The following is a 72,089-nucleotide window of genomic DNA, read 5'->3' on the forward strand; positions in this document are numbered from 1 at the left end:
TTAATGATGTCTGAGTGTGGAATAGCGTAAAAAGCATTGGCTAGGTCTAGGTAGGCTGTATGCACAGGTTTCCCCTCGTCCAGGACCTTGGTGATGGTCTCAAAGAAGTTTACCAGGTTTAACAGGTATGATCTCCCTTTGACAAATCCAAACAGAGTAGCCTAGAAATGAAACTTCCTGATAATGTTTATTCTGGTAGCCATCTCACATCACTGAACCAAAAATAGGCACAACCCCCAAATACTGTACTCAGAAGGTTGCTACTATAAGTAGTATTACATTAACAAGCACTTGCTGAAGGATATGAAGACTGAACTCTAATGTCATCCTTTTTTTTTTTATTTTTTTTGGAGCACAACGAAAAGAGGCAAAAACTGGGCACTATGCAACACTAGACAGCCAGTAGGTCCACTGCAACTTAATCCCAGCCAGAAGCAAGTACAGGGGCATCAACCACCTTAGGATACTCCACAACCAAAATAACAAGACTGGCCATTCCACTAACCCACACTATCATTGACCATCACAAACACTCAGAGGTAAATGGGCAATGAGCAAAAGGAACACTCAGTTGCACTTCTGACCAATACACTCTACACAAGTCACTTACCGATTTATTTTTCTATTTTTTTTTAAATTACTAGCTTTCAATCGTTTTCTGTATTCTTTCCTTCCTTCCACTAAAATCATGCCGCTGAGTCAAACCTCTTGATGCCTCAGCACAAGAAAACAGTATTAGGGGCAGATTTGAAATACCACTCTCTCATACTCAGAGTCAAGGAACAAAATCTAAATCTGAATGTAGTCATTCATTATCCATAATTCTCCAGAAAATGATAAAATGAAAAATAAAAGCAAGACTCAAACCTTGTACACTGTATTTGTGAGGCAAACAATTTCACCATCAAGCCAATCCTGTGATTGCTCCTGGGATGGATCCCGTTCTGACCTACCTATGTGGTCATTGACAGACAGCTTCAGCTTCCAATGAAAACCAAACTGTTCCTGGGTGCTGCTGTCTAGAAATTGGAAAAAAAAAAAAAAAAAACAGTGCTTGACTATAGGGGATCCATTCACTTCACCCCCTTGTAGCTCACTGGCAAGTGGGCTTACGGGTAAGCCTTTCTTGTATATTCAGTACGTTGTGTGTTTTAAGCTGCCCATGTCTGTGGTTTTTCACCTTGTTGTGTTGTGTGTTACTAGAAGCTCTTTTGGTATTAGTTTGGCAGTTGACAGACTAGACATGCTTTATGAACAAAAACCTGGAGAGCAGACGAAGCAGTGAGAGAAAAACTCTGGTGTGACAGTCACTAAGGAGTAATGCACAGCACTGTGTTATGATGGATGGCTAAGAAGACAGAGGGATGTTCATACTGATCACTGATACAGTAGCCTTAGCTATATGCACTATACCCTGACAAGGATAACAGCCAGCCAGCTTCAAAAGCTTCAGGGTACCATCCACACTCCAAAACTGTCAGGCAGCTCAAACCCAGCTGACTAAAATACAATATTCGGTGTGAAGCTCTTCTGAGGTTTACTGCCAAACAGTACGTTCCTGTGAGGAATTTTAGAATTGACAGTCGGCTTCTGCTTTCTTTTGCTGAGTAGATAAATGTATTTATTTAACATTTGTTGACTGGGAACGTTTGACTAGGACAGAGCCTATTTTCAGCAGAGGCTTGGGGAGAAATGCTCCAGATGCATGTCTTTTGGGGGAAACCTTCCATTTTCTTAAATTTATTATAGTTTTATTATTTTTGTCTTCAGGAAAAGTTATTTTAAAGCTAGGGTATAGTGTTTTAACTGACTGTCTCAAAACTACAATGTTCTTTTAAATGGAAAACTAATTTTTTCTGTCATTTAAAAGCAGTGTAAACTAACTGAAAACACATTTTCTGTCAGACATTTTTCAGTTCTGGAGTTACCATAGTGTTTTAATGTGCTTTTTACTGTGTTTTATTCTGTCAAAAAGTAATGTTTGTAGACTGGTAGTTTTACTGGCATTTGCTGCTTGTCTTCTGGAGGAAAGAGGCACAATTTTTGGCTTGACCATGTAACAGATTGCCTGTCCGATGGTCAGTCCTTCTTCCAGCCCCAAAATGGTCAGTCCTTCTTCCAGCCCCAAAAAGAAAAAGTTACACAAATAGCCTTTGGGACCACATCAGGCTAGCTTTTTGCCTCAGCCACAGGTGGATGACTCTGCTGTGGCCATTTGTTGTACCTCAGACCACTCATCTTTTCCCGCAGATCTCTTCTGGTGTAGCACCTACAGTCACTATGGTCTGGGGTTTAGGCATATCTTTTGTGGTTGTTGCAGTCCCCTCAGAGGGCAAGGGAGAGTGACTCTTGCCATTCCTGGGAAAGGGAACAGGGAAGATTTCCCTGCTGTCTCAGAATTCTGTGACCATCCCTGTTGATGTAGTGGCTGCCATAAGTAGCATGGTTATCCCCATTTTTCCTGTCAAAAATAAACTGAAAAAGTAGTTTACTAGGATTGGCTCACAGTTTACTTCAGGCCTGAAGGATCCTTCTTGTAAAGTAGTTTCTAGTGAAAGAAAGAGGAATTTTTTTTTTCCTGAAGAGATTCAGGATTCTGTATCTGAAGAAAAAGATGTAGAGATGGATTCAAGATTTTGTCCTCAGATTTTGGATTTAGACTCAAATGAGAGCTCGGTTTCTGATTCTCCCTGAGAGGGTTTCTCAGACTATTTCTAGAATGTCCCAGTGTTTCAATTAGAGTACATAGAGATTTCTCAGTCCCTCAGAAAATACTATGAGTTACACAAAGATTTCCCTGAACATACCTTTACCCATTCCTGCTGTTCTGTCTGATTTAGAGGATATGTGTGTCTTCCTGCTTGCACTTTTCCTGATAGCCAGCTGTTCCTAAAAAGGCAGGATGTATACAGTTCCTCAGTCTTTTAATTTTTATAAACTATTTCCATACATGACCCAGAAGTTTTAACCTTAGTCAATTCTATTGCTGATAAGCACTTAATTCCAATTTTACACTTTTTAATAAGGATGGGAAAATTATTGGTAGGCATGTAAAAAAATGTATAATTCTGCTACTTTGATTTTTAGAAATTTGAATTGTCAGGCTCATATGTTATTGTTTATTCTGACAAATTTTGAAAGTATGAGGAATGTTTTATTTGCAGTTTCTTCTTGTGAGCAACAATCTGTTTTAAATAAGTTAAGTTCCTTCTATAGCACAGGTCACTACTCATTGTATAGTGTATGTATGACTGTTTATACTTCTTCCATTCTATGGATAATATTACTGTTTTAAGGAGGTTTGCATGGCTGCATTCCCAGAACCAACCAGATGATGTAAAAAGTGAGGTTTTAAATTCTCCCTTGAAATGATATTTAGTGTTTGGCCCCTCTGCGGCAGAGGTGATCAAACATATGATGAGAAAGGCAAGCTGATCCATGGAATCTCAACAATTTTTCACTCAAATTGTCCAACAGACTTTCTTTTTCATAATCTAATTTTAGCAAAAAAACAAAATAAACATTTTCATTCATGTAAACAGACATTTAGAAAATGTGGTTCTAAACAGAAGTCTCACACCTCCCAAAACCAAGGATGGTCCAAATGAGTCTGAATGACTATGCAATATACCTTGTGAATCCCTCCCACCCTGGCAACTTTTCTTTTCCAGAAAGTCTGAATTTCCATTTTTTCTGTTTAGAAACAGATTGTTTCAGTCAAATGGGTTCTAAAAATCATTCAACAGTGTTATAGATGGCATTGTGTGGAAATTCCTCCTTTACTGAGTGTCATTCCTCACCCCGCAGATCAGACTAATTTGTTTCCACTTGTTCCTCATCATCACCTGCCCAAGGAGTGATAGAATCAGTTCTTCTTTGCCAGACGGGGAAGGGGTTTTATTCAAGGATGTCCATTGTGCCAAAGAAAGAAATTCCTTGGGAACACTTCTAGATCTTTCTTTCCTAAACCTGTTTGTGATGGTGCTTAAATTCTAAATTATGTCACTTCACAATCTGTTACCTCTTTTTCCTCTTTCAAGTTTAGTGGTAACACTGGACATAAAGGTGCTTATCATCACATCCTTATTCATCCAGACTTCAAATCTTTCTGAAGGTTGTGTGTGGCTGGATCACATTATCATTTCTCTGCATTATTCTTTGGACTATCCACTGTAATGAGTCTTGTAACGAGAGTGTTCTCAATGTGTCTAACTCCAATTATAGCTCATTGCAGGCTCTACGGTATCTACATTGTTCTTATTTAGACAACAAGCTTATCTTTGTAGAGTATTTTTCAAAATGTCAGGAATGTTTCTCTTGGGTGAGATGTCTTGCACAATCTGGAACTCCAAGAGAACATTAAAAAGTCTTTCTTAACTATCTTGCACAGGATTGTGATCCTGGAATGTCAACTAGACAGCTCAGTTCAAAGAGCTTTTCTTCCATAAGAAAATATATATCTTAATTTAAATCTTTTGCTAAGGTTTTCCGCTCAGACATTGATCACTGTGTGGAAAGACTTCAGGATTTTGGGTCTCATGGAGTCTATGATTCTCATGACAGCCCTGGCAAGACTCCACATGAGAAAGATACAGTGGTATCTGAAATCTCTTTGGTCCCATCATCAACACCATTTATCTTTTCAGATCCCAGTATTCACATTTATCAGAAGAGAAATCTTGTTAGTGGAGACAACAGATATCCTTAAGTCCAGGTCTCCATTTGTCCCTTATCGCTCCAAAGATGTTCATCAGTCAGTCACCATAGATGTTTTGGATTTTACTTGGGGAGCACTTTTGGGAGGGTTAAAGGTGCAGGGGGTATGGGACACCAAGGTGAGATGCAAGCACACAGATATCAAGAAGCTGCTTGCCTTGATTAAGACACTCAACTCTCTGAACTATCTAGTCCCTGGGACCTCTTCAAATGGTTACTTTCAATACCACAGTCATGTGGTACATCAACAACAAGGGGGCTCTAGGTCATACCCAGTTTGCAGACTAGCCATGTTAGCTTGCAATACATCTTCACAGCACAGTTTCCCACTACTGGCATCCTACATTCTGTCAGAGCAAAATTGTGTGACAGACAAGCTGAGTAGGACCAGAGCAGACCCTCATGAATGGTAATTAAATCAGGGGGTCTTCCAAGATTTGATTCATCTGTGGGGAGTTCCTCAAGTAGACCTCTTTGCCTCCTCTCTGAAGAATCAAATGACAAAATTTGGTTCCAGGATTCCAAGCATGAAAACAGATTTTTTTTTCCTTTTCCTTGGATAGAAATGTTCCTGCATGGCTTTCCACTGATATTCTGGGTAGTTCTGAAAATTCAGACGGAATACCCCAAGATCATTTTGGTGACTCTCCCCTTGCCCATACAACTGTGGTTCTCCCTTCCTTTTGAAATGGCCAGGGGCAGTTACCACAAGCTTCTCACAGAATGGATCCACTCACACAAGAACAGGGTTGTTTGACATACCTCAACATAAGTCATATTCAATTGACTGCATAGATGATAGGGTCTTAATTCCTTTTATACACCTGTTTTCCGAGGATGTACAACAGGTACTAATGGAGGCAGGAAAGTCTGCTTCTAGAAAATCATACATTAACAAATGGGAAAGGTTTTATAGTTAGTGCCAACAATGCAGCTGGCACCCACGCAGGGTTAGTTGTTCTCTGTTTTTACAATATTTGTGTGAGTTACTATCCTATGGCCTTTCTTATTCCTCTATCAAGGCTCATGTATAGGCCATTTCAGCATGTCTGCCCATGGATCCTCCTCTTTTAAGTCAGTCTCATTTCAAAAGGTTTGGGAAAGGGGTTTTGCATAATAGGCCGCCAAGTAAACCTGTGAGCCCTCTTTGGGATCTTAACTTTCTGTTAGAAGAAATACCACTTGCTCCATTTGAACCAGATAATCTGACTGACTTGAGGTTCTTAACATGTAAAACAGTTTTACTGGTTTCTCTGACCTCTGCAAGAAGGGTGTCTGAGTTGCAAGATGTTATGGTGGGTCAACCCTAACTAATTTTTCACAGGGACAGGGTTTCTTTGAGAACTAATCCTTCTTTTATGTCTACAATGATATCTGAGTTTAAGTTAAGCCAAACTGTCCATCTCCCATTTTTTTCATGAACCTAAAAAGGAAGAAGAAAAGATGCTCCATACCCTGGATGTCCACAGACAACCCATGTGCTATCTTGGCAGAGCCAAATCTTTTAGATCTTCATCTGAATTGTTCATTTCTTGTGAAGCTAAGAAGGGACAACCTGTGTCAAAGCAGACTATTTCCAAATGGATGTCTAAGGCTATTACATTTTGTTATACTCCCAATGACAAATCATTTCCAGCAGGGTCAAGGCCCAGTCTACCTAGGCCTTGGGTTCATCTATGGCTTTTTACAAAGGGTTGGGTACTAAAAGCATGCTAAAAGCTGATGCTTGGTCCTCTGTATATACGTAGCAAAGCACTATAAGCATGATTCCTTCTGTAGGATCAGATCAAGCTTGGCTAGGATCATTCTCCAGAAACTTCTGGTCCTTCTCCTTCCAGCTCCCAAGTGCAGTTAGCTATGGTGACCTACCCATATAGCTAAGGCTACTGGCAGCAGTGATCAATATAAACAACATAATACAACTGTGTAAATTGAAATTAAGCATCTATATTACTTCGACCATTTAGGTTAGCAAATACCTAAACATCGAACTGGTAATATTGAAAAATTAAAACAGTGAATGGCCGATTTAACATAGGGAATGAATTCCCTCGGCCGCAAAAAAAATAAATAAATATTTAAACCAAAATGAAGTGGGGGGGGGCAAATATACCAACTCTGAGATCACTCTACAGTGGGGAATGGGGCAAAATCTGCATAACGGCCAAGGCAATACTTTCCCTGTGTTAAATCGGCTGTTTGCGTTTTTTCCTTTCGCTATTACCAGATTGATGTTTAGGTATTTGCTAAACTACACATTTGATCAGTTAATAGGAACCCAAAATGAACGTACCAGTAGATGCTTGAATGATCACTGACATAGTAGCTGATCGCTCTTTCCATACCCCCGGATGCTGGAAAGCATTTTGCATTCTATTTTTATACCAATCCTTCCAGGCTTTATCCCTTTTTATCATGATTTTTTTTTTGTTTCATTTGTTAACCATGGTGTGGGGTTGGACTGTATTTTCTTTTATTAAGTACTGGTGCGAGATTATTTAAGGTATATAAAAACACATTATTAAAGTGTTCTACGGTAGTATCTACTGGCATTGTTCTTAGTACACTCCAGTTGTATTGTTATAGTATTTAATTGAAAATATCTTTGCCATACCTCTCAACCTCTTAGAGCAAAGCCAAAAATAATGGGGGCGGGGACCAAAACAAGGGACAATTTTAAAGTATTGCAAACTTAGAATGTTGATAGAATAACAGGTTTTGCATTGACATGAATTTTCTGAAGAGTATGAAAGTCTGAAACTCAAATGTCTGTCATTAATTTCTGACTTTGATGTTTAATGAATTGCTAATGAGTTATTAGAAAACCACACCTTTATTACAAATAGACCAAAAATATGAGACAAAAATCTGAACATTCTGTAAAAATCTGTACAGTTGAGAGGAATGATTTATTCTTTGCTGAAACTGGTTGTATTTGATTATGCATAATGTGTTTATCTAGGTTATTGTGGGTTCTACCGGCATATAATGGTATATGGTCATTTATGCTATTTGAGAGGTAGCCTACTTTTGTCAGTTTGTCTGGTTTGTTTGTAAGAATCTGGCCTAATAATGAATGTCTCCCTGACATTTGATTGATTCTAGTGGGTGTGGTTATTAATTGTTTGAAGTTGTGCAAGTTAATGGATTCAGTGGGGGTAGTACAATTTATGAGCTGACAGTCTATATTTAAGTCTCCAAGTACTACAGTTTTGGTTAATTTGTTTGGATATCCAATGCAGGATGTTTTCAATAATAGCAATGTTATTCCCTGGTGGTATATAATTTCTTATTATTAAAAATATAGTTTTCCTATTGTTGACTTTTAGGATTATTGGTAGAAGTTCAGCATTGTTAAATTTGGGTATTTCCTGTGGGAGGAAGGTGATGGTTAGATAATTTTAGAGATGACTGGTACACCACCTGCACGCTTGTTTTTTTCTGTCATGCCTATGTATATTGCATCCTGGAGGGGGTGATCTCATTATCCTTCATTATCTAACCAGGTCTTGGTAGGTATGACTACATCAGGAGTGTATGTGACAAGGTAGGCATGTATGTCATGGACATTATTGCACATACGTCTTAGGTCCATATTTAGTAAAGTGACTTTGGGTTCTGTTTTTTTCTTTTTTTTTTTTGTATGTATTCGGTGACTGGTTTAATTTGGAGTTGGAAGTGATGGCTTTATGAACACTGGGACCTTGGTTGGGGGTGAATATCTCCGATATTTTTTTCTGAACTGATATTTTACAGAGACAAAAGTGTGGCCAGTTATATTTTGGTCTTGGTTTGGTATCTGATTGCAAATTTAGATAATTAGCTTTGAGATAGTTATAGATAAATAAATCAGCTGTGGTTTGTTTGTAGAGATGGGGTGTTATGGATAAAGACAGGCGAGCTAGATGATGATATTCTTTGTGAGGAGTGGTTGAAATCCTAAGTATTTGAAGGAGGTAGATTTGCTAATTGGTGATAAAAGCTAGTAGAGTGAGGAAGAACAGTAAAATAATCTGAATTAGGGACATCTTATTTAACTTGGGTTTTATCTTTGCTATAAATTAGGATTAGAAAATGTTAGAAGGGTACTGGGTTGGTTGTAGAGATGTAACGTGCGTTTTAACTTTGCTATAAATTAGGATTAGAAAATGTTAGGAGGGTACTGGTTTGGTTGTAGAGATGTAACATCATAGTTATGGGGACAAGGAATATGACAGTTTGAGAGAGTCATGGGTGGTAAACTAGAGTGGGTGTTACTACTGGGAAGAATTCTATTGATTGTTTTGCTTATTGAGGGAATTGATGGTATTGGTTTGAGGAATATGTGGGTGGTGCTATGGAAGTATAAGTGTACAGCAAGACAGGGTGGGTGGGAATCGGGGGTAAGGTAGGGGTGTGGGGCGATCCCTAGCATTAGCGAGGATGAATTAAGTAATTTGAAAACTTGGCAAAGAGACAAAAAATAACCAGTGACTGAACTTAAACAGCCACAGATCTTCAGAGAGAGATAAGTAAAAGGAACACTGCAGATTAAAATAGCCTCTGTGCCAGTAGATGAATGTCTTGAGTTTGCTACTCTAGCACACAGTTTTAGTAGGAGAGTTAGTCCAGTATCGCCATGACTTAGATTCCTAGGCTAATGATGACAAGGGTCTTTTTAAGCCTAGCCATGCATCCCAAATCTTTGACAAGTTCTGACACCCTTGATAAGTGTAAACAGGGGCCTGGGAGATGAACCATTTACAGGTTACCAGTTTGCATTAGACACATAGTTGTCACTTGACCAAATTTCATATATAACATTAAAAAACTGAATGACTGTGTAATGGTAAGGAGGTTTCTATGGACTTTGAAATGCAAAGTCCAAAGGCTACCCCCACCCCCACATATCAGCAAAATAATGAGGAAAAAGTAAGCCAGAATGCAGCACTGTGGCTCTGAAAACTTTTGGCTTAGAACTTAAAGTGGTTACACAAGCTTCTGGGGCAAAGGAGAAAAAAATAATACGTAATGAAGGGAGACAGTGTACTGCTAAAAGCAATCAATAGTGTACAGTTAAAGGAGAAAGTACCAATGTGGCTGAAGTGGTCTAAGAAACTGGAACTATTATAGTAGGCAAAGTTCTTTGTTTTAGGCTTTCATAATATTCATAATTTACATAAACATATAGCCCATACACTTGTGTTCAGACTGCAGATTTCACTGTTACAGCACATCTATTTGCTTGCAGGTACACTTCCATAAAACACACACACACACACACACACACACACACACACACACACACACACACACACACACGCATACACTAAAGAGACAGTTGAGTGCATTGAGTCAAATGGAGAGTGCACACAAATACTAGCTCAGAGTTGAAAGTGGTTTAATATCTGTCTCAGGCAAGAATAAATAAGAAAAGAAGGGGGGAGACCAGGGGTGACTTCCTTGAAGGTATGCAGTTCCCCTGAAGAAAGACAGGAGGATATAAATAACGGGAGTTACAAGTTTAGAAGAACTGAAAAAAAATATAAAAGAAAGAAATAGTTTGAGTGAGAGCAGAATGAGTAAATGTCAGTGTATGTTAGGAAGTAAAGAGTAAAAGTTGACCAGCAGGATGACTGTGGAGTAGTGTTTACAGACAATCAAAACATGTAACTCCGTATGAATTACAGGAGGAGTTAGTTCTGGACATATTGCAGCAGCTGTGAAAAGCAAATTTTGGCTAACATCAAAGATTAGAACAATATACATTTCACAAACTTTAATCACACTTGTACCTAGGAATGGGTTCCATTCCAGTCATTGTATTAGAAACCCAAAAGGCTTGGAGAAATTAATCTGTGAAAAACGGAGAACTGAAAAACAATTAATAAAACATGAAAATTTTTTTTTCCCAGGGGAGCTGGCATTCCTGTACCTCCCAATGTGGGAAGCAAGCCCCCCACATCCCCCAAATTTATATATACCAACTTCATAATCATAATACAGTGAATGTGTCTATTGCGAAGGTACCAGTAAAAAAAACTGAAAGACGTTATTGTTACTGAACTCACACTTGAGTGTAATACAGAAAAAAATGAAACAGATACAAATATAGGTCAAACAGAATTAATTCTGGGGTGTGGCCAAGATGCTAGCTGGTAGCAGCAAATGGTGAAAGCTTTACAACTGAAAGATTTTCTCTGACAGCAAATATAATAAAAAAATTAAATTTGGAGATACTTGTTAGCTAATTTTAGTCAATAATAGTCAGAGAAAAGATGTATACATTCAAGTTCTTCAAAAGCAGTATTTTTCTGTCAGAATTTTAACTCTTTTGTTAAGAGAGAACAGACTTTAACATAAGCCACTCAAGAAATGGTACTCAGGATTTTTGTGTTAAAAAAGACATATAGTCGCTAATATCTAGTATGTGGGATATACTTCTTAAAATACAGAAACTGGATACCAAACTAAAACGTTTCACAGAAGAGACCAGAAATATGACTGAATGTTTAGAAATGCTTATGAAACAGCAAAGTGCACAAATCAGCAGTATGGAAGTAACTATAAATGATCCTGAAGGAAGAATAACTGAAGGTGAGTCTCTGAATTTCTTTAAAAAAATAGCTGTCTCTCAGAAAAAAAAAACTCACTGATTTAGAAAATTGACTAAGATGAAATAACATTAGAATTTATGGCATACCTGAAAAGTATGAGGGAAACAAAAAAAAACTTCTTAACTACCTGACCAAATAAAACATTCTACCTGAAACTTTATATGTTGGAATTGCAATGGCATATAGATCCCTGACAGTACATTCAAAGGAAGAAAGTCATCAATACATTCACTTATAGTTAAGTTCATGTCTAGCTTATAAAAAAGATCAAATATTAAAAACAGCATGGTCCAGCCCACATATTAAAATAGGTGAACATGTAGTCAGATTTAACAATGAGTAAAAAAGTGAAACTGCACTCGAAACCAACCAAACACTGGAAAAAGTGCAGCAGGCAGACGAGGGAATACTCCAAACTGTAAAATCACTCTGTTTAATAAAACATCCACGAAACAGCTCCACCAGCAAAACACAGCACAAGCATTAACGCAGAATTAACAATGATTATTCCAGTAAAGAAATGGGTAACAGAAAATCCTGTTTACCATTGATCAAGGAACTTAAAAAGAATATCAAAGCCCTTTTTCCTGTAAAGATCAAATTATTTTTTTCTGAAGAAACCAAAATAATTAACACAATAGAGGAGACATCCATTTTTGTTAACAGCAATAAAATACTGAAGAAATTGAGTGGAACAGTATATCCCCAGTGAGAGAGAAAGAAAGATGAATTCCTGGAAAAATGTTTCTAAAATTAAAAAGCCTAAAAACAAGTGACTTTCATTCTCTGATTGCATGACTTTTGTTTCCTGAGGCAATATATTTCTTCTTTAATAAAAGGCCTGTGCTGAAATTTAAGCTTCAAAATATATGTAAGCATGTATTTTTATTTTCAAGATGAGGAATATAAATGGTTAGTTTTACTATATTTACAGTGAAATACTTAATATACTTCATTCAACTAAACTTGCAAGTGTATTTCTAAATGTTAAACAAATACTTCCTGTAAGAAAATGTCATTAAATTATAAGCAATAGAACTGCCAACGTTAACATGACATAAGTTAATAATTTTATTTTATTTGTTCAATTTTGCTTAGTATGTGCATTGCTGGAATAACTGGATTTCAGATCTAAATAATATGGTAACTGGAAGTGTTAAAGTCCTGGTGATTTTGCTTTCTTTTCTTTTTTTAATTTGTTTTATAAGAAAGATCTTTATTAAATTATCATTTGTGATACAGGCACTATTACCTTTAAATAAATGAAAATAAATCACAGTGGCACAATCTCAGTTGTAAACATTATACCTTAGAAATTGTGCCACCACAACTGCAGCTGCAAACATTACGCATCACTGTTAATATATCCAGTCATTGTCAGTCAGTTACTGCACAGCTCATTCAGATCCTGCCCTCTTTTAAACAGCGTTCCTCCACTGCATGTAGTGGTCCCACATTTCCCATTTTTCCAGTGTAATTAATTCCTACCCTTTTCTAAAGATCCCAGTTTTAGTTGCTTTATTTTTGTTACTATCTTTGTTACTACTTGTAAAGTTGGTTTAGACTTTAATTTCCACATTCTAGTTATTTCTTTTTTGGTAGCCATCATAATTAAACTCAGCAAGGCCTTACTATGTCTAGACAATTCCAACTCTGTATCATAGCTCAAAAAATAATTTCCCTAGTCACTCCAATTTGCTCAACCAGCATCTCCAACACAGCAGTCTGCAGGGAATTTTAAAGTCAGCCAACTCATTACACTCTCAGAAAATATGTTCCCAGTTACCTCTTTCTTACCCATTATATCTCCAACATTTGCTGTCTACATGAGGAAAGATTCTTTGTAGCCTGCTTGGGGTATAGAAATATCTGTGTAAACACTTCCAGGCAAATATTCTAAATCTTCTAGATTTGGTGATTTTGTTTTCCTTGTTCCTGTGTAACACATTCCTTTCATAGGTCATTTATGAAACAACTGACAGAGAGAAAGTGTGAGAACAAAAGAATGTTTAATTTCTATCAGAATGCTGGATTCTTCCTGCCTTGACCTGCCCTGGAAAAAATCTAGGTCAAAGTTCATCACTGATGTCTGGAGAAAAGAAATTAACTTTCTTTTTATTTCCTTTTTTCAAGTATTTGTGAGAAATCTACTCAAAATAACACTTTTTTATTTTCCTTTTCTTAGAAGTGAAGAATTGGTAAGATAAGAGCTATAGTAATGCTTTATACTGAGATGATAATTTGCTTACATTTTGCATGTTAATATTAGAACAGCTTAAAAGAACTAAGACAACTGAGAAACTTACAGAGGAAATTAGCCGCTGCTGTGTACTATGAGCTGTTATTTTCACATGCTGTAGCCAGATTCTGATGCAGCATGTAAAGCTTAGACCAGAACAGCAGTTCACAATGGCCAAAAATGCACATTCAAATTAAACAAGCAAGAATCCCTTTATATATAGTCAAAATTGCTTGTAAAACTAGAATTAATAAGAGTCAACATCTTATGAATAATATGCAAATGCACAAGGAACAAAATATTTAATATGTAAGATCAATAACAGAGCAGTATCAGTAAGTTAAGAAATATGTACGCATTCTATAATCCTTAATTCTACCTGCATATGGCAGAGATGTAACTGTGCAATTTACATATAAAATCATATTAAAACATTTGAAAATAATCTGAAAGCTGAATTTTGAAGCTTGAACATGTTAACCTTGAAGCTTTTTACATGATGTATGTTATTGGATTCACTAAGACTACTTAAGTTGACCCATTTCATGTGTCATAGCTGAAATGTGAGTGTCGTATTGCTGAATCAGTACATCCATTTTGATATAAAGTAAAGTAGATTTTTCAATGTGTTTGAATCCCAGAAGGGAGAATGGGAATTAAATTGAACACATTGTGGCTTTTGAATTTTATACATATATATATATATATATATATATATATATATATATATATATATATATATATATATATGGTTCCCCTTGAAAACATTGAAATTCCAAAACATCGAAATTCATATGGTCGAGACCATATCTATATATGGTTCCCCTTGAAAACATTGAAATTCCAAAATATCGAAATTCATATGGTCGAGACCATATCATCAAGTGTTTAGAACATCGATGTTGTCAAGGGGAAGAAAAAGGTAAGTAAAACAGGGAAAAAGCTAGTGTTTTTGCAAGGCAGCAAGGTGCCACTTGTTTTAAAAGTTTTTTTTTTTTTTTTTGGTTTCACTTGAAAGCTTCGATGTTCCAAAATATCGATGATATGGTCTCAACCACATGGCATTCGATGTTTTGGAATTTCAATGTTTTCAAGTGGAACCATATATATATATATATATATATATATATATATATATATATATATATATCACACACACACACACACGTATGTATTTATTTGTTGACTCTATAGAAATAGCAAGGCTTTTTCTTCGACCTCATTAACGTACATATTTTAATGAAGTAGTTTAATAAGCTAAAGGATTTTTAAATATTTTAATATGTCATATTAAGAGTGTACTTGTACTTTAAAAATTAATTCAGAGCTTTTGTTAGATCTATGAAATATACTTGTGTCTTTTAGCATGATAAATATATATATATATATATATATATATATATATGTGTGTACATCAATTTCCCTTTTATATTATACTTTCGTATGATAAGATTACCTCTTACCTGTGAATTTACAGATATATTAAAAGGTAAGTGCTTTCATGCTCAGAAACAAGCACTTCATCAGACAAAATACACTCAGAAAGGCAGCAAATAAATAGTACAATCAAGACCCAAATGATTAAGCATCAGTGTGGCAATGTACAATCTTTCAATAAAGGTTTTAGATACATTACCATTCAGGCCAGGAGAACTATGCGCCTGTAAAACAGTAATCCATTTGGTCTCTGTCTTCTCAACCTTATCATCATATAGCTTTAGTTTTCCAGTTTTGCAATGTATGAATAATATCGGGGGGATTTATGTAATAAGGTTGATACAATACAATTTTGTCAGTTTTGATGGTTATGAGACATTACTATGTTAGTAAAGTGTATGATGTACCAGATTCTTTTTCAAATGTTTTTAAGATGTACAGAATTATCATAATTTTATGACATAGTCCCCTTTTAAGCATTAGATGGGACTTTAGTACATTGTTTGAATATGATGATGTTGAAGTCAACTATATTTAGTACATCTTTTAGATATAATTCTCTGCAGCCATACCATTTCCAAAATGATGTACTAGAGCCAATGATATTTATTCAGAAAATGTATAAATTCATCATAATTGTATGATAAATATTTGATGAAATTAAGTACAGGTCGGTTTCTCCTCGGACCTCTGCTGAAAATTGGCTTTGTTCCAAGTCGGACTTTCCCAGTAAACAAATGTTAAATAAATAAATATTTCTAAACCTGCATGAAATTACATAAGTTACACCACTAATTAAGTTCAGTATAAGTTGCTATGGCATCTGATAATTTAATTGTTTTACATTGTTTTTGTAATTGCATAACTATATAAGAGAACTCATTATTTTATTTTTATATGATCTGAAGAAGTGCATTTAGCATGAGCGTGCTTGTCATTTGTTATTTTAGTAAAGAGAACTAAGTTTTTTAGTCTTGGTAGTTGAGATTCATCTACTTTTGACTGTTTCCTTTCATGTCAATTGACCTTTATTCACTACACATTTATATTTTAAAAATCAATAATAACCAAAATCCTCATACTAATATGTTTCTTCAGACATAGCGGAACAGCTTAATATTTTTAAAACATTCCATAAGGATCTTAACATAAAAATAATGCTCATGATGATTACACAATTGACAATTATTTAAAGAAAAGCATTCCTAATAAACAATGACCAACAAGTGTCTCTGTTGAACAAGCCTATTACGCTGATTGAAATTAAAGAGGCTTAAAAAGGGGGAAAATGGTAAAGCTCCATGGTTAGATGGTTAAAGTAAGGATTTATATAGTCTGGTTCAGTTAAATATTTTACAATAAATAAGTGACATTCTCAGGATAATTCAGAGTGACACAATAATTCCTCCCTCATGGAAATTTTCTGTATTCTCACCTATAGTTAAACAAGGAAAGGATAATAAGTTAGCTTTCTCATACAGACCTATTTCATTTTTAATTGTAGACTATCAAATATTTACTTCCATTTTTGCTACACGATTAAAAGATACAGTAGCTAAATTAATAAAGATCAAACAGGATTTATAGTCAGTAGATTAATGTACGACAATGTAAAAAGGATAGTAACTACCTTAGATTTAGCAAAAGGAATGAACAAGAAATTTTCCCTAATTATTTTAGATGTAGCGTGGTCTCCTCACAGTAAGACGTTGTCCTGTTCAGTCACCAGTTAGAGCGTCTTCTGTGTGGAGACATGTGTGAATGGGTGTGTCTTTGTTGAAGGTTCTGCGTCAGGACTGGCAACTCGGCACATACAAATCCACTGCCAATCATTAGCGGACCGGAGTTCCGCTGTGGCGACCCCTAACCGGGAAAAGCCGAAAGACACAACATTGAGAGAGATTTTAGTTCTGCAGATTGGAACTGCTTGTTTAAAACTTTAGAAACATTTGCATTTCCAGAACAGGAATATAAAAAAAACTGTATAGAGACTCCAAAGTATATCTTAAAATTGGATCTTACATTTCTCAAGGTTTCACTTTATACTGAGGCACAAAGCAGGTGTGCCTGTCGTGCCCTCTATGATTTACACTAGTTATCAAACCTTAGCTAATAGTATAAGAAGCAATGAAAAAAATGATGGATTCTCAATTAACAGAGACTGTCAATCTAAGACTACAACTTTTTTACAGATGCTATTTTACTAACTGTAGGAGATTTAAATTATTCATTTGAAGAAATAAATGAGGACAGTATTGCTGCTAAAAACTTTGGAGTAAATTCAGTTACTAGATAGTAAGTTTAAAGGTAACTATAAATATAATTGGGAAGGAAAAGAACTAAAATATTTAAGAATAAAAATCTATCAAGACGTGAGTAAGATTGTTAATAATGCTTTAGAAAAAATAATTGAAGTAGTGCTTCTTATTAAAAAAGATGCAATGATTTCTTTAATTTTGAGGATAGGTTAGAACTTATTAAAATTATTACATTACCCAAGATTTTATATGTATTTATATATACCATTAATTGCTTATAGACATCATATAAGATTATGGTTGTATTAGCTTCCAAGACGTAGAATATTTTTCTATTGCTACAAGTTTTAACTCATACTCTATAAATTGGACATATGCAATATGTCTAATTATCTGGTTAACAAAAGCTACCTTAGAAGGCAATTCATTTCAATCATTAGAATCTGCATATATAAAATCAGTTCATAAAACAGTTAAGAAACACTTCTTAAAACGCCATTAATATCAAAATGGAAATGTTTGTCCTTTCCCACTGCCCATACCTCTAGATTTAAGGAAACTCAGAACAATGTCAAAATGAATTTACTAAAAATGAATGGATTACTGTTATGCTCTGCTTTGAAAAACAAGGAAAAGCTAACCCCCAGAATATTTAATGAAAGAATACAAGTTGAATGAATCTGCTAACCAGTTAATATTATCCCATCAGTAATAAATTAAATGAATTTGCGGATAACATGAGTGAAGAGGAACAGAACACTATTCCCCCATTATATGAATATTTGAATGCTACTATCAAAGGTAGATTGAACTACAAATGAAGCACATCCAAGTTATAAAAGTTAATTATAAATAATAATTTTGATGCAAAATTCTGGAACTTTTTAGATACCAGTGGATTGACTCAATCAATAACTGGTAAGAATAAAACTGTGTGACTTAAATCAGTTAGTCAAACATCTTCAAGTTTATACTGAAAAGTGTGTTTGTAGAAATATACACACAGAACGTTTGTTGCTCCCTACAAAACTCTAAGTTTAGTAAAATGACTTCTTCAGTTTGTTGGAGATGTAGTAAAGATGTAAAAGCTGATTGGATACACATGTTTATGGATTGAGGAAACTTAAATGTGTATTGGGAAGAGATAAGTATGTTTTTAAGGGGTTATGGTCTGATAATTGAATGTTTCACTTGCTGTATCTGTAAATGCCAAAGAGCAGAAAATATTTTGGGCTCTCTTGGCATTTGCTAGAAAAGTTATTACAAAAATTTCTAACTCAGTTCCTACTTTCAAAGATTTTTAAATTTAACAGTACTACTATATAAAACTGAAAAAATAAGTGATCAGAATAAGATCTATAAATCATACTAAGACTTTCAGTTGTTGGGATAACCTTAAAATGTTATTGAAGTATCAAGACTCAATGTGTTATTTGTATAAGATTACATTGATGATTCAATGTATTTCTATCATTGTATGACAATATATAATGTTGCATTTCTTCCTTTCTGTATATATATTACAAATATTTTAAATTAATAAAAAATTTCTTAAAAAAACTAAATTAATTGCAATGGTTGAAAAGTGAACCTTGATCAGCTGGAATTCTATTTGTACTACCAGTTGTACTTCTAAAGAGGCTGAACCATCTTTAGCTTAATATTAAAAATTAATAAGGTAAGCGTGTATTTTGTACAGGTCACAGGTGGTGATAAACATGCTGCATCATATTGCACATCACCCCATCATCTTTGAAATATCAAGCACTGAGGAAATGTTTTTAAAACTCCAAAAAATAATACAGTTAAAGTTCACAATGATCATGACAGTAGGTCATTATCTCAACACGTCATGACCCTCTATTAGGATATACATGCTCTTTATCTACTGATCTATTCAAGGTACCCATCTGGTTTTAAATGAGTCCTGTTACTATATTTGTATTACGTTACAGTTTTTGATAATGTCATTATTTGCTCTTGTCCATTTGTTTTAAGGGAAAAGCATGGTATGATTGTGTATGTTTAAGATGATGTGTTTTTCTTATGTGAGTTATGATAACATATAGGAGGGAATATGAATGTGTAATTTGGTCTAAATGGTTGCTTTCTTTACATTCCATTGACAGTTTTAATTGCGTCCATGTCACTTAGCATGCATTTGTACTTGTATATTTCTGTTTTTTTCTATCAACTTTGAAATCTATATTTTAGGCATGTTTGGTAAAGTAGTGTTTATTTCATGTTTTCTATGTTTTTTCAACTTTATAGAAATTATGCTTTTTTATTCACCTAACCAAACATGAAGAATTATAAAGAAGAAAGATATCCAAGCAATGAGGTATTGCATCTATGACCAACATAGGATAGACCTCCTTTCTTCACAGATAATATGTTTATTTGTTATGCTTTTTATACATCTGTAATTTTTTATAACATTTATTGGTTTTAATGATGAATACTAGGATGCCTCGTATATTAAATGAGCTGTTATTTTAAAATTTTTATTCTTAATTGAGTTTGATGTATGATTGGCTGCTGCCTATTTTAAAAGCAACACAGTTTTACATCAAGTTTGTCTGATGAAGCAGCTTTGGCTGCGAAAGCGCTCACCTGTTACTGAAAATAAAGAACTTTGGATTTTAGAAGCTGTGCTCTGTTACCTCCATTATTTTTACCCCATACAGTGATATCGAAATGAAGTGCAGAGAACTCTTCACTACCAGTTATGGAGTTCTAGGCTGTTTTTATTTGTGACATGATGCTGAGGGCTAGGTTAACTTTAATCCTTTTGGTTTGCCAAAAAATGTATTCCTTTAACAAAGTGAATGCTATGTCAGTTTCCCAGAGGTGAAATGCAGCCATGTGGAGGCAGGGTGTGGTTCCATTGCTTTGTCACTAATAAGAGCAGCAGAAAGCAACGATGATTACCTGTTAAGGTACACATTTTAATAAGAGCGCCAATAAACTTTTTTTTTTTTATCAGAATGTAAACTTTATTAAAAATTCTTAATATTACATCATTAAACATTGTCACACAAAGTCCAGTAATGCAGATTAACAGTGTTAAAGAACTCCCTAATGAAGTGTCAGCACTCAAAATGCCAAGTGCCAAAAATCTGGAAAAAAAAAAAAAGACTGAAAACACAGGAGAAGAGAGAATTTCAAACATTGCTCTTCTCTAAAAACATATTTTATAGGTTCATAGGTTCATACTAGGCTATCTGCCCTAGGGCATTTATAAGCCTAGCCAGAGAGTGTGTTTGGCTTTCACCACCCATTTTAAATTAATTTTGCTATGCCCTTTTTTGACATTAGTATACTGTGCCTCTGTCTAACAGTGACACAGAAGTGATACCCGGGGTAAACCTACGATCTCCCATCCACTCATCAAGATTCCTCTTGAAGAGAGTCAATGAGGGACTCTGCCTAACCTGGACTGGGATTTTATTCCAGAGTGAAGGGAGCCTCTGGGTAGTAGCAGGGCATGCCCTCTCCCACTGTGGGGGACAAGTGCACCACACAACCCAGACTTATATCTACCAACTCCAAGATCACCATACCTCAGAGAAAAAGGAATATTCAGAGAAATGGCATCTCAGACGTAGTATATGCAAGTCTGTTCTTTTGGCCATTCAGTCTCCTCGTTTTGGGACTCACACTAGTGGGTCCCAAGATTTCAAAAGGTTACCATGTTAAAGCAATATGAAAGCAGAGCATAAAATGTCCTTTAATCTTCTGTTGTCGATATTGTGACCAAGAATATGCTTATGAAATCAATTTTAAAAGTAGTTAGCCGGATTTATAGATCCTAAAATCTGTAGGTAATAAATGAAAATAATCAATAGAACTGAAAACTCCACTTACCTCTACTCTTGTTTCAGATACCCATGCCTCAAATGTAAGATATAGAGGATTGTGATTCTACAACCTAAAAGGCTTATGTCTTCAAGACACAGACATCAAGCCATTTTATCTGAGTGAAGCTCAGGAGGTTAGTCTTGGCATCCAAGTCGTGAATGTTATTAATGGCTACAAATCAGTGACCTGATAATACATTTTTCTAGTGAATAGAGCTTTATCTGCTCCATGTCAGGCACATACACCCACACTCTGAATGCAGATAGTCAATTTTAGTGAATTCTGCATTACATCAAACTTATTTGATTAATATATGTGCAAAAAAAAAAAAACTGACCATCTGCATTTCTTCTTAGTGTGTGTGTGTGTGTGTGTGTGTGTGTGTGTGTGTGTGTGTGTGTGTGTGTGTGTGTAAGTACTACACATAGGTTAATTTTGCCAGTCTTTGCAGGTGTCACTGCAGGATCACTCTTCGTCACTTCCTGAGGTTTAAAGGTAAGACAGCTAACAGTGTGGTAAGCAGCTCTTCCTTTTTCATCAATGTTGCACTATTACAGAGTTGGTATATTTAATTAGCAGGGCTGCAGGCGGCTCTTGCTCCACTGAAAAAAACACTGTTTTATTTAAATGTATTTAATTAGATTTTTTTTTCGATGTTTTTGAAGTTTTGATGTTTTGTTTAAGCTATGTTGAATTATTGATTTCTGACTTTTCAGTATAGATCTGATTCCAGCTATTGCTCACAGACCTTACTCATCCTTACCTCCACCTGACTGAAGATAATAGGCCTCAACCAAATTTACTTAGGCCTGTAATTATGGGTAACATGAGTGAGGCCTCAACCAAATTTACTTATGCCTGTAATCATGGGTGACATGAGTGAGGCCTCAACCAAATTTACTTATGCCTGTAATCATGGGTAACATGAGTGAAGCCTCAACCAAATTTACTTATGCCTGTAGACATGGGTGACATGAGTGAGGCCTCAACTAAATTTACTTATGCCTGTAATCATGGGTGACATGAGTGAGGCCTCAACCAAATTTAATTATGGCTGTAGTCATGGGTGACGTGAATGAGGCCTCAAGCAAATTTACTTATGCCTGTAGTCATGGGTGACACGAGTAAGGCCTCAACCAAATTTACATATGCCTATGGTTAAGTGAATGAGTTTGTACCTGCCTATAGTCATGGGTTAAGTGAATGAGTTTGTACCTGCAGTATGATCAATTTACCGGGCCTTGTGAGAAAGCAATTTGATTAGCTAAATTACCTTATGAAATAGTTCTTGTCTCATTCCTTTACTCTCTTGATTCTAATGGATAACTGTTCCCCGCACGTGGTATTCCAACCTCCATCTCTGGGTCTATGTGCCACTCACTCAACTATCGGGGAGGGGAGACCAGGACAGTGTACTCTGTTGCGGAGATAATGATAACGTAGAGCAACATGGAGGCTGAATAAATGCAGTGACAAAAATGCACAGGTTAATGTGGAAGGTTAAAGGTCAGGGTCTGTTGAACTAATTGAATTTCACCTAAAGTAGTCTTGATATCAGTTATCAACTCAAGTAAATCCAGGTGTGGCAACATTACTCTACAGAAAATGGTGACGTAAAATAAATAGCTTTACCATTTTCTGAAACAAGAACAAAGTTCAATCCTTTGACTAGTAGTAATGTTGCAGCTGTTTGACACTCAGGACATACAGTGTACCATCACTCTGTTGACTTTAGTGCTCTACATGATGTTGCCCTTACTGTTACTCAAAACCAATTGTTGTCTCACTGCTGGAGACCAGTCTTCATAAGGGGCAATGAAGGAAACTTCCCCACTTCTCTTCCTGAAGTGTAGATGCAGACAGCTTCTTACAATCATATCTTAATCTAAATGACGTATCTATATTTCCAATCTATAACACTGTGAGAGGATATTCCTGTATTTATATGGAAATTGTAGTAACCAGAAATATTTCATCAGTTGTATTTTCTACCTACAATATCTTTCTTCTTCACATTTTATAACCTAAATATGCTAGACTGACATTCTGAATCAAGTGCTGAATTATCTGTTCACCAAATTTTGAGAGCTACCAAAGTCAAGACTGCCTTATGAGTTTCATCAGTGCACTGGAAATAATAGAATAAAGAAGTCCAGACAATGCAAGGTAATCAGCAGCGCTTGATTATGATCAATTCAGTCAGCTGAAATAAAGAAAGAACATTTTACTAGAAGCTAATATATGAGCTAGATGTTAAAAAAGCATGGAAAACACTACACCATATATTAACACTGCAGTCCTGAGCTCTGCATGTTTTCCTGTGTTAATGTATTGTTACATTGCAGACATGCAAAGAAAGAGCTAAAGGCTGCATGTAAAGCTAGTTGTGTCTGTGGATTCATGAAGTACATTAGTATGCTCTAAAATTTCAAATCAGAATTAATTGCTGTGATAAAGGACTTGCATTTTTCTGACAGTAATCTGAAGTTGTTGCTGCTGTGACAATGAATAGAACTACTGCTTCTGCTTAATCAGCTTTAACTTTCTTTGGATACCTTTTCTTGGTCAAAGAACATATGCTAAGTGTGATCTGAATAAAAAGGAAAGTTTGTTTTTTTCTTCCAGATGAAACTTATGTGTTTGACTGTGAATAAAATAGAAGGAAGATGAGATCATGCTTAGTAACAAGCAGGAGAAAAATCACATAAATTAAGCCATTTATCTATTATTGTCAACAGTCAGAGTATAAAAATAAAATACTTAAATTAGAGAGTACCTATACTTCATCAAAAATTTTAAAAAAGTAGTGTAACAATTGGTTTTCTAATCTGGTTCTCCATATGGGATGCTTTCTGTTACAAGTTTGCATTTCCTACCTGCATCTATGTGGAATTTTGCTCGCATCTCCAGTTCGCTTAAACATCCAAAAATGTGTAATTATTTGAACTGGTGATCTTCTAAATTGCCAGAAAGTGTCGTCGTGTATACATTTTTCTGTGTGATGGAGCAGCAGAGTGGTATCCCATTCAACATTTATAATTTAGCATCTGCCTATTGCCATCTGCAAAAGGCTCCAGATTCCTAAGAATGAAAAAAAATAATAATAATCTTGGTCTAAGCAATATGGTGACTTGTCATTTAATCAAGAACTTACCTTTCTTACTGGATAAATAACTGAGAAAACTGATAGATGTACTGTTGAAGCCACACTACAGTTCCACAACCTGTTTGAGCCTTGTGTCAGTTTGGGTTTTGAACATGGCACTGTACTGTAACAGCCCTCATTAGAAGGATTAATGACCTCTTAATGACAGTGAATCACAGCTGCTCCTGTATATTGGTCTTCCTCGGTCACTCTTTGACAATGATACTGTTCACCAAGAGTTTTGACTGACCTTTTATATGTAAACTGTAGTTTAGCCACCAATAGTCAAAGTGGCTAATCTCTTCCCATTTCAGGTGTGGTTAACACGTGATTCTGGCTGCAAAGTCTTCTTAGATTTAACCACTGCTATATTGGGTTCCTCAAGTCTTGATTCTGGGAATTTTTTCATTCACAAGTACATTTGCTTCAATTGGTAAGATGACTTTAATGTTCATAGGTGTGTACTAGGCTAATGGCTCTAGAGCCTTTACAAGCCTAGCCCATAGAAGTGCCCAGGCATTGCGCTGCCCGACGTTAGTTCTCAGTGCCTCTATCTAGTAGAGCCACTGGAGTGATCCCCGGGGTGAACTTTCTATTTCCCATCCACTCATCAAGATTTCACTTGAAGTGTGATAGTGAGGTGCTCTGCTTGACATGTATGGGGAAGTCTATTACAGAGCATGGGCAGTCTCTGGCTTATGAAACTGTCCCTCCAGCATGTTCTGTTGATTGTGGAAATGAGGTTGAGGTCTCTGGAGTGTGTGTTGCAGAGAGACTGGGATTTCTTTAGATGGAGCATTTCTAACAGAGCTGGGTCAGACATGGCTTTGTAGGTCAAGCAGAGATGGCTTCTTAGTAGACAATATGAGGCAAAGAATAGCTGGAGGTTTTTGAGCCTGTCCATGAAGGACATGAGTTTAAGGCCTTGGATCCTCTTTGTGAGGTACTTTTGTGGTCTCTCTAGCTGTTGGAGTCATCTAGTGAGGTACATGCCAAATGGGGCGTTATACTCTATGATTGGTCTACTGAGAGAAGAGTAGAGAGAAATGATGACCTCTTTCTTCTTGGATGCAAAACCCTTAGTAATGAGATGTGCCACATAGGACTTTCTGACCACAGTGGCAATGTGGTGGTCAAAGGAGAGGTTGCTGTCAACCTGTGTCCCCAGATCTCTTATAATGCCTTCAATGTTCAGTGGGCTCCCATCGATGTGGTAATTAGTGGGAACTGAGTTTTTCCCACAGGGGATGATGATGCATTTTTTGGATTAAGCTTAAGGCCATGGTTTTGACAGCAGTCATTGGTCTCTGTGAGGCCTTTCTGTAGGATGTCTGCATCACTTGCAGAGTTAATAATGGCTCCAAGCTTGCAGTCGTCTTTGAACTTGGTCAGCCAGAGTTCCTCCATGTTGGCCTGGACTTCTGAGAAGAAGATGCCAAACAGGAGAGGACCCAGGACCAATCCCTGTGTGACTCCACTCGTGACTGGTTGATAGTCTGACATGGAGTCCGCTACTTTCACAATGTGGGTTCTCTCTGTGAGCCAATTTGCAACCCACCCAACGATATAGGGGTTGATGCCTAGTTTGGTGAGTTTATCAATAATTCCTGAGTGAGGAATGGTATCAAAGGCCTTTGCCAGATCGAAGTAGGTTATATGAACTGTCTTACCTTCAGCCACAGACTGACGCAAAAAAGTCAATCAGGTTGAGCAGGCATGATCTACCTTTCACAAAACCAAATTGTGTGGGATCTAGAGAGTTTGGAGATTCCCTATATCCTTGTTAATTAGGTCCATGATGATGCCTCCATAGCCTTACATAATGGACTTGTCACGCTAATGGGGCAATAATTTCCAGGGTCTGTAGTTGGCTCCTCCTTTATGGAGAGGGATCACTATAGCAGTGTGCCATTCGGTAGGGACAAAGCCTGGGGTGAGGCCATGAGTGAACAGGGCACACAGATGTGGTGCCAGTTTACTATGTAATTCATGTAGAACACAGTCAGGGATATTGCTGTGTCCAATTGAAGCTGTATTCTTGGCCTTGGACAATGCAGCTTTAACCTGTGCTGCAGAATTGCTGGGTGCCTGGAATTCTTCTGGTACTGTGATTGGTCCTTTGGGAGGAGAGAGGGATAAAGTTGACACTGAATTTGTCAGCCAGTGTGTTGGCAACATCTGTTGACTCAGTATAGGAGGTATCATTGTGCAGTACCTCAGAAAAAATCTAGGTATTGCCATGGAGATTCTTGATATAAATATAGAAGGCTTTAGTGTCTGCCACAATTCTGCCTTCATAGCTGGCTTTGGAGGTTTTGATAAGGGATCTAAACTTTTTGTTGAAGCTAATAAGGGAATGTTTCCAGTCTGGGGACATTATCTTTTCCTGCAACAGTTTCTTCCTTCTGTTGTATAGTTTATTAATGGCAGGGGACCACCAGACTGGCTTCCTTTTTTTGGAGGAGAATTTCTTGATTCTGTTGGGTATGGCTAGTTCCATGCATTTATGTACGTGTTTGTACAGTGCATTTGTGTATGAGTCGGCAGTCATGCATCTATTTTCCATTAGCATAGGTGCCGTGAAATTAGCCACCTCTGTTTTTAGGAGTCTAAAGTCAGCTTTGGAGAAGTTTTTCATTGTGGATATCTTTGCAGGGAGTGTGGGTGAGATGTGGATTTCCATAGTGATCAGTTTGTGGTTGGATCTAACCAGGGAGGAATTAACTATTGGTGTAGAGCAATGTTTGCCCAATATTAAAAATAACCAGGTCAAGGATGTTGTTTCCTCTAGTGGGAGTAAGAATGAGATGGGACCAGGGCATTGGAATCTATGAATTCCAAGAAGCATTGGGCTAATGCATTGGTGCACAAGTAGTTTTCCCAGTTGATGGAGAGGTAGTTGAAGTCACCTAGTATGTGGGTGTTGAGTTTGATCTTAATAGTTTCTAGGGTTCTCAGGAATGTGCAGTGAGAGTCTTGGGACATATAGCAGGCTATGATCTGAATCGCCATCTTACCCAAATTTAGTTGTACCTGGAGTATCTCAGATGTGTTATGCTGGGCTACTTGTCTGGAGGTGTGCATATCCTTTATGAATATGGAGACACCACCGCCTTTGGGGCTTCGGTCCATGTTCTGGGACTTAAAGGTGTGGAATGAGTTATAGCCTGGTAGTGCAGGGGTGATTTCTGCTGATTTAAACCAGGTCTCAGTTACAGCACAAATATTGATGTTCTCCATTTTCAGGAGTGCTTCAAGTGACTGCATCTTGAGATTTAGACTTCTAGCATTGAGCAGCATGACCCTCAGATTGCATTTATTTATAGCTGTCACAGTGGTAATTTGGTCTTTGGAACACTGCCTAAAAAAGGCACTATAGGGTTGGTAAGAGCCTTAGCCAGTACCCAGAAACCCAGGGGTGACAGATGCAGGCCATCTCTGGCAAAGCATCGAGGTCTGTCAATCATGTCATCCCAAGCAGAAAGATACTGGATCCCCTTAGAATGACACCAGAAACTTAGACTGGGCCATATAATCTGAGAGCTCCACCATGTCTCTTTTCATGTAGTCCAGGGAGGTGCATCTCAGATCATTCACACCCACAGACAATAACAGAATCATACTTGTACTTGTTGTGGAGTGACCCAAGTGCATGTGTTATGTGTTGGATTCCGGCACCTGATAGACAGCTGACTGCTACCTTCTCCTTATTCAACCTAGTGAGTGAAGCATCAGTGTGTCTCACTATTGAGTCAACTATGATTATTGTATTAGGCAAGCTCTTTTGCCTTAGGGACTTAGGTTTCAGGGGCACACTGTGTAGGTGCACTGTGTCTCTTGTGGTTTTTTCTGTGTTGTAGTGGTCAAGTGAGTTTCTGCCTTGGAGGTCTCTGCTGTTCTGGTAGATTTCTATTGAGAGCCTCCATGAAGGTGGGAGTGTGGTTTGTATTTTTATGTGAGGGCTGTGTGTTCCATGTGGTGTGGCACAGGTGCTGACCTTCTCCTCTTGACCAGCTATTCCAGTCTTGTCTGTAGAGTGCATAGTTTTCAATTTGGAGATATAAATGCATCTCTCACAAGTCTGAGTGTTGGGAGGTAAGAGGAGAGAGTTGTCTGTGTACATGAGGCAGCTGCTACATTGCCTCACAATGCCCAAATTCACCAGGTTAATAGGAGAAAGCACAGGAAATTGACCTTTAGACATGCCAGGAAAGATGGTCATCATTACTAAGTACTGGAGCTATTTCCTTATAGGACATCTAGTGCTGATAGCACTTATGTGTGCTACAATAATTGCTACAAAAACCTGATGAAGGCTAGGTAAATAAGTGAATTAAAGTACAAGAGAGAAGAGATCTAGCAAGATCTAAGGGAAAAAATTGAAGAACAGACTTTCTAGCACCGGTAATATACTTTAAATACAGTGCAAGCTAGCAAACTTGACTGTGTAGCAGCATTAAAGCAAATACAGTTAAAATAAATGCAGTTAAATGACAAATTAAGTGCAGAAAGCAGTATAATCAGAAAAAATCAAAATGGAGGCACTTAAAGTCTCTTTCTCCTTTCTGTTGCTCTTGTAGTCCCACAGGACACCAAAACAGGATCTGGGGAGCTTAAATAAGTGCAAACCCATGCAAACATGGGCTTTTAAACCAGAAAGTTGAAATGGATAGAAAAACTGCCCAAACAGCCAATAAACAACAATTTCAGAGCCAGAAACCACTCTTCTTGTGGTAGATAGGCTACCTAGTGCTTACCACTCCCACTGATAAGCTGGAAGGCTTCCTTCTAACACAGAAAGGTCCGGGAAACTCAGAAATGTACAAAACAGTCCTGGATACAGCAAATCTGTATCTGGACTACTCTAGTAACCGGAAAGGTAGAAAACAAGCTTAGAACTTTTTTTATTATTTTTCTGCAGAAAAAAAAACAGTTAACTTGTAGCTGGAATACCTCAAAAAGGGTTTAAAACTATGCAGCTAAAGCTCTCGATGCTGCAGACCTGTATTTAGACTATGCTACTCAATTTTAAGGTTAAGAACTCAGTAAGAAAAAACTCACAATGAAGCACAGATTAATCACTTATAGTCAAAAGAATAGCACTTGCAGTATGAAAAAATACAGTTAAACAGCAATGAAATGCAGTAAAATGCAGTTAACCAGTAAAGAATTGCAGTAGATAGCAATGAAATATAGTTAATCAGTAGATTGCTTTGAAACAGTAACTTACAAATCACAACCGTAACAGACAACACTAATAAAGCAGCGATTCAGCAGAATATGGTCATCAATTTAGTGAGGCTACCAACAAGCAGTAATAAATATGGCAAACAGCAAAATTAAGTAGAAAGGGGTACATTTTTTTTTTGTAGAAAGTAAAGAGAAAGAAAATAATGCAATAATTCAAGGTTCAGAACCTAAAAGGGTGATCCTTTACTAAGTTTTCACTATAAATAGAAGAATGAGCTGATGTAATGTGACTGGGGGGAGTGGCCAGTATCAACTTTTTCCCAGAGGTGGGCAACTCAAAGCCACCAAGATTTAAAACCACCACCACAACTGTGTGGGTGGGTGGGGTGGGAAAAAACAGTTGTACAGATTACAGATATATGTAGTAAAACAGAAGTGCAGAAGACATTTGAAAATAAACACTTATCTTTTTCCAGTATCACAGCAGGGCAAAAGGCAGAAGGCTAGTCTCTCTGCAGCTTTGAACAGCTTGAGCAAACAAGTATTTCTGGTTTAAAACACTGGCTATTAAAGGCATCTATTTGTTCTTCTTTTCTCAGATGCACTTCTTGGATCTAAAATCAATATCAGATGGACTAGCTGACATCTTTCTTTGAGTGACAATTAACTCTACCTCAAACAAGCTAAGACAGAGGAGTTGAGCATTCTTACTACACTGATGTGACCAAACATTCCCAACTGGTATAAACAGATGAATTATCATGAAATACACTGAAATGTATTTCTTACAGTAAAAGTCTTTGTGTATGTATATCTTGGTTTCATGATCTCACTCAATGACAATGTTACAACTCAAGAGAGGTCATCTTATTTTGATTTCATAAATATTTCTAGAATGAAACACCTTGTTGTGGCAGAGGAACCTGCCATAACTCACCATGCATTTATGTCTTCCAGGACAGAATATAATGCCCTCTATTTTGAGCTGAGGAGTGCAGATCTTGCTTTTTATGAGTGGGTACAGAGTTCCACAGCAGGGTGAAGTCAGATGAGTCCTGTGCAGACATGTATATGATGCACTGGCTGATGATTACCAAGAAAACGGGGTAAAATTTTGCTACTCGTGGTCTGCACCCTGTAGGATTCAGGTCCTCATTATATTCGAGAGTGTCTACAGTATGTCTAGCAGATACCAGAATTTACCTGCAGACTTCTGTGAAATATTATTATACATATTATAATACACTCCTGTGAAACCCACTTTCAGTCTGGTAAAGACTTATGATGAGAAGCCTTGGTTTACAATGCCCCTAATTACCTACTTATACCACCGGGAGTCCGATACGGTAATTTTGTGATTTCAGACTTTATCATGTCAGATCATATGGCAATGTGTTTGGTTTTAATATTTTCATTGCTTAGTTTCCAATGCAATAAGTCTTAAAAATTAATGATTACAAAAATAAACAATTAAACTTAGCATCTTACTTTATAAGTTTGAATGTCATATTTCCACCTGTAATGGCATATCTTAATACAAATCATTACATGGAATTGGCTAATATATTATGTTTAGTTGGAATTATTAGTTCATACTCAAATTAGTATAATGTATTTATTACTTTTTAATGTTGCTGTTTAAGTTCTTTAACGTTGATTGGGGAAAAAAGAACATCAAAATGGATCTTACTGATGTATATAATAATAGACACTTTAACTGGTTGTTATTTGTTGAATTATTCCAGTGTGCTTATTTCTGTATATACATTTTCATTAAAAGTATTTAAAAAAGAACATTAAAATGAGAAACACCAAAATATCTAAACTATGAAATATTTTATGCAATTGCAGCTATCAAAGTAAGACATCACAGCTGCTTTCAAAGCGGACTCCACATGCAGTTAGCATTCATTAATCAGGCACCTTTTTATTTCTGTGAGCCATTTGCTTTTCAGTGCAATAAAACTGTATTTCACATTAAGGCTTCCATTAAAGCAGATGTCTGATACTGCAGCAGTCCTTAGGATGTTGAACTCTAGTATGATTTAATTACTTATGGGACAGCTAAACTTTAGCTCCTGTGGAAAGAACAGCATGAACTTTATGAATGCATCCCTTTATGAGATGATTTTTACTTGATTTACAAATGCTCTGGGTAGTCACATTGCTCTGCAATCTCTTCTATCTCCTGAAAGTTGTTGTCCCTTTTTATTGTATAGTTCTTTTCTGCTTTAATGTTAATGAGTGAAGAAAAAAGTCAGTAAACTCAGAACATCAGACTTCACTAATAAGTCTCATTTTATTATGGTCAGTCCCAAAAGCTCCTTACTTCGGTTCTCTCCTGCTCTAATAAAGTTGTCCACACTCTTGGCATTTATCTTTTAAGATATTAATTTATCATTCCATCTCTATGCAGAAACTCAGCCATTTACCTATTGCTCTATCCAAGCTCAAAAGCCACTTTTTGTCATGTAACAGCCATTTCTCTAATATCAATAAGAGCTTGTTTGAGCTATACGTTTATTTCAGATTGATCCAGCACTTCATTGTTGCTATAATATACCGCTCATTGACGTTTCCATATATGCTCTACTTGGATGACCTTACCACTTGTCACAATAAGCGGTCTTATTTCTGTTATATCTGTTTAGATTTCAGTCCAGCTGTAGGAAAGTGACTGCTTCCCATTCAGTGTTTTGATGCAGGTCTTGGGAGGGGCTCTGTTTGACAACATGTGCCTCACACATGTTGATGTAGATGCTGTGGTGTCCTTTAAAGGAGGGTTTCATCTGCCAATAGGTTAGTAGGCAATGGAAGTCCCAGAAGTACAACATGTTTGTGTTTTGAGAATACTGATGCAATAGCTGTAATTGTGGTGCAGTGGGTTGGAGTTGGGGGCAACCTACAAGGTTCATGCAGGTGCACTCTGTGGACCTTGTATTCCACATCAATCCATTAAGTGACTATTTAAAGTGCATACACCCCCTCCTAAGTACTACAGTTGTGGGGAAGAGTTGTCTGTGCAGTAGCAGTTGGAGGATGTGAGAAGCCTACAGTAACACTGAGTAAAGTTTGCTTCTATTTTATTGCTATACCTGAATTGGCAATACATATACAGCTGTCTTGTCTTCTTCAGTGAGAACCGTTTGCGAAGTGTACTCTTTGGCCTTTATATCACTTTTTGCCATCCTCTACCTCTATGTGTACAATGGCGTTTTATGCTGCATTGTGCCTTTCTTTTGTCTTCTGGGATGGTGGAAGGCCTCAACATGTACAAATTTAGGAGGAACATATAAGGATAGTAGTAAGGGATTGTTTTCATGTCCTGTTGAAGGCCCACTTTGACATGTGAGCTGCATACACACACCTTCTGGGGTGCTATTCTGTCCGAGTGTGCTGTTGGGCTGGACACACTAACTGATAAGCATAGTGTATGGCATTGGAAGGTAAATTGTTGAATACAATGGCAGTCAAATCCTGTGTTGAATCATTAGCTGTGCCACAGTTATGAGTACAAAGATGCATGCCAGCAAAATAGTAAACTTATACAGTTTACCTTGAGGCAGTATTTTTGCCTCTGTGGCCTATGGGTATACAGATGACAGGAGCTGTGCAAGGTACAGTTTTATGTTGACATAGTTGCCTGCACAGAATAATGTGTACACCTAGCACCATGTTAATGCAGCACCAAGAAACACACAATGCATGCCACCATTGTAAGAATGGCAACACCCAAAAATACACAGTGCATGCCACCATCGTACAAACAGCAACACCCAGAAACACAATGCATGCCACCATCATGTGAATGGCAACTATACCCATGGCTTCTCTTCAATCATTTTTGCAACACAACAGGGGTCTTGCCAACAATGTGGTGTTTTGTTTGTTGATGATTAAGTTGGTGTCAGGTCATATATACTATACCACTAAACACACATTTCTTGAATTTCCAGATTGTCATGCCTGAAGGTGACTGTCACAGAAAAATAAATTCTGCCAGGCACAGAGTGACATCCTGTTATAGGCCCTCTCAGGAACAGGATGCTCAGGCTTGAGAAATCTGAACAGGCTATTTCTGTGTGCATGTAAGGTGGGAACAGAGAGGAACACTAGCCCTCACAATGTGGAACAAATGGGCAAATGTGGAAACACATACTAATGGCTTACTAACAACACATTAAGGAAATTTGAGGAACATGAACTTTTAAGACCCCAATGAGGTCGTTCCTCTCATAAAGGAGGTACAGAGGTGGGACGTTATGGAAGACATCAGTGTTGGTGGACCTATAACCAGGTGTCTGTAAGTGCCACCTATTTGAATGCACAGACAAACTGAGCTAAGAGTTTCTATGGCTGCTACTCAGTGTTTATGCAGGCTTATTATACAGGGACAAGCACAGACCAATACGGTCATAACTGAGCTTGTCAGTATAGTATCTGGTCAGCTGGATGACCAGCAGAAGTAAATAGACCAGATATACAAAATTATGGACAGGTATTGTAAGTAGTCTGCACTAAGCTGGTGTCACTGTGTGGCTGTCCAACATGGCCATTACTCTTCTTATGGTCAGTCCATTTCCATTTCCTATGGGAAAGCCCACTGCAGGAGGAGAATGAGGGGGTGGTATAATAGCCTAGAACCCATAGTAATGCCCACCCACCACTCAAACATCCAGTGTTGAGGGCTATGTTATGGATATAGACACAGACTAGATGCTTACATTGAGACAACTCCTACCATGTCCCATATTCATGGTCACTGAGCACTACATCCTGCGGAAAGTGCCTGTGACCTTCCCATGAGAGGGCACCTTATAGATGGAGATGTACACAGTAAATACATATCTCTCTGGAAGGTGTCCCGGACCTGTCCTACAGACCCCAGCACAGTGATGTATCATCTGCTGGAGCTGTGTCCATACATATATATATATATATATATATATATATATATACACACACACACACACACACACACTCCTGCATATATGAGCATTGCTGACTACTGCCCAGTGAAAAGACAGTCAAAATACCATCCTATGTCTGCAAGTCTCTCAGGCTCCCTGCAATTACCGGACAATGCCTCACATACACTCACATGCAACATTAATCTTCGCCCCTACCTCCACGACACACTACCCATTGCTGACACTTGTCACTGTGGCTCTCCCCACCTGTGCCTATGATGACACCTGTGGCCTGACCGCAGCGGTCTGTTACCTGGGTAGCCTGTGTCTGATTTACAATATGGCCAGTCCATGTGTGGTATGGCACAGCCTGAGTTGTAATCCTGCATGTGCCATTTTTCTGCTACATGATATGTTTAATCTGGCCTGTAACTGTGAACCAGATGCTGTGTTCTAGCTAGTGCCATGGAATGCTTTACTCACCACAATCTCAGAGTTATCTCCTGCAGCTGGCTCCTCTACAAGCTCCACTTTAGACACCTCCTCTGCTCCTCAATCCAGGACTTTCTCCTTATGAAGGTTTCTCCACTGCAGTAACTGTAAACTTATCAACATGATATGTAATACTGCACATATGGCAAATATTTTATTGCATGTTCTAGTGCAATAATGCAGTGCACCACCAAAAACATCTAGGCAGCAGAAGTGGAACTTTAGCAGTCCAAACACATTTGTCAATAATGTGACAGGGTAGTGTTATATGCATTCTCTGCTAGGGTCTGTGGGGCTTTAACTGGCATTATTAGTCATGGCTCCAGGACATATTGGTCATTGTCAATAAGGTGGAAAATCACTCTGCACAAATCACTGATATAAGTTGCATGTGTTCCCAATGTGGCATTCATGGGCAATGTCCTGTTGACATATTGCATATTATACCCTATGCATTGAGACCACCTACCCATTGACAGAGTGGAATCCATTACAGTTGGTATAGCATTTACCCTGATCCCAGATTTGGCCTTTGTTGCAAGCAGGGTTCATTCAGTGGCTCTTAGTACCTCAGGGAACTGGGATACATCATAAAATGCCTGCCTGGTGGTGTCTCTCTCCTGCATGGTGAGTGGGAACCACATACACTCCTCCTTCTCCCCCCCCCACATGCAGTACAATGGTTTTGAGGAACTGATGGAGTATCCTTAAAGCATATAGGTTCATAGGTTCATACTAGGCTATCTGAGCAGTGACACTGGATCTAGATTTTTGAGGTGGAGGTGAAGCATATTCATCAAATCTTGACTGAATAGAGCTGGAGTTCTTTCAGTCGGGCAGCATAGACAGATTTTTTTGAGCCCTTTATCCTTTTGGTGAGGAACTTTTTGTGGCCTCTGCTGCTGCAAGTGTCGGGTCAGATACATTCCGAATGGGGCATTGTACTCAATCATTGGTCTGATGGATGAGAGATGATGAGGGGAGACTAGCCTAGATGATCTAGATGATATGATCCCTAAGGTGGGGGGTGGGCAAGAGAAGGTCTTCTAACTACTTTAGCTACATGGGTGTCGAATGACAGACTACCCCAACCTGGGGTCCCCAGGTCCCTTTCTTCTTCTGTGTGTGGTGGATTGCCACCTGGGAGTTTCCTCCTAGGTTTCTAACATAGCTAAGAGCCCAGATGCCAGGTATCCCTCCACGATGTCCTCTGCTGGTCGCCAAAAGGTCCTTGTGACTAATAGTCTCATAACCGAGCCTAACTTGATGTCCGTAGGGATGGGTATTCCATGCAGCTCGTGAGCATGAATATAACAGAGGCACATTTTGACCAGGCTCCTGCATGGTATCTCCATCCACATGGAAGCAGTCTGCTGTTTGTTTCACTGAAGGCATGGGTACGTTAGGTACATGAGGATGAGTCAGCAATACAGAGGGTGACAATGTGCACCTCTGTGACTACCAGCAGAATAAACAGCTCCATGCATATACTGATTTACTAATATGTAAGGTATTTTGTATAAGTTTTTCCAGTCTTTCTCCTGTAGGCCATGGCATGTTTTGGCCAAATGCAATCCTGTTCAGCGCATCTCTATATTGCCGCAGACTCAGCACATGGTTGCCCTTCATGCCAAATTGGATATCATGACACAAAAATGTTTCTAAATTCCAGGGAATATTAGAATCAGGAGGGAAAATAACATATTAAGTAAAAACACAGCAGAGCTGAATTATACATGATTAACAGACTTATTGAGTCCTTGTTACAGCCATTTCCTCCAAACATTACAATCCTGTCATTTTTGTGTTCTTTAACTTTGGACATCATTCTTTCCCTCCTAGGTATGCTAATTTTACAAGTAATTATAGAGATTATCTGTCTTTCACACCTATTGCATGGGCAATAATTCAAATTCAGAGCACCTGCTAACCAAGTAAATAGACTAAATAATCTTAATGGCAGGAACAAGAAGCATGCAAAATCAATCTACCTACCTAAAATTATGACTCCATACATCACTTCTGGAGTCCATAGGAAAAGTAACCCTCCGTGCATACCACACAGACACATGACAGAAGCCAGACATCACATTAAAATCATTTGTTTTCCTTTTTCACATTTTGTTGATGTGGATGCTTTCACTGTTATCCAGTTAAACCACACATATTCTATGAGGCTGCCCTAAATGTCAACCATGTGAAATAGTACTCAAATATGCAAATTTCTGCAGCAAATTCATACATGAATTCATGCATTGCTCTGACTCATATTTTAACATTTATATTCTATGGTTCATCTTATATGGTGTCAATGCAACACTAGCCTTGCTGATAATTTATTCCTGAAATTAACTTTTTAAAAAATTTTTTTTTTTTTCTATGTCAGACTTATTTACTCACTCCAGTTCTCCTTCTGTAAAAGATCATACAAGATGTAGGTTAATTCCATTCAGGAAACCTCTACAACAGTTCAAAACATTGCAAAATCTAGTATAATATATTTTCCACCACTGAATTTTTGATTTGAGTACAGTATCTTAGATATTATAACACTGGATACTGGGCCAGATTCATGAGCAGCAAACAATGGTAAATAGCGGAGTATGCTAATGAAAGCTTAATCAGCTAAATTACATGCTAATGAACCAATCCAAAATGGCGAAGCCATTCAGGAAGCTGTAAAGTAACTGTGTAGAAATGCTGTAGCCATTTTCCATGAACTCCAAAACCTACTGGAATACAATCACCATCATACCTAGTCATGCTAGGGGCTATTGCTTCTCTCTTACATGTGTATGTGCAACAGGCTCAAATGTATGCTGCTGATGCTGTTGACGCTACCGACAGTCCTTGCCCAAGGAGAAGAAGGGTATTCAGACCCCATTTATCATTGCAAGGACTGCATGATATTGAAATAATAGAGCAATACACGGTTGATAGGGAAACACTACAGGAAATCTGTAACTTCTGTTGCCCCTGCCTCAGACTCGGGGGAAATTGAGGAGACCCTATAACAGTAGAAACTAAGGTATGTGTAACATTAAGGATATTAGTTAATGGTACATTCTAGATATCTACAGGGGATATACTGGGTGTGTCACAGGCCTCAACTTCCAGAATACTTTACCAATACCTAAATGCTGTGCTACAACATGCAAGGAAGTACATGTATTTTCCATGCACACCAGAGAACAGAGCAAAAACAATGCAGAAATTCTATGCGAACACACACATACCTGAAGTCTTGGGGGCCAGAGACTGCACTCACTTAGAAATAAAAGCCCCACCTAGTGAACAGGGAAGGACTTTGATCAACAAAAAGGGGTTCAATGCAATCAACTGCCAGATTGTCTGTCATGCCTGAGGGATCCTCCTCAATGACTGCGTAGGCAATCCAGGCAGTTACCATGACTAACACATATGCTACACCTTGGAGCTTTGCACAAGATTTGCTAGGGGTGATGTTCCACAAGGCCATCTACTGTGTGATGCAGGTTATGCAATCACACACACACACAAGGATACAAAGATGCTGTTGTCATAAATCATCATAGATCATGTGTTTGGCATGCTGAAGTCAAGGTTCTGCTGTCTAGACACATCAGGAGTGCCCTTCAGTATGACCCAGGCACCTGTACAGAACTTCTCATACTCTGTGCCATGTTGCACAATATCAACTTGAGGAGACAGCTACAACTGGGATAGCAAGGACCAGAACCACATACTTCTGGATCACAGGCAAGGCCAGCACCTCCCCCCCAACACATATCAGCGAGGAATCTGAGGGAGAACATTCAGCTGCAGAGGCATCCAGCAGACGTAGGTGTGCACAGTATGCCTTTGCCCTAGCAAAGAGGCAAAGGATAGTGCACACACATTCATCACTTAAGACTCAAAAGTCAGCACACACACCCATAAGTGTCAAATGATAGCACGCACAATCACCAAAGAAGGAATATGCATAATATAAGCACATACAAATATAAAAGTGATGCCAGTCAGTGTCCACAAACATTACTTACCCATGTAATGTCTGTGTATGGAGAGCATTAGACAGAGCTATTCTCAAAGCACATGTCTAATAACTGTAGGAATGTCAAGTGTGGAAGCTGAATGTCAAGTGTGGAAGCTGTAGTATCCAAACAAATGTGTAAGAAAAACTATCTGCTTACTGTCAGCCTCATACCTATCCACTCTGTGCATCACACATATATGCAACCCTAAGTCAAAGCCAAATGAACAAAGCCCATGGCACACTCATCATCATTCTCATAGAGTTGGATAGGGTGCAGTAGGCCAATGGTGACACCAAAGACACATGGATGGCAGTCGTCTGCCAGCAAAAGTACCATCACAGACACTGCCTATTCCAGTGTGACACTCATGTTCTCCAATGAGTCACCCACATGGTTAAGGCAGTTACGCAATAGGAAATACCACAACTCTGTGAAGTAACTTTACTAACATATACAGCATAGCAAGAACGGTCATATGTGCATTATAGCAGCAGTGACATTTATAAATTTTATAAATTGCAAAAATCTTTTTTCATTGCAATTCAAAATATGAACATGTAAGCAGTTTGTGTAGAGGACAAACATAACTTGCAAAATAGTGCAGTGATTTGTAGAACAATCTCCTCCAAGTAACTATTAGTAATGCTCTGTCTGAATCCAATTGGCCTTCCTTCCTTCCACTTCCTTATCTACACCATTACTTTTTTATAGTATAGTATAGAGTCTGCCCGTTGAGCACTGTGAAGATGTAGATGAGCTGTGAAATCATGAGCAGTCCTGAATACCAAAAAAAATTGCTTGTTGTATGGAATGTAAACATGGTGTAAGTAGTTACACGATTGCATGAATGTGCCACCATAGAAATGCAGAGAGGAGAAATAATCTTTAGCTGTTAATGGCTTGTAACTATTTCTGATTGCTCTGACTACAAACGGCAATACTGAAATGACTATAGTGTTTGTATTGTGCAGACTAGACTTAAAATAAAATAACATAAGAGGACACTGTCCATCCTCTGATTAAAATCTGTCTGAAATGCTGACATTGCATTTCTGTAGTTAAGCTGAGAAGATGGAAAAATATTCAGAAAATAAAGAAAAGTAGCCTGCAGTATTTGGACAACCTGCCATTAAAATGGTGTGGACCATTATTAGTGTAAAGCACTGGTCAGTATGACATTGATCTGGACATGTTCAAGCAAATGAGAAAGTAACATTTTCTAGTCCTGCATTGGTGGAACAGATAAAAACACAACTGATTGTGTTGTACTGCACTAAATTGAGGGCTTAATTCAGATAGTGTGCTGTCCGACGGAGTCAATGCATGTGATCATGTTGTATCTCATACAGATCTAGGAAACTCACAATCCTGCCTTTTCATTAGTATTAGCCAATATTTGTTACTAGTGACAATTGTCTTTTCTTTTTTGTGTTCCTCATTCACACATGCTTTGGCATAGAGCACTCCTGAGTGGCAGCATTTCTAAGCAGTGACAGAGTCCACTTTCCATGGTACAAACTGAGAAATGTAACTTGACTTGCCACCAGTAGCCTATTTCAGATTGGCATTGGTGCGCTTTGCTACAGCACTCTGAACAGCAGGAAGAGAAGAAATTCTGCATTGCATCTCTATCATTGTAGGTTAAATGAAATGATTTTAAAGAAACACAAAAAAGGATGCAGGGTTTGAAGCTACATTCTACTTGGAATGTTTACAGCATATGTGAAAAATGCAGTTTGCGATTTCTTATGTGGAATATAAATTGCTATAAAAGTTCTTTTGCCTGTATAATTTCAACACTGCTTAGCAGAGCACAAACAGGACTCACAGTTGATGGAAACAGTGAACAATTTCAATTCTGTAAGCTTCAATAGTGCAAACATGTATGGCAACAATATGCCGTATTTCTAATGAATGAGTCACGTGCACATTTTGCATACCTGTTTCTGTGGCAGAAGCTGTATATGCAGTGCCTTTGATGCCTAACACAGTTACTCTCAGGTTCAAATGCATACATTGTAAAGAGACCGCAGAAATTATTATTCTCGATTTAGGCATCGCTTTCATTATTATGTTATATGCTTTTTTTTCCTGTTTCCTGCCTTGTGTACTTGTTCAGTATGCAAACAAGCTTGTCTGCTTAAGGAAAAAAGGGAAAAATATTATTTGGTCAGCCTTCTCTAGCACAATAGGCTTAATGGCAGTGGGTGGGTGAATGTCACCATTTTGGAAAGTACTGAAGGGAGTACATCCACTTCCTATATAGTTGTCTCCATGGCACAAGGTGTAAGTGCACTGACTTTAGAGACAGAACACAGGTGATTCAGGGTTACAATCCAGATAAATCTTATTTTTACAAAGTTTGTCTGAATGCAATTTCTAAAAACACTTTGATTACAATGTTATCACTACATACAGACAGCTATCATAATTACATTTATTGCAATACATGTCTCATTAACACTTTTGTAAATTAATGTTTGTAAGTAGCATATGCCATTACTGATTTATTTATGAAACACATTTGAATGTGTGTGTAATTGCTTCAGCAGGATAGTTTTGATAATGGAACAAAAATGCACTTGCATATCTCATATGGGCAGGGCAGATTTACCCTAAAATAACTTATCTTCTCATATCATATAGACTCATATAGACAGTATGTAGTGTATGTAGTTTGATATTATGTATCATAACCCTGTATAAATCAGCCCCTAGCTCCTTATTCATTATTCACATATTCATACATTCAGAATATTTTTTTTTTTTTTTTTTTTTTTTTTTTTTTTATTTTTTTATTTTTTTTTAATTATCTATAGTATGCTATTCCATAACTATGCACACTATTTACAGTAGCCTCACACTATAACAGATCATAATGTATACAGTTACTTTATAAGTATGTCCAATCCATTATCAGAGTGTCTGATCAATTACTGCATAGTGTCAAGCAATGATAAGACTTTTCTCCAAGAGTTGTTGATAAATGGCTTTGGATAAATTTTTAGTTCTTTAATTTTAATTTCCAATAATGTTGTGGTCTTCAGTAGGCTGTAGAAGTCTTCCAAAGTTGGTATTGTGCTTGTATTCCATCTTCTTATTAACTTCCTTGGAATTGCAAGTATAGTCCATACTAGATACATGTTTGACCTATTCAAATGAGGACCTTTGTTCACATTTAATAATACAAGAGCTTAGTTAAACAAAATTATTTGTTAAATAAAGCTTGTAGAAAGTTATTAATACTATCCCAAAATGGCTTAATTTTAACATGGTCAAAGAAAATGTGGTTCCAATCTGCATTGTGTACTTGCTCACATCTCCAACATATTCCTTTTATGGAAGAACTAATTTCACTGATTATTTTTGGGGGTTAAGAATGCTCTGGTGCAAGCATTTCCAATTAAAAACTTTCTAGTATTATGTAAAGGATGTATATTTTATTGATAAAAGATTTTTTTAATATCTTCAGTTAACTGTATTGAGCGTCCTTTTGTTATATATTTCATATATAAGGTTTGGGTGTTGTTTTGTAGTTTATCAATATTTTGTAAACTTTTGAAATACTGTTTCCCATGTTAAAGTCATTATATATGATTTCATATATGTATTTTGTGAATTTAGGTATTTCTTTAAATGAAGAATTGTTAATTATTCTACTTAAATCTTGCAAATATGACAAAATACTCTGTAAAGTTAGCCAGTCCTGTTGTGGAATTTTGTATGTTGCTTTTATTACTTGCATATCTAAAACTTTTACTTCTTTGATACATTGGAGCCAACAAACAAATCCTTTCTGTTCCTAGGAATTAACAATTGCTCTACATATTTTATGTGGAAAGTTCTTTGTGATTATAAATGGTGCTAAAAGATCAAACCAGATTTTTAAATCTATATTTGCATTAATAATTTTCCTAAATGAGTCAATGTAATAATTAATCATGTGAGTTTTAGTGGGTTTAGTTATGTTATATTGCATACTAATAGATATGTGCCATGACAAATTGTTTTTATCTATTTGAAATTTTTTTTGTAAATCAAATTCATTTATTGATATTGCAGTTAGTAATTCTTTCCAGTTTGCAGAGTGATTTGGACTTATCCAATCTGAGATTGTTTTAGATATTGATGCTTTTATATACGTTTCTATATCATGAAAGTTTAATCCTCCCTGTTTCCATGGTCTGATATGATGTATTAAAGCTATTCTCTTTCTTTTGGGAAGTCATACAGATGTTACTAGGCATGAGTTATTTCTTTAATTATATTCCTTTCTGGCAACAGTTGCATTGCCAAGGCTATATATAGGATCTTGGGTGGTAAAAACATTTTTATTAACTGTAGTCTATCTTCAAATGTTATATTATTATTTTGTTCCATTTTTTTCTCAGAGATTTTACTTGTATTGATGATACTATTGTAGTGTTTTGAGACTAATTCATTATTATCCTTGCATAACTCAATTCTTAGATATTTTACAGTAGATTTTCGTTTTCCTATGATGTGATCCCCCTTGCTGTTTTAAAAGTTTGATAAAAATATAAATTTTGATTTATTGAAAGGAGTCCTGAAGTTATGTGAAGTTTGTGAATGAATATATCTAATTCTTCTAATGTCTGTTTTGTATTAGATAATGTTAGTAATATGTCATCAGCAAATAGCATTACTTTAGAATTGCATTGTTCATAAACATCTATTCCTTTGATTTTTATATTAAGAATTTAATCTGCCAATATTTCAATAGCCAGAGCAAAAAGGATCAGTGACATGGGACATCCTTGTTTAGTGCCTTTTGTTATATGTATAGACTCAGAGGTAAAAGGACCTGACTTGACATACACTAAAATATTTGTATATACATTTTTTAGGAGATGAACAAGGGATGCAGTAAATTCAAATAGCATTAGGATTTTGAATACATAGTCCCAATTTAGGGAATCAAAGTATTTCTCTATATCTAAGCTAATTATGAGTGTTTCTTTAATAACAATCTATGAGAGAAATTATCATTTTAATATTGTCATGTGTGTCTACGATATATAAATCCAGTTTGCTCATTATTTATTGTTTGGAGTTGATCATTATTTATTGTTTTGGAGAGTGGTATTTTCATTCTGTTAGTTAATATTGTCATAAATATCTTATAGTCATTATTTAATAATGATATAGGTCTATATGAGGTACAGAGGTTTGAGGATTTGTTTTCCTTTAGGATTGTTGTGATTAAGGAATATCTCTAAGAGGGTGGTATTAAAGCTTGTGACTGAATTTCTAGTAGAGTTTTATGGAAGAGGGATAGCATCTTTGAGGGAAAAGGTTTATATATTTCCATAGTTATGCCATCTATGCCTGGAGCTTTATTATTTTGCCCTATTGTATTATATCTGCAATTTCTTTGTAGGATGTGGGTGCTTGCAGATCTAGTTTTAATTTTTCTGTTTTTTTTTTATATTAGAACATTTTTCATCTAAATTTAATTGGTCAATATGTATATTTTCTTTTTGGAAATGTTCCACATAGTGATTTCTGTAGGCATCAAGAATATCACCTATATCCGAGACATTTTTCCCTTTCTTTTCATGGAAGATACTTTTAATGTTATTTTGATTTTATTTTGATTCCTTTGGATAAATTATCTAGATATTTGGGAGAAGCGGCCACGATATTAATTTTTAGTTTTTCTAAAGCTAAACTAGTTTTATGTGTTAGAATTTCGTTGCATTTATTGTTTAATACTTCTACTTTCTTTTTCATCTCCAAATGATTTTGATTTTTTTCAGCTTTTATTGAAAAACCACAGAAAAAGAGACGCTGACAGCTGCAAAAATCCAACAAGGCCTTTACTAGTGCAAAAACACAAGCGCTTTCACAAAATAAGCTTCCTCAGGTGTACTTCAAGCACTGAGACACACCTATATATACACAGTACAAATCACATGATGCAAAACAATCAACTTCCTGCTTAAAAAATTTTTAACATGTATATAAGAAATACGTATAAAAATATATACACATAAATAAAACCTAAACAGTAAACATAAATATAAATATAAACATCATTTAATATACATTAAATACTAAAATAAACAAATAAACACTTTAAAATCATCTTTTTAGTGGCCTCATTTTCAACCTAGGTTTTAGGGGAATGCATTCATTAAGACCATGCCCTTCCGTACTTCTCAACCTGGTGATCCAGATAGCTTCTAGATTCCCAGTCCTATTATACATATCACCCTGTCTAATACTCTCATGCAGCAACCCAATCACTCTAAAACCAAAGACATGAGATACATCTGTACTAGATACATGTTTAGAAAGTGCATTAGTTGTACTGAGTTTCCTGATGTTATAAACATGCTCCCTAATCCAATCCCTAAGATGCCTATCCGTCTTACCAACATAAAATTTGGCACAGGTCCTACAGCTTGCAAGGTAAACAACATGTTTACTATCACAGGTGCCAGAAACTTTAAAAATGTAATTTCTACCCTGATCAGGGTGAGTAAATGATGACCCACTATCTATATAGCTACACCAATTGCAGTTCCCACACTGTTGAGTGCCAGTGCAAACACTTTGTAACCTATCCTCCTTCAGATAGCAAAGTCTCCTTTTAATAGATCTGTCATTTCTAAAACTGATCCTAGGAGTATCATCAATTATACCTGATTCTTCACTGTCCGTCAATAATACCTGCCAGTGTTTCCTAATAATATTAATATACCTATCCTCATCAGAAGTGTATTTCAGAGAGACTCTCAGATTAGCCTGAGTTAAGATCTTAGCTGAACTTTCAGAAGGTTGTTTCTTCATGGAGAAATAAGGTCTAGCTCTATCACTCCGTTTACACATCTAAATTTAATTGATCAATATGTATATTTTCTTTTTGGAAATGTTCCACATAGTGATTTCTGTAGGCATCAAGAATGTCACCTATATCCGATACATTTTTCCCTTTCTTTTCATGGAAGATACTTTTAATGTTATTTTGATTTTATTTTGATTCCTTTGGATAAATTATCTAGATATTTGGGAGAAGCAACTACAATATTAATTTTTAGTTTTTCTAAAGCTAAACTAGTTTTATGTGTTAGAATTTCATTGCATTTATTGTTTAATACTTCTACTTTCTTTTTCATCTCCAAATGATTTTGATTTTTTTCAGCTTTTATTGAAAAACGTTTGGACTGTAGATCTAATAATTCAGAATCTCATTCTCTGTTTTTTTTATGCCAAGTTAAGGTTATATATGTAAGCTTTTAATGAGTCCATATCATTATTTTATTATCTCTGTGGTGTAAATAATATCTAAGAAGAACTGCACTTCAGATAATAACCAGGGTTTGAACTCTTTAATTTTAGTTATATATGCTGGAATTCTGGAGTTAAGGATTAATGGTTTATTCCCATTTTGAAGTTTTAGTATCAATGAATTGTGGTCTGAAAAGCGGCAGGGAGTGATTGAGAAATTAATGATTTTAGAGTGCAAGTCATGTGCAGCAAATATTTTATCTATTCTAGTTTGGGTACCAAATCTATGATCTTGATGGGAAAAACACAAAGATTTATCTTCTTTAAATTTGAAAGTATCTACAAGATGAAATGATTCTACCCACTTGTTTAAAGCTTTTGATACAGCAGATGTATGCAGCAGTCTTTTATTTGTAGTTTCAGAAATATCAAATATACAGTTAAAATCTCCTCCTAATATTAAGTTGCCTTTATAATTATTGGAAATTAAATCCAAGTTTTTTTTAACACTTCTTGTTCCAATGCCTGGGAACCAGTATAGATTGGCTAGGGGCCATATTCTGTTATTATATTTAACTATTACTAATGTCATAAGGCCTTCTTTATCTTCATACTTATAAATGATTTCTGGGAAAATCACATTTGTTTTCCATAAAATTGTTGCCCATTTTGTCTTTATAAGTGGATTGTGCCAATATCATATATTCCTTAGGATTCCATTTGTAATTGTCATTTTGTTTTGAAATGAATTTCTTGAAGGAAGAAAATTTGTGCTTTGTTCAGTTTTAAATATTTCAGTAGATTTAATCTCTTGCTAGGATTTTTAAGCCATTGTTATTTAAAGATAAAGTTAAATCCATCTTAGGTCATTTAGACCATGTATGTTTTGTTTTATTGTGACATTTTCCTCTGATAACTATAAGTATATGTTTGAGCTTTTAAAAGAAATTATCAGTTTTATACTTCGAGTCTTTACCAAAAGTAATGTTTTGGTCAGGCATACTAAAAATGTTTTTGTGAAATACATTTTAATGAATAAATGTTAACAAAATTAAAATCCACACTAGCCATGGAATGAACATCATTCCTAATCTGATGGATTTAGGTTTATCCATCAAACCTTGACAATCCAGAACATCTGAGCTCCATAAATTGAATTATCATATGGAGAATATTTGTAATAGGAATAAGCAATATTTATATTATTTTGAACAGATACAGTACTACTGTAGATTAGACAGAATTCTAACACAATATAAGTGTCTACTTATTGTATAAGCAATTAATATTTACAGGAAAGATAGATGACAAGCAATTCAATCATAGTAAAGTAGGATATTTCCTATATAAAACCTCAGTAAAAAATTATACCACACATTTATTTAACAAATTCACCCTTATAGATGAAGTCTTTCAAAACATATTACTTAATATAAACAGATGGTAATAATATTTATACCTAGTGTTTATAATAAAATGTATTTTACTGGATATATCAGAAGTTATATTTCATTGTTTGCCAGCATTTAAGTAATGACTTGTTTGTTGCTAACTTACTTATAGCATCATGTTTGTTTTATGTGAACATTGAAGAAAGTTAGTGCATTTCAATTATCAGTGCATCTCTTCCTCCCATTTCCTACACATAAGGATTTTCATATGCCATTTCTTATTATAATGTAGTGTATGTCATTTATGACAAGTTAAGACAGTAGTGTTGTTATACACAAGCCCATGTTATTAAATACTGGCTTTAATATCCAAATTCAGCAGACTGCTTCATCTTATATGACAATTGCATATTTTATGTCTAGATTTAGTAAAAGCATACATTACATAACTATTGTGTTTTTTTTTTTTTTTTTTGGCTGTTGCTTAGTTATTTGAGACACCACAAGATGTAATGCTTATTCTTATTAGCTCTTTCCGAGCATGTTTATACAGTCCATAGACTTTAAATTATGAGACCCTTCTAGTTTCTTATTTGTTATAAGTATATTTCCATCCTTACATACACACATCAGTGCTTCAAGCAGGGGCAACAATGCCCATCCAGTTTTGCCAGAATACCATTCACTAGTTTATGTGGTGTTTCCAAGCTGTTCTTAAAATATCCAAACCAATATTTGTCCTGTTCCATTTTACCAGCCTGTTCCATGCAGTGGCCACTCCACCGGTGAACCACTCAACACACCTTCCATTTCCACAAAGGAAATCTGATGATTCTCTAGCATTTCTCAGCAACCCCAAACACTCCTAGAATCAGCTATCACCATATGTCCAGCACATATGAGCCAACTCACCTCCCAAAACATTGCACAGGGTACCGCACAACAAGTGCTCTTAGTCTTTCACAATAACTCAGACTTCCACTATTATGCAAGTCCTTAATGTGTTTGGAGCAAAATACATTTTAAATATAAAATTGTGCTTTTATTTTTTTTTTTTTTTAATCAAGAATCAGCTTAATAAGCTAAACGAAGTGTTTTAAAACCAAAAACTTCATTGCCGAGAATCATCTTGGAGGCTTTAATGTCACTATCTCCTTTACCATAGCAATCTGGGAGCATCTGTTTCTGTTGGTGCGTCTGTGTACTGCATATCAGAGGCTCACAATGCACCTGAAGCAAAGCTTCACTTCAATGCAACTTCAAGCCTAAATTCTCTCCCTTTCAGCGAGGCAGCAGCCAGGAAAAGAATGGAGAGTAAACAGATCAAAAACCTCCCTACAAGCTGCCACAACAAGCGATAACACATTCTTCCATCCTTTCCACCTCTCATCAGCAGATGTATAAACAAACTATTCTCTGCCAAAATATCCCGACTCACAGTTTTATCCACCCCCTTCCCCTGGGTCAGGCTAAAACACCAAATGTCTCTTCCTAATACACAAGCATCAGTACACCTCAATCATAAGCTGCAACCCACAGCTTCCCAGAGACAAAAACGGCAACATAAAACAGCTGCCAGACACAGCTGTATCCAAGCACACCATGTTAGGCTTAATCAAACAGCACTTGAAGCTATGATATCTGCCATAATTGATATTAACTATGTATAGACATAATATTGGCATTTATACTAGCTGCCAAACATGGCTGCTTCCACTCACACCATATCAGGATTGATCAAACAGCACTCGTAGCTATGATACCTGCCATAATTGATTTCAACTATATATAGACAGAATAATGGTGACATTTGTACTAAGAGCTTGCTATTATTATTTAACCAGGATATACATGACATTTCTAAATCACACTTTAACTGAAGAAGGCATTAGTCTCCATGACAGCATTTTTTTTCAAAACACTATACTGTTACTGCGACTATATATGATGTTAATTTGTTACATTTGAGTCTGATCTCCAATGAATGGTACCTTGTTGAATTAGTTAATTACTTACTTAAATTATTATAAATAAAATTAATGAAAAATTAACAAGATAAGTAATCATTGAGTTCAAGTAGGGGAATAGAAACTTATGTTTGTATTAAATGTTGCTTTGTTTGGCTTATATACAATGTAAATGGCAACCCATCTTGACCTACCTTTGTTTGTGAAGAATTATTAGACTCTCTGAACATTCTGAATAAATCATTACTGTTTCTGTACCATACTTTGAGAGATGTAGTTGTAAGAGTTATTTTTTGGGGACAGCTATCTTGGAATCAGTTTTTTGTTTCTTCTTTCTAGCATCAGTCCAAGGATTTGTTTCTTTTATTATTTTAAGAGTAGGGGCCATCCATTCCATTTCTTCTGGGATAGACACTATGTTGTTGTGTTTTTGATGAATATAGTAGCTTCTTCTAAATCATTAAAGGTTCTCATCTCACTGACAAAAAAATATTTTTATTTTGACTGGAAAGGCCAGCTGTGCTTTGATGTTGTTTTGATTTAACAGTTTTATTATTGGCCAGACATTTTTCTTTTGTAAAAGTACTCTGGAAGAATAATCATTTTCAAACCATATCAGTCTTTGGTTGTATTTTAAGGGTGATTTTCTCCAAGCAGATTTTAATATTAGTTCCTTGTCCAGAAATGAAAGCAATTTTATAACTATGGAGCTAGGTGAAGTATTTGTTGAGTTAGAAGCAGGTTTGCTCAGTGCTCTATGCACCCTTTCAATTCCAAATGAAAGTCCCTTTCAAGTCTAAAAATTCAGGAATCCAGGTTGTTAAGAATGAAATAATGTCTTCTCCTTCAGTGTTTTCAGGCAGACCAAAGATACTTATGTTATTTTTACTTTACCTGTTTTCTAAGTAATCTATTTTAAGCAGCCACATATTCTGTTTAAGCAGAAATTCTTTTTGGAATTTTTCCTCTGATTCTCCCTTCAATGTCATTTTGAGAAGTCTCTATATTTGTTATTTTTGTATGGTGCTGCTGTCATAGTTCCTTAAGAGTATCAGTCTGTTTTTGAGAATTTAATTTGAGGTTTTCTGAGTCATTTTTAAAGCCATCGATCTTCAAAGATAGTTCCTGTAAGGTAGAAGTCATCAATTGCAGTTCTTTTTTCAAAGCAACATCTAGATGAGAATTCCCTGAGTTGTTCATATTCAGTGACTCAATATATCTCCAAGTTATCTGACAGGAACATGCTTTTATAGCTCCACCAAAATTGATATTTATGTAGTTTAGTAGTTTATCTATAGATTTCTGACATTTTAAACTTGAAAATAATAAAAATGTTCCTATATTATTATACTAGTTTATGGAGCTCTCAGAATTCACTGCTCTCAGTTGGCCATCTAGGCTCCGCTCCCACAAACAGTAATATTGTCTCTTTCATGGCAATGCATTTCAGAGGACTTCCTAAAGTCACACAAATACAAGCATATGTGGAGTAAATCTCCATTCATACATAATTCAATCACACTGTAAAGAACATGCTTGAAACAGAGTACTCCTGTAGCACTGACAAATGAACACCTTGATTGAAATTATGCATTTATTTCCTCAAGGTTTGATTCCCACATGCGTCAACCTTTTATAGTGTATAATTTCAGATAGTTATGTGCCAAATCATCCTATTTAACATCCAAAACACAACGGATAAGAAAGCAAGCCACTGAGGCTGTCAATGCTGACTATCTGAAAACAGTGTGAATATGCTGAGGAGGTGCACCAACAGTGGTTAAGTCACCTCAGTGAGTCACGGGATAAGTACACATCAGGTCTTATTGTAAGCCTAATTACTATTGCAATTGTATGCAATATGGCAATATTGTAACAAATAATTGTGTTTATATCATATCATAGCAGTGCCTCTAGTCTTCCCTTATAAAGCCAATTATTGAGTACACAAAGCACATGCAGTAGCTGGAGAGACCACAGAAGTTCTTCACTAGAAGAATCCAGGGCCTCAGATATCTACTCTACATAGGCTAAAAGCCCTGTCCCTCTACTCATTGTCACAGACTCCTCAGATGTGACCTCTGTCTGGCATACAAAGCAATCTCATACCCCACCCTGATGGGACTGCTGCTTATCCACAAGTCAATCTCCATTAGAGTAACCCACACACATGACCTCAACCTGGTCTGTGACATCAATAGGACTTGTTGGTGGGACAGATTTGCGTCCCAAAGACTTCCCCCATCTGTGGAACAGACTCCCTCTCCATGTCAAGCAGAGAATCTCATTATCCATTTTGAAGCACAACCTGGATAACTGGGTGGGAAACGGAAAATACACCCCTGGGGTTCCACCTGTGTCCTTCCTGGACAGGGGTTTTAGGTGCTGACTTGTCTAAACATGGGCTAAACTCTTGGCTAGGCTTGTAATGACCTCAGGGGCAATAGCCTAGTAACATCCTATGATCCTAAATCTCACTTCCATGTTTTACTCCTTCCTTCTTGTTTGATAAAACACCTTCCACTCTGCTTACAAATGACCCTGTGTTCTTACCATTGTGCAAATGCAGTTGGCATGGTTGTGCATATTTCAGTTACATGCAAACTTGGAATTTGGCACCAATTCAGAACTAGAGTTGTTGCTTGACTTTTGCAGGCATGGCTAGTGTGGGATTTGATGGTGCTAAATTTAGAGCACAGAGGTTGAGTATTGAAGAATCCAGGACTTGTGTGGCTTTTCTCGTGAAGCGCTACAGATGTAGGTTGCTGCTTGGGACTATACTGGGTCTCAGTATAAAACAGAGCAGCCAAGGCTGCCTCCAGTGCAACTGATATTTAACACACTGGATGCAATTGTCTCACCACTGTAGTGACCTGAAACAGTGTAAGAAGGACCTCCTTAGCTGATGGCAGGATGTGCTTATGACTACTGACATCCCAAATGTGTGTAGATATATAGATCTGCTTCAGCAGATCGATATACCACATGAATGAAATTTATTTTTATGAGTTGAGATGACTGCAATTTAAATAAAGTGAAAATGTACTTTGCTGAAACTACAAAGAATGAAACCCAGCCGTGCTTATCAGACAGCATCAGGAAGTACTGCACGGAGATTGTGGAAAGAAAGAAAAAGTAAGTAATTTTGACTGTGTGGTATTTCAAACTACTGGAGTAGATATATATTCTGACCTATCTGAATTAAAATATATAGAATACACTACCCAGTCAAGACTGTTATTCAGTATGCTGTTATGTCTCTGTGTCATATTCTGTTTTACACGTGCCTTAAATCCACAAACTCAGAAAAGGAACAGAAACCAAGTAGCTGAACACTCCCAAGGTCTATTTATTAACTGAAATAACGTGAGCCAAGTACAAAACCAAGCTTTCGGTGAGCTCAATGTCCCACCTTCATCAGACAACATAAACAAGCCAACAGTCCTAGTTTAAATACTAGACAATTAATTAATTAATTTAATTGAAATCAATCATGCAAGCCTCTGTCAAATTGACAAATTTTCCTTTTATATAAAACTATCTAATATTGTAGACTCTAAATAAACTTCCTACATCACTAATCACAACACTCCATTTACTGTACAGCAATTTAAAACATATATAAAATACACAAGTACATTTTATTTGTTTGAATGTATGTATTAGAGCAAACCTTTATATTAAGTAAGCATAAACATGTATAAAAATATATAAAAATGTATAAAAATGTGCTACTTTGTTGTTCAAAAATGCTAATGGAACGAACAACATGAACGTGTCTACTATATACACACATATACCCATACACACATAAACATGTACACATGTACACATGCACACTAGTGTGCATATGCATGTGCACAAATGTGCATGTACACACACACACACACACACACATTCACTCACGCACGCACCCTTGCACATTTATTTAATGACCCATGTTTTCAGTCTTCTGTCACCTGGTACACTACATACCAGGATGACATGTTTTTCATTTGGAAGGCCTCTCCCTCCATCATACCTAACTTCCTAGATTCACTCACTAAGAAGACACCTTTTTTAGAATTTACATACAACTTGCAGGAATCCACCATTAGCTTTCTTGATATTCTTATCAAGAAGGATCTTTTGAAATCTAAGTACAAGAGTTTCATTTATCGCAAGCCTACTTACTCCAACGCATTCCTGCATTTCACGAGTTCCCATCCTGGCTACCAAAAGAAAGCTATAGTTAAGGGCCAGATGGTTAGGGCAGCCAGGATGGTTTCAGAATTCGAAGACTTTTTGCATGAATGTGAATTTCTAAGTAGTATGTTTGCTAACAGAAGGTACCTTGCTTTTTTATTAAATGATATCAAAGCAGAGGTTATCACTAAAAGAAGAGCTGGTGTTTACAAACCCATATTATGTATTGAAAACATAGGGTTGGTCAACGCCGATGAATCTTCTTCCTCATCTCGATCCATATCAAGCCCAGTCAGTGTTCATTTGTATGAATATGACTTAAGATTTTTTTGTACATACTCTGCCGACCATTCTGAAATTAGAAAGGTGCTAAACAAATGTTGGGCACTTATTAATGAAGATACATTCTTGATGCAAAGACTAGGTGAGTTTCCAAGAATTACTTTCAGAAGGGGGCAGAATTTAAAAAGTCTGCTTGAGTCAAAACCGAGGTGTTTGACCCAATGTCATGTTGGAACAATGAAATGTGGTTCTTGTAACCAGTGTAAGTATATTCTTACTGATTCAAAGGTTAGAATTAGGGACACAGTATATAAAATAATGGGGAGGTTTAGTTGTGAGTCTATTGGAGTTGTTTATGTGGCTTTACGTCAAAAATGCCCTGCCTTCTATATTGGAAAAACGAAAAGAAAATTTAAGCAGCGGATGTACGAGCACGTTTATGCCATATCTAAACAAGATGGTAACAATGCCCTGGCTAGGCATATTCTTGCCAGTCCGGGGCACTGTTTTAAATTTATGGTTTTGGGCAAGTCACTTACTGACAACTTGAGTGGTCCTTGGCAGACTCACTTGGAAGTAAAAGAACTGTACTGGCAGTTAAGAACATGGGCATATGTTAACCCAGGCTTAAATGAATATGTTTCTGTTGCCCCTGTTTTGAAACTTCTGTCTAATAATAGATGAGTGGCAGTTTTTATAAAACTTTTTGGGAATTGTGGTAACAGACAAGACATTTTCGCACTGACATGTTGCTTTGAATTAGGTAGTGAGTGACCTACTCATGTATTTTAACTGGTCAACTTTATTTTATTTTATTTTATTTATTAAACATTGTATTTATATGTACACAATACATAATTTATGTTGTTGGTACCTATGCGCGTGTGCATGGATGTGCATCTGTGCATGTATGTGTGTATGTGCACACGTATGTAAGTATGTATGCATGTGTGCATGTATGTATATGTATATGTGTGTGGATGGGGTGTGTATATGTGTATACATGTATATATGCATGTGTGTGTGTACATGTATATATATATGTATATATATGTGCACATATATGTATGTGGGAGTGTGTGGTTGTTTGTGTGTGGGTGTGCAAGGGTGCGTGCGTGCGTGAGTGAATGTGTGTGAGTGTGTAGGGGTACATGCACATTTGTGCACGTGCATATGCACACTAGTGTGCATGTGTACATGTTTATGTGTGTATGGGTATATGTGTGTATATAGTAGACACGTTCATGTTGTTCGTTCCATTAGCATTTTTGAACAACAAAGTAGCACATTTTTATACATTTTTATACATTTTTATGCTTACTTAATATAAAGGTTTGCTCTAATACATACATTCAAACAAATAAAATGTACTTGTGTATTTTATATATGTTTTAAATTGCTGTACAGTAAATGGAGTGTTGTGATTAGTGATGTAGGAAGTTTATTTAGAGTCTACAATATTAGATAGTTTTATATAAAAGGAAAATTTGTCAACTTGCATGATTGATTTCAATTAAATTAATTAATTAATTGTCTAGTATTTAAACTAGGACTGTTGGCTTGTTTATGTTGTCTGATGAAGGTGGGACATTGAGCTTGTACTTGGCTCACGTTATTTCAGTTAATAAATAGACCTTGGGAGTGTTCAGCTACTTGGTTTCTGTTCCTTCTTTCTTTCATATTCTGTTTTGTTCAGCTTCTGACAACATTGCAGTGAACTGTGAGGTGCATCAAGAGAGGTTAAGTCACTTCAGACAGGCACAGGGTACATATGCATCAGGTCTCACTGTAAGCCTAATTACTATTGCAATTGCATGCAATATGGGAATAATGTAACAAATAATTTATGATATCATAGCAGTGCCATTGATAATTGGTACAACACAGTAAGACCTTCCCATCATAACTGGGTGTGGCAAAGGTGTGTAGACCGGATAATCATAACTGTCATGTGATATGCCATGGATCTAATTCTTTCTTGTTTATCTCACCCTACCCTTCCCTCTTAATTTATTTCTTATCCATTTTTTTTGGGGGGGTATAATTTATATGACTTAAAATGCTCTGTTATCATACATGTCTGTTTAAATAAAATGACATACAATAAAGAGAGGTAAACCGACCACTGCGGATCAGCTTGCCATCCCTCTACAAGTTGCAGTACTGACACCCAGCAGTTCAGAGCCCCAAGCTGTCAGTGCTACCTCCACAACCCCTACCCTACCTGACCTATCCACATCAGGTAGCTTTGCCTCAATACCTGGTGCACTGGTACCCTCCAGGAATAGTATTGGTGGAGGTGGTGATTTTGTCACCCACCAAGAGCTAACTGGGCTGGTAGAGACTACTGTGGAAAGAGGATTTAGTTCACAAATCGGCCATGTCAAAAAGGTGCTTCATCATATTGCCAAGATGATGCCATGTCAAGCACTGGCTGAAGAGAAAGAGACAGGAGATAGTGATGGCAGTTCTGTGGGTGAGAACTAGATTCTCACTCAGGCTCGACATGATTCTGCCACCTATGCCCCTTAATTCTCCCCAATCATGGTGTCCCCCAACCTTTTCTCTCTGTCACCATCTTTGTTTGTATTGTTTGTACAGTATGTCTGCACCTGCTTCTTCACCTAACCTTCCAACTGAACTCTCACATTCCTAAGCACCTTTCTTAACCGTCCTGCCTCTTGGAAAGTAAAAAGAGTAAAAAAAAAAAAAAATGGGCAACTGTCCAACAAAAAATAATGACCCATACATAGCTCTTCCACTTCACCTATGTGTCTTCGTGAGTTACTTGATATGGTACAATTGGCTGTACAACATCATTCTGTTGTTATAACCTACTCCTGGTGTAGTGACCATGCAAAATAAGCAAACTTTAGCTATACTTCTACATCTATGGCAAAGCACTCCAATGCCAAGTGATGGTGAATGGCTGCTCTTGTACTGTGGGAAAACCTGGTCAGTGTTGCCATCACCCACAGTAGTCCTATTATCCTTGTGAAAAGATGCATAAACATACTGTTCTATCAGAATAGAGAGTAAAGGCAATACTTTGCAACAGTTACTCTAACAATTATTTGACTACTGGATGAAATAAAGTGCAACTTCCTCTGTGGAATGTTAACATAAGTCACTTATCTGAGGATTGCTTTTTGGCCATAACATCAAGGGTTCAAGTCCAGATGTATGGCACATTATGTCTTACTGTGATATGATACTTCTGTGATATGTTTAATTATATGCTTCTTAATTTTTCTCCATTAACATCCTTTTGTGAATAGATTTTGAAGACTGTTGCAAAATAGCATTTGTAAACACATCCATTCCCATAAGGACAAATTAATAAACCATCCTTACTCTACTCATGTCTTCATCAGTTTTTGCCTGTCCTAGACCTTCTTCATCCCCACATCACTTAGTGATACAGACCTTGACTGATTAATATTGAGGACACACCATAAAGACGTAAATTAATGACCAATAACATCACCCTTTTATATGCGTCTCTATAGCGGTGTCTATCTTCACACCTTCTTGCTGATCCCTTTGTACTGTTGGCTTTTCATTAGGCAGATGGATGTAAATGTCACATTATGGCATTTTCTGTCTGCCATTATTTGCTAACAATAAAACCTACATCTTTCATGGCTGCACAAGGTATTATTGTCCCTTCAAAGGTGTGATTTTGAGATGTGTGAAGTAGCATTTCCTTGGTGGGTTCTACACATGTAATCAAAAACTTCAATTTTTATCTTGACATTGGTTCATGTCCAGCATTAGGTGACACTCATAATGCCTGTTTTACAAGTGTCTTTCCAGTGAATGAGTTGCTTATGCATCGCTGTAGGCCCCTTCATTTGAATCAATTGTAGTGCTCAGCATTTGCAAGAGGTCTGGCATGAAACAATGGCATTTCAGGTGTTACTGTATAATGCAGACAGTATTTGCCTTACACCTTACTGCACACCTAAGTAACTTGTGATTTCCCTTGAAGCATGACTCATATGTAATGAGTATAAAAGATTATTTCAGTAACTATTTCATACACACTTTGCCTGGCATTCCTAGGTATTCTTAAAGTCATGATAAAAAGTTAATATAATCACATTCTGACACACTTTGTAAAATCACCTGCATAATGTTATTGAACTGTGCTTCAAATCTCTTTTATCATTTAACGTGATAGTTTGCACCTTGTGCCACTGAGAAAGCTAGGTTAACAGGTGGATTTTCTCCACTAAATTCCTTCCAGAGAGCTGACAGCTGTGCATCACTGCTAAGTCTGTTTGCAATGTAGAAGAAACATTGAATGTTGTGTTTCACTGTTTTCTTCAGCAGAGAAGTCATGGCATATTATCATGCAAATGGGGAAGGCAAGCACAACATCTCATTTCTGCTTCAAGCTTTGCAGCTAATATTGAAAAAAATAACAAAACCAGTAGATCATGTGCATGTAACATGTGAAGATAAAACTGATCTGTTGTAAACATAATCAGAGTCACATTTCCTTTGTGATTCTTATTTGTGCAAAGATCAGCTGGAAGCACCAATGAACATCTGTAAACACTGGTACTTCACAGTCTGAGTTCAATGCAACAATTTCTGCACACGCACACAAACATTTTGGAGGCATCCATGCAAAAATTTTCTAGGCATTGGCTTTAGGAAGTGATTTGGAACAAAAGTATGTATTGCTACCAGATGATATTACTTCATTAACTGGAAACTGTATAATGTACTCATTAAATGCAGTGAACTGTGTGATTAAGTTATGTAAATATAACCTTAACTACTGCTACCTACAAAATAGTAGTAGCCTGGAGTTAACTTTACACTACAGGTGAGTCAACATCAATTTCAGACCCTTGTCATGGCATCATCTTCTCTGCAACACCACACTGATGTTATCCTGTATAAAGCGCACTTGCACATTGTGAAAATCAGACGTCTGCAGTGGCACTTGCATTAAGTACTGTATCCTCTAAATTGCTTAGCTTGAGAGGTAGAGGGTTCTAATTTCACAACAATTAACTTGTCTGTGTGATGGTGGGGCCATTGCATCATTAGTGGTTTAATTTAACATGTGCGCTTACTTGATTCACACTCATGATAAACATTTACATGGTTATATCAATCCCACATGCCCTTTTTCAGACTCTCCACACATACATACTGTCTGCAGCACACTAATGATGTCATCATTAAAATAATGTACTCTCACACAGCTAAAGCCAGACTTGTCCTATGGTGCATGGATATAATACACTGGTTTGTAGACTGTGTCAGCCAATAGATAGCAGAGTTCAAATACAGCAGTGAGACTATCTTGATTTTGTGTGTGATTGCAAAGGGATGCATTAGTATCTTAATATTGCCTACATTTACAGTTCCACATAGCTGTAGAAGTCATTTTTACACACACATCTTTTCATAACACAGCTTATGGCATCCTTTCAAAGATACAGTGTGGCTTACATGCAGTCAGATTTACTCTGCAGTGTGCATAATACACTTCTGAGCCATTCCTATTTCCAACATGTTATACTGATGAAATGCATTTTGTGCAAATATCTCAAAATGTATGTACTGTCCTTGCAAGCTGTCATTTTAACTCAGCATGTCAATGACATTCATATGTCATGTAATTCTCCTCTGTTACAATGTGATTTTTTGCAACTGTCACATCCTATAATATCATGTGTGCTTTTATTTCCATACATTTGTTCAGGAATAGTGACCACCATTATTTAACCTGAAGTTTGTATTGCAAATTTTTATTACAAATTTGTCTTTGTGATATAAGCACTTTCACATCAATTATTGTACTAGAATTTGAACATTTCCCCTCCCCTCCTAGGTTCTTGTGTATGCATTTCTTTGATTTCTGTGCACATTGTCCTCAGTACACTTTTTTGTCTGATAACCCATATATTGTAATTGCCCTGTGTTAGCTATTTTTGTATGGGTATGTTTCATTTATGTGAACAGTACACTCAGCACACTTTCCCAGCTTTTGTACAGCATGCAGTATTTCCCTTCTGTAGCTTTCTATGGTGTTCACATGAGCACGCTTAGCAGGTTTGCCCATAGGCATGCTTATTTGTTTACTGTGTGTGCTCATGTTGCTCAACATGGTTTTCAGATCAACAACACTTTTGCTGGCCATGTAAATGTGCTTTTATTTGTGTTAGTGTGATGAACAGCATCCGTATGAGATTAGTGCTGTAGCTCATCACACTAGCACATAAATATTGTGTAGGCTTCACACAAAACCTGCATGATTGTTTATCAATCCCAGGGATTATTAGAAAACAGTCGTAAAAGTGAATAACTGTATGCAAACTTGCATGGAGCCTTTCTCTCCAAGCATCCACTGAAGATGGGATCTTGCCTAGTCGGACTTCTCTTTTCAACAAAAACAAATAAATAATAAATAACCAATATCAATATTTATGCAATGGATACTGATGTTACTCAACATAGATTCAGAAAAGGCAGGTCTACACTCACCAGTCTTGCACAGTTTTATGACTGTGACCATAACCAAAGAATTAGGTCTTAATTGGGAGTTGTGAATTTCGATCTAGCTAAGGCTTTCAAAACCTTGCCTCACACTTCTATCTGCAAAATATTTGTGAACTATAAGGCAAATCCATGTATTACATGCTAGATAGTTAATTGGTTGATTAAAAGGTTGCAATGTTTTGCAGTAGAATGTGCACACTCTATAAAGCTGGCCAAGAGTGCTGGTGTACCACAAAGCTCAGTTTTGGGTCCAATATTTTTTGATTTAGTGTTTTCTCATCTTCCTTAAAATATTATAGAATACAACGCCCCATTTAGTATGTACCGCTCAAGACATCTGCAACAACTGGATAGGCCGCAGAAATACCTCACTAAAAGAATCACAGGCCTAAAGCAGATGCCCTACACTGACCGCCTTAAAAAAATTCCAGCTATATTCTGTCACATATCATCTACTCAGAGGTGATCTCTGCTTAACATATAAGGCCATGTCAAACCCAGAGCTGTTGGACATGTGAGACTTAAAGAAATCCCAATCCCTCAGAGCCACACGGTCCAGGGATCTAAACCTTGTCATCACAATAAAGAAAACATGCTAGAGGGATAGGTTCCTGACCCAGAGACTCCCCAGACTTTAGAATAGACAGCCCATGCATGTCAAGCAGAGCGCCTCTTTGGCCCTCTTCAAAAGGAACCTTGATGATTGGATGGGAGAAAGGAAATTCACCCTGGAATCACGTCAGTCGCCCTGCTAAGGGTCCAGGAAAGTAAATAGTCTGGGAAGAAATAGCCAGGGAATTGTTATGGTAAGCTCGTATAGGCCCTAGGGCTGATAACCAACCTATGAACCTATTAAATCTTGGCTCAGCAAAATTGTACATGACTACAACACCAGAACTATATTAGGAAATAAAAATGATTGCTAGACACTTATTACACAAAATCTCCATTTGGGCCACTAAGACTGTCCTGAAATGTACTACAGCAATGAGTGAAAAGGTCACACAGACAAACCAATCAATAAAAACTAAAAGAAAAATCTAGCCAAGCTAGAGTTTCTACCATGCGATTCTTTAAACCTCTTGTATTAAAGTCACATGGGAAAAATGCAAATGAGCTTTTAAGGGCACCAGGTGTTTCAGCTGTGTGGCAATTCTAAATGCCCGTGACATTTTTTTTTTCTTTTTAAGACTGTTATGGACAAATTTAGGCTTTGTTGGAAAAATCCACACTTTTTTTTTTCTTTTCTTAAAAAAAAAAAAAAACATCCAAGTAAAGTAACATTGCAGAACTAAATGCTGGAAGAGATTGCTCAATATGAAGCCCTGGAAATTATACTGAAGTCAAACTTTATGTGTGGTTAACATGTTAATGAGGCAAAATATGTCCCTGAAACAAGTAGCTATGCTACTGAAATGTATCAGTAAGAGATGAAGCTAAATTAGTTGAATTATATAAAACAGACAGTAGAATATAACTCTGTAATTGTATTTATACAATAAACCACTTTTGAATAAAACTCTCTAATTTGTTTACCCAATAAGAGACCAGAGGAGACTACAAATGGTCCAATATAAATTCACAACATATGTTCCATCTGTAAAATTTCTGAATACCATGAGAGATGTGAAATATGAAAATGACTTAAAATTACATATTTTATTCATACAATGCAAGTATAAGCCTCTATCAAGACATGCATTCCAACACAAACATTCTGGCATGGAAATTTAAATAAACCAAAATATACAAAATTAATTTGTATATAACACAGCTAAATCCATATACATAGAGGAAGTCTCCATTCTGAATAAAGAAATCCCAGGATATCACTCAGTTAAGAAACAAAAATCTTGAATAAGCTGTGGAGGCATGTACATGGAGCAAGTCTCAGCACTATATAAAGCAACTCCAGAATAAGTTAAGAAAAAAATCAAGAATAATTTCTAGGAAAAAGGGCATACAATGTTAAAATAATGGAGATAGCTTTGTTATATGGCCATCTATCTTCATGGACCTGTGAACTTATGAACTAATGTTGGCTGTCCTCCTGTTACTAAATCAAAATCATTTCTAAAACTAATTTTTATCCGCCCCCACTTGGGTCACTTCATAACATACAAAAGGACACTAGTTTTATAAATTATTTTTCACATTATATTTTACTCATATGCATTAAGTAGTATACCTGCTTCACATTACATTCAAATATGTTACCTACTATAGCTGCTTCACATTATATTCAAATCAGATGTGTTACTTACTGTATCTGTTTCACATTATGTGTAAAAATCAGATGTGTCACTTAGTATATCTGCTTTAGAATATATTTAAATCAGATAGGTACTTACTAGATATGTTCAGACCAGATGTGTTACTACAACTGCTTTACATTATGTTTAAATTAGATATGTTAATTAGTATACCTGTTTCATAATATGTTTAAATTAGATGAATTACTAATTATATCCCTTTCAAATGATGTTTAAATCAGATGTGTTACTTAGTATATCATTCTGTTTAAATCTGTGTGTTTCATAGTTTGCCTGTTTTATTTATTTCACAGTCTTCTACACTTGTGCCCCAGACCTTGTTTGGTGTTGGACTAAGTAAGTGTAAAAAGACAACCCTTCTGAAACAAATCATCAAACAATGTCTCTGCCAACTACAGAGTCCCATCATACTCCATATAATCCCATCCGTTATCATCTACCTCCTCTTGCATTTAGCCATTACTTAGCTATCTATCTTCATATCAGAGCAAAGTTTTTGCCACACATCATCAGAAACAGTGCAATCTCTTCACCAAATGTTATGATGTTTTCTCTCAAAAACATCTAAATCATATACTTTTAAACAGACTATCGGTTTTCCAAAATATTCAGATAAAAAACACATGCATATACCTACCACACATAAATATTGAACACGGGTCTTTGACTTTTTCAAACAATATCTTAGAAATGCACAGCACTACCTTCTCACAGTAGTAAAATTAATTTTATATTTTGGTTAAATGCAGACGCATAGCTTGGATGGGGCTAAGGGGACAGCTTCTCCTGGCACAGCTGTAAGGTGTAGGGTAACTATCTGCGATGTGGAAGTAAAATACTGGCACTGTGAATTTCTGGCATTATTCAAATTTATTCAGTAACAGTATGTCTGAATATCTGAGAGGAAGCTTTTAATATCTTATGGAGGAGTTTTTTTTTTTTTTTTGCCAGCTTGGTTTCATGGGACACAATTTTAGGAAACTGAGCAAGGAACAGATCATCCTGTCTACTGTTCTGGTTATCTGCTTCACAAGTAACCAATACTATTCTTACATTGTTGGAATGAAAAGTCCACCTATAAAACTGCAAGCCTGAATACCTACATCATACACACCAAAACAACATATTTGAATGTGTTGGTAGCCTACTATGTACTGGAAATCTTATTCTTTCTTGTTTGAAGGCTAAAACTAACATGAGTGGCACCTAAATGACATCTTCTAACTGCACTGTACATAGGTAAGATTGCATACAGAACAAGGCAAGTGATAGTGCTTTCCTAACCAAATATGCCCTAGTATTATCCCTAAATACCTTATAATTGCCATTAACTTATGTTAGAGAAACAGTCAATATATGAATACAGATCCTTATCAGTTGACAGAGTTTTCAGAAACTCTAAATTAATATGGTTTAGACCATATGATCGAGTTTTTGAAAACTCAATCCTTTTGAATGGAGATCGCTGTACAGTGAGGATTGGGAAATTTACCCTTTCCTTCACTGTAGTGTGATCTTGCAGTAGGTATATATAATTTGCAAGGGGCATGGGGGGTTTATCCCCTGCATAAATGTAAAAAAATAAAAAATTTTTTTTTCATGTTCAAGTTTTCAGAAACTCGATCATATGGTCTCGTCCATGTGAATTTCGAGCTTCTGAAAACTTGATCATTTGACACAGATCCATGAGTACATACAAGTATCAACAAAATATGCATCAGCCTACATATACTTCCAAGGTACCTCTGAAAATGCTCACTCAATATGTTTTTTTACTACTTGTTGGCATAACACACCTGATGCATATTCCACCCATGATAAAAATCTCTGTGATCTACCTGTACCTTACCCTTCCAGCAGTAAGAAACAATATCATCAAAAACCAATCTGTCAGAGTAGGAAGTCGCATGTTGTTTAATGTAGTTCAATGTCTCCCCTGCACATTCTTTGTCATAAGGTGAATTAACTTTGTATTTTTAGTAATTGGCTGGGGTGTCTTCTGTGCAGAGTCTGCATGTCCTCCCTGTGGTCGTGTGAGTTTCCTCCAGGTGCTCCGGCTTCCTCCCACATCCCAGAGACATGCTGTAGGTGGATTGGACACTCTAAATTGGCCCTAGGTGTGAGTGCATGCATGTGTGTGCCTTCTGTAGAAGGTTGGGCGCTGGGCTAGCAACTCAACACCATAAAAAACTCTACTGCCAATTATGAGTGGATAAGTTATTCACTGTGGTGACTCCTAACCGGGAAAAGCCGAAAGAAGAAGAAGAAGAAGAGGATGACAACATTAAATTCATCATTAGTAATAGTGATTTATTTAGTGAAAGTCACAAGATAGTAATAGTGGCTGTAAAGATGGAAATGTTAGTCATGTTAATGAACACTGAATTTAATTTAATGAAGAAGAAATGGTTGAAGATAGTTGCACAAATGGCTGGCTTTTACAGCAGATTCCAGGAGATGGTAAACAAAAAATTTGCTTGAATGTTAAGAGGATACAGGAAAGTATAGAAGACTTGAAAGGCAAGCCATGGACTGCAGCTGGTATTTTGATACTATATATTAGAAGACTGGAACTGTTCATATTTAATTACAAGGAGTTTTTTTTTAATTATCAAATTTTCAAATGATCACATTGTCATTATACTCATTTAACAGGAGGTAGTGGAAATCTGAAACGGGTCGGATAAGTTGGAAAATCCAATGGAATATATGCAAAAAGGCTGGTTGTAACAGAGGGTACATCATTAAGGAAGAAGGAGGTTCACATTTGATGTATTGCTAAAGCCTGAATGGTGCTAGGGCAAAATTTTAAAATCATTAATAGAGATTGTAGAAAATAATTCTAGGCAGGTTATCACAAGGATGGTAAGAGGCCTGTCCATATACACTTTTAAGTAGAACCTAAAAGTTCAGGGCTCCGTTTTCCAGAGCATAATAGGGCTTACCTCCCAAACTGGGAAGGACTGTACATGATAGTACTGGTGTTATATTGTCTCTGTACATGACAGTACTGGTGCTATACTGTGTCTGTACATGATAGTACTGGTGTTATATCATGTCTGTACATGATAGTACTGGTGTTATACTGTGTCTGTACACGATAGTACTGGTGTTATATTGTGTCTGTACACGATAGTACCGGTGTTATATCGTGCCTGTACACGATAGTACCGGTGTTATATCGTGCCTGTACACAATAGTACTGGTGTTATATCATGTCTGCACACGATAGTGCTGGTATTATATCATGTCTGTACATGACACTACTGGTGTTACAGTGTGTCTATACATGATAGTACTGGTGTTATATTGTGTCTATACACAACAGTACTGGTATTATATCATGTCTGTACACAACAGTACTGGTGTTATATCATGACTGTATATGATAGTACTGGTGTTATAGTGTGTCTGTACATGACAGTACTGGTGTTTTATCGTGTCTGTACATGACAGTACTGGTGTTTTATCGTGACTGTACATGACAGTACTGGTGTTTTATCGTGTCTGTACATGACAGAGTACTGGTGTTTTATCATGTCTATACATGAGAGTACTGGAGTTATAGTGTGTCTGTACATGACAGTACTGGTGTTATAGTGTGTCTGTACATGACAGTACTGGTATTTTATCATGTCTGTACATGACAGTACTGGTGTTATAGTGCATCTTTACATGATAGTACTGGTGTTATAGTGTGTCTGTACACGATAGTACTGGTATTATATCATGTCTGTACACGATAGTACTTAGGTTCATAGGTTGATACTAGGCTATCTGCCCTAGGGCATTTACAAGCCTAGCCAGAGTGTGCTTGGCTTTTGCCACCCTTCTTAGATTAGTTGACTGTGCCTCTGTATAGTAGGTCACAGAAAATAGCCCATTTAAGGTTAGTTTACCATGCCTCTGTATAGTAGGTCACAGAAGATAGCCCATTTACGGTTAGTTTACCATGCCTCTGTCTAGCAGTGACACAGAAGAGATTCCCTGGGGTAAATTTACGATCTCCCATCCAAACGTCAAGATTCTTCTTGAAGAGGGTCATTGAGGAGCTCTGTCTGACATGGATTGGGAATTTGTTCCAGAGTGAGGGGAGCCTCTGGGATATGAATCTGTCCCTCCAGCATGTTCTATTTATTTCTGTGCTGAGGTTTAAGTCACTGGAGCATGTAGTTCTGATGGATTTGGATTTCTTGAGGTGGAGCATGTCCATTAATTCTGGGTTGGACATGGCTTTATACGTCAGGTACAGATCGCCTCTGAGTAGGCGGAAAGCAACTGAGTAGAGCTGGAGTTTCTTTAGCCTAACTGCGTAGGGCATCTGTTTGAGTCCCTTGATCCTGTTGGTGAGGTACTTTTGGGGTCTTTCTAGTTATAGCAGGTGTCAGGTAAGGTACATCCCAAATGCGGCATTGTATTCAATTATGGGCCTGATGAGTGATGAGTAGAGGGGCACAATGACCTCTCTTGATCTAGATGTGAACCCCTTCGTGATAAGGTGGGCTATATAGAATGTCTTTCTAACCACTTTGGCAATGTGATTGTCAAAGGAGAGATTGCAATCTACTTGGGTCCCCAAATCCCTAATTACTTCTTCCGTACTTAATGGATTACCACCTATGTGGTAATTTGTGGGCACTTTGTTTTTCCCAAAGGGGATGACTATGCACTTTTTGGCATTTAGCTTTAGGCCATGGCTCTGGCACCAGTTATCTGTCTCTATGAGACCTTTTTGGAGGAGGCTTGTGTCAGCCGGTGAGTCGATTATGGCCCCCAGTTTGCAGTCATCTGCAAACTTTGTCAGCCATAGTCCTCCTGTGTTAGCCTGTACCTCAGAGAAATATATACCGAACAAGAGAGGTCCCAGGACTGAGCCTTGTGGGACGCCACTTGTAACTGGTTTAGAGTCTGACATGGCACCTGCAATTCTGACCATGTGGGTTCTATCCCTAAGTCAGTTTGCAACCCATCTTGTGACATAGGGGTTAATATTTAAGCTGGTGAGCTTATTTATGATGCCTGAGTGGGGTATTGTGTTGAAGGCTTTTGCAAGATCAAGGTAGGCTGTGTGGACTACCTTCCCTTCGTCTATGGCCTTGGTGACTGTTTCAAAGAAATTGACCAGGTTCAAGAGGCAAGATCTGCACTTAACAAAGCCGAATTGGGTAGGATCCAGTGTTTGGAGGTTCCCAATGTCTTTGTTTATGAGTTCCATGATGATACGCTCCACAGCTTTGCAGACCAGGCTAGTTAGGCTTATAGGGCGATAGTTTCCGAGGTCCGTTGTGGCACCACCTTTATGGAGTGGGACCACTGCTGCTGTACGCCATTCTTTGGGTACATATCCTGTTGTAAGGCTGAGACTGAACAGTGATTTTAAGTGAGGGTTCAGTTCTTCTTGGAGCTCATGTAAAACGCAGCCCAGGACACCGTCTGGTCCCATTGATGCTGTGTTTTTTGCTTTGGAAAGGGCAGCTCTCACCTGTGCATTTGTGATGTCAGGGAGGCTACACTCTGTTGGGATAGTCATTTGCTCATTTGGGGGGGAGCGGAGGGAGTTTGCACTGAACCTGGCTGCCAGGATGTTGGCAATGTCTGTGGGTTCAGTGTATTTTTTGTCATTTTGCACTAACCCAGAGCATTATCTGGGAGTTTCCACCCAGGTTTCTGACATAACTAAAGAAAGCCTTGTGATTATCTTTAGCGTCTTGTGCAATTTTTCTTTCGAAGCTAGCCTTAGATGATTTTATGAGGGATCGTAGCTTCTTGCTAGTACTGATCAGAGTTGCCTTTCAGGGATTTTGCTCTATCATGTAGTAGCTTCCTCCTTCTGTTGTACAGCTTATTTATGGCTGGGGTCCACCAGACAGGTCTCCTGCCTTTGGAGGAGTGTGTCTTGGTTTTATTTTGGATAGCATGATCCATGCATTCATGTAGGTATACATAGAATGTGTTTGTAAAGGATTCTGCGGTTTGGGCCGTATTTTCCACTGGCCCTGGGGCTTTGAAGGATTCCACCTTGGTTTTGAGAAGTGGGAAGTTTGCTTTTGAGAAGTTTTTGACTGTGGTTTCCTTTGCTGGGGGTGGGGACAGGATATGGATGTCCATAGTGATTCATTTATGGTCAGATCTTACCAATGAGGGGTATACCTCTGGTATGGAACATAGAGTCCTCATGTTGGCGATGATCAAGTCCAATATGTTTTCCCCTCTTGTGGGAGTGGTGACCAGTTGTTCAATAGCATTTGAGTTTATAAATTCTAGGAACCATTGGGCTAGAGTGTTGGGGCTTGAGTAGTGCTCCCAGTCTATGTTTGGGTAGTTAAAGTCACCCAATATAATGGTGTTTGGAGAGACCTTCATATTCTCCAGTGTCTTCAGGAAAGCCGAGTGGGGTTCCTGAGTTTGGGAGGGTGGTCTGTAGCAGGCTACAAACTGGAAGGCAGTTTTGCCCACTGTTAGTTGCACATGGATGGTCTCAGATGCTTCATGCAGTGCCACTAGCTTGGAGGTATGGGTATCTTTGATGAATATGGATACTCCCCCTCCTCTTGTGGTTCGGTCCGAGATTTGGGGCCGAAAAGCATGGTATGAGGTATAGCCTGGTAGTGCTGGGGTGCTCTCGGGAGCCTTGAAACAGGTTTCTGTTACTGCACAGATATCGATATTCTCCATACTGAGGAGAGCCTCGAGTGCTTGCATCTTGAGGTTTAGACTACTGGCGTTGAGCAGCATTACCCTTAGTTTCTTTTTCCTTGTGTTGTCTAAGGAGGTGGGTTTGTCTTTTGAGCCTTGCCTAAAAAAGGCACTATGGGGGTGGCAAGAGCCTTGGCCAGTATTCGAAAACCCAAGGGTGACAGGTACAAGCCATCCCTAGCGAAGCAACGTGGGTTGTCAAGCATGTCATCCCAGGCTGACAGACACTGAATCCCCTTTGAGTGACACCAATACTTTAACCAGTTGTTGAAATTGATCATTTTGTCTTTATACTGTGGTATCATTCTTGGTGAGGGTAAGATGCTGCTCAAGGTCAGGGTCATACCGGCCTGGGCCACATGATCAGAGAGCTCCTCTATGTCTCTTTTCATGTAATCCAGGGAGGTACGTCTCAGGTCATTCACACCGGCATGGATAATGACGGAGTCATATTTGTACTTGCTTTGGAGTGACCTGAGTGCTTGTGTTATGTGGCGGATCCTGGCACCCGACAGGCAGCTTACAGTGACCTTCTCCTTGTTGAGCCTGGTGAGAGGGACATCAGTGTGTCTGGACAATAGAGTCACCTATTACAAGTGTATTAGGTGTGTTGTTTAGCCTTAAGGGCTGTGACTGCGTGGCACACTGACTTTGTGAACTATGTGATACGTGGGTATTGTTGTGGGGTAGCAGTTGCTTGGATGTCTGCTTTGGAGGTCTCTGTTGCTTGGGCAGATCTTTATTTAGAGCCTCTGAGTATGTTTTTGTGTGTGTATGTGTTTGGTTTGCTGTTGCGATAGGTCTATGTGAGACTAGATTTGTGGTGTGTGTGATTACCTTCTCCTCCTGACTGACCATGCCAGTACTATGTTGAGACAGCTCAGCCTCCTGTTTGGCTATATAGTTGCATCTCTTACATATATTTGAGCTTGTTGGGAAGAGGAGAGGGTGGTCTGTGTTCATAAGGCAGTTGTAACATTGCCTCAAGATTCCCATATTCACCAGCTGGATTGGAGAGTAAACCTGAAACTGACTTTTGGACATGCCAGAATAGTATAAGGAATTACTTTTTGACTTGATCAAAAAGGACCAATAGGGAGCCAAGTACTTAAAGGGAGTATAAGAGGGTGTAGTGCTTTAGTTTATTAGTGCTTACTTATAAGACACTTATCCTAGCTACTGTTGGGTTTTAGAAGGAAAATAGAGTGCTTACTTTGAGATTTGGAACAGTTCTAAGGGAAAAAGTGAAGAGCAGACTTTGTGGAGCCAGGAATAGTTTAAACCTGATTAAGTGGTGCTGCGCTATGCGCAAAAACACGCAAAAGAGGGCTTTAAGAGAGAGGGATCAAGGAGTTTGGAATTGACCCAAAATGGCCAATAAAACTATAGTTTCTAGGCAGTAACCACTCCCACAGGAGCAGGCAGGCTGTTCAGTGTTTACCACTGCCACTGATGAACACAGAGACTTCCCTTTAGCCCAAGCAAGCAATGGCCTCCAAGAAACTTACAAACAGTTCAGAACAGCAAATCTGTAACTGAGCTTTTTTTTTTAAATTTCAGAAAGTGGGAAAAAAGCAAGATTTTTTTGGGGTTTTTTTGTTTTGTTTAAAGATAGCAGAGATACACAAGTAGCAGCAAGTTAGAACAGTGCAATAAATGACCCCACACTTGAGTGCTAGGCCAGAGACAGGTAAAATGCAAGTTTTAAGAAAAAAACGATTTTAAAATAAGTGCAACACAGGAAATGCAGTAAACAACCAATATATGTGTTCTAAATACAATCCCTAATACAGATATCAAGTTTATCAAGCTGGAAAATGCCAAAAAGTAGGCGGTACTGGTGTTCCATCATGTCTGTAGATGACAGTACTGGTGTTTCTGGTGTATCTAATTGTAAATACTGGCCATAAAAGTAGTCAAAGTAGGACTTTGTTTGACTTGTAGTGGTAACTTATTCCATAAGCTGGGAAACATTGAGTTCGGGATCTATCCTGTCCAGTGAGTGCTGTTAATCTGCTGGAGTAGACCACATCATGAAAGTAACCAAGTTGTCAGTGTTCATTCTAAGAAGGTGTATGCAAAACCTATGGTGGTTCTGATGCAGCCTTTATCTGCATATAAAAGGAGAATGAGCTGTGGGAATTAGGAAAACTAGGAAGGGGAACTTACAGAAGTGAGGTATGCATTCCATGATTTTAAATGTAATGTTTTAACCTGGACTGTACTTTATGGAGAAAAGGCATTTTTTTTCAAATCAAGACTAGAAACTTTCCAGTAATCTCCCTCTGAAAGCTCCTTCTAGCAACACTATGTTTCTTTCAAACTTGTTTATGATCTACACAGTTATTTGTAATTATATCAATTTTTATGTATCACACAGAGTTGAATATGTAATTATTTATTATATTTTTACTTAATGATGTAGTTTAAACATGCTTATATGTTCAGCAGCTATAAGATGCGTTCCTCTTTTTTATTTTATTTTTTTCCATCACATTTCAATATTCTAGCTCTGTAGGAACAACTGCTTTGCATATTTCAGTAATAATTTTTGAACATTTCAATATTTTGTTTTGCTGCGCATGTAAACATTGTTATTACCTGTCTCTTTGGGGGCTTTTCTCCCCAGGCAAAACCTAGGGTGGTTCTTATGTAGTTT

Source organism: Protopterus annectens, chromosome 15.part0 (assembly GCF_019279795.1).
Source record: "Protopterus annectens isolate FY-2018-M chromosome 15.part0, PAN1.0, whole genome shotgun sequence".
NCBI classification, from domain to species: domain Eukaryota; kingdom Metazoa; phylum Chordata; order Ceratodontiformes; family Protopteridae; genus Protopterus; species Protopterus annectens.